Source organism: Emys orbicularis, chromosome 4, assembly GCF_028017835.1.
Source record: "Emys orbicularis isolate rEmyOrb1 chromosome 4, rEmyOrb1.hap1, whole genome shotgun sequence".
NCBI classification, from domain to species: Eukaryota; Metazoa; Chordata; order Testudines; family Emydidae; genus Emys; species Emys orbicularis.
The window spans coordinates 145,512,032-145,584,120 of record NC_088686.1 but is presented as its reverse complement, the minus strand read 5'-3'; the positions used below and the strand labels follow the sequence as shown (position 1 = coordinate 145,584,120).

General features: G+C 42.4%; 1 protein-coding gene across 3 annotated transcripts; it reads right to left on the bottom strand.

The window, feature by feature from the left end:
- Window positions 1-30,563: 30,563 nt before the first annotated feature.
- On the bottom strand, window positions 30,564-71,814 carry LOC135877068 (complement receptor type 1-like). 3 transcript variants are annotated; one of them, XM_065402420.1, is made up of 15 exons: window positions 71,703-71,814; window positions 54,383-54,574; window positions 53,395-53,491; window positions 52,427-52,512; window positions 50,684-50,890; window positions 48,427-48,609; window positions 47,529-47,708; window positions 44,193-44,375; window positions 43,286-43,477; window positions 40,949-41,140; window positions 39,566-39,745; window positions 39,110-39,136; window positions 38,231-38,297; window positions 35,851-35,956; window positions 30,564-33,034 (listed from the first exon to the last, which is right to left on the bottom strand). In XM_065402420.1, the coding sequence occupies exons 1-14, from the start codon at window positions 71,797-71,799 to the stop codon at window positions 35,866-35,868; spliced, it is 1,974 nt and encodes a 657-aa protein (XP_065258492.1). In that variant the 5' UTR covers window positions 71,800-71,814; the 3' UTR covers window positions 30,564-33,034; window positions 35,851-35,865. The 3 variants fall into 3 exon arrangements, with proteins under 3 accessions (XP_065258492.1, XP_065258493.1, XP_065258494.1); XM_065402421.1 differs by lacking the exon at window positions 35,851-35,956; XM_065402422.1 differs by lacking the exon at window positions 40,949-41,140.
- Window positions 71,815-72,089: the final 275 nt, after the last annotated feature.

The following is a 72,089-nucleotide window of genomic DNA, read 5'->3' as shown; positions in this document are numbered from 1 at the left end:
GTGAGTGTGCAGCTTCTGTGTTCTTAAAAAGCTTGAGCCCATATTTCATTCAACGTGGTTTCCCCTCTCAGATTTCAGATGCAAGATTTAATGAGGTAACAAAAGGGCTTCGACAATGCTCCAGCACTTAAGAATGTAAGAAGTAGTTCTTGACCTTAACACATTTTGTGGGAGAGAGATTTCTTTAGATGAAAGCCTTGGAGTGAAGGCAAAGATTTGCAGACATTGAATTACTTAGACATCTAAATTAGAACATGGTCTCAAGCCAACATGCAAATCTTACTTATAATTCCTCTTTTCATTTTCCTGTCCTCATCTGTTTGTTCACAAGGATTGTTCTGATATGATCTCTTCCTGCTGCTCCTCCTCCTCCTTTTTTGTCTTCTAATATTTCTGTTCCCCTCACACTTTTAGGTGCAGTTTGACAAAGGAACACAATATGTAAAACTAACAAGGATGCATAGAGTTAAGAAACACAAGAAAGGCTGAAGATAAGAAGGTTGCATTTTTGTCTGCTTTCTGAAAAGCCTTGAGATTGATTCTCCCCTGCCTTCCCCTTGTGTCATTATTATTTACTCCGGTGCATAGTGAGACACTATTATTCTGATTACATGCTCTTTGGACATACAAATGACTGCGTAAGGGTCATGGCAATAAGAATCAGTCGCCTTGGTTGTGATTGGTGAGAAAACACAACTAGTTAAGCATCAAGAACAGGAAGTTTGAGGGCAAAATAAATCGGATGGCATTTAGAAGGGGGTTAGAGGTCATTTTATTGCATGCTGTGGAAATCTGAAATTCCATGTGTCATGATGTTAATCTTCAGTAATTACGCTTTCCCATCATTAGTAGTTCACTAGATTAGTTCCCATTTTAACAACTAGAATGTACTACGTGGTTCCTGCTTTAGAAGACTGTCTTATGATGTACCACTTTGGTGTATCATATTTTATCAAGTAATTGTTTTCTGAAACGATGACTTGAAAATATCAGGGGGACATAGCTGTTACAAGAGGGGTCTTCTTTTTTGCTTAAATTAAGTGATGGGGAAAGCTTGCAGCAGCAACTGGCCATCTTGAAAGAGATGAACAATCTGAAACGAATACTAGTTCATGCTGAGGGAATGGTTGCTAGGTGTGACAGTTAGTAGCTATGAACTTAATGAGACATGAGTAGCGCTGTGGAGGAGGAGGAGGAGGAAGAGAAGGAGGGTTCTTTGGAATAAATGAGTAGGGAAAAAAAGAGTAATGCCAAGTTTCCAAAGTTTAATGTGACTGTTTCAATTAACTCTTTCTTACTCAGAAAATAGTCAGTGCTCTGCTACAGTACATCATAATTTCCCTTTCTTCAAGATGTTTTGCTTCTGGTAACAGTAGTTTTTGGGGTTTTTTTGTCCCCTGCATTTACATATAGAATATATAATTTAGTGTTAATGAAAAGTGCAGAACTGGCAGCCTATCGAAAAGGAGCAGATATAGGCACAAGTTGGATGGATGGCAGCTCCTTCCATCAGTCAGAGGGGAATTCAGTCTTCATGATCCATTCCTATGCTGGGCCTCTCTGCTGAGACTGGGTGTCAGTGAGAGCAGAGTGTAGGGTTGTTTTTGTGATTTTCAGATCAGAACTTGCAGAGACTATTGGCCTAACTTTTTTAAAGTGGCTAGTGATTTTGGGTGCTCCTGTTTTTTCGGTACCCAAACTGAGATGACTTGAAAGGGGCCTGAATTTCAGAAAGTGCTGAGCGCTTGCCCTGTGAAAACCAGGCCCCTTTAAGCTGTCTTAAGTTGGGCACCCAAAAATTCAAGTGACATTTGAAAATGCAGGCTTCTTGTCCTTATATCTTACTCTGCGGATCCCCATTGGTTTTGATGAGACTATTTGTAGTAGTAAACACTGCACGCAGTGGTTAGTAGAACAGTAAGATTGTAAGCTGGATTCTGGCTCTAGCTGTCCAGATGAGAATTCCTGTGGTGGTGAGGAAATATCCGCTTGCATAAAGCCAGCAGAACAGGCGCCTGGGCCAGCTGCCCATAGCTGCCGTGGCATAGGGGATGTGTCGGGCAAGATGGAGCTCTGCTAATTCTCCAGGGGCATAAATCTGTACCACACACTGGGGCTGGCACAGGTCAGCCCACAGAATCAGGGAACCATAACAGACTCTCCTAACCCCACCTGTACCAAGCAGAGATTATCAGCAGAAGAGAATCTGTCCCTTGTTCTCTGGGAAATGGACCTACGCTATTGAATTCATTTTGCATGGGTTCCTTCAGTTGGTAACTGCTCTCGGTCAAAGCCAGCTGGGCAGGTTCAAATATGCATTTTCCTCAGCATCTTCTGCTTATTTAGATGTTAACTTAAAACAATCAGTGGTGATCTGATGAGGGAGTCCTCGGAGCATCTGCCCTCACAATTCCTTTGTGGATGTGGAGAATTTGAGATTTGTTTGAAAAATTAATTTGTCTTTTTGGGCAAGTTATTGTGGGATTTTTTTAAAATAAATAGTGTGTGCCTGCCCTCTCTTCATTTGAACATAACTTGAGCAGCCTTTTGAATATCTTTTACAAAACCTGGCAGTAGAATCGGCGGCCTAGGCCAAGTATAACTGAGGCCCACAGTATGAAACCTCAGCTCACTTTAGAGCTGTAATGCTTGGACTCGTAGGCAGCGTTTGATATTGACCCAGCCTTTCCTCTGGCAGTTTTCTGGATTAGTGGGCAATAATTTTCTGTCGGGCGAGATGCAAATTATTCTTACTGTCTAAAGAACTGATGGCCATAAGTCATACAGCTAATCAACTCGTGTATGAATCATCAATGACGTTATTGATGCAAATTTTTCCCCGCTACTGTTGCCATATAAGAAGAAAAACGCTGTACATAGGTGAAAACTGGTGGGTTTTAAACTTTTAGCTATGTGACCATTTTTTGGCCAAATGCAGGCAAAGTCGCTGAGGATCTCAACCACAAAAAGTTTTTGCAGTGGACAAATGCACACCCTTGATGTTTATAGACACATAAGGGGGGGGGGGTAAAGTGTGAGATGTTTCTCCCGTAGCTGCATGAGCTCCTATGGAGTTAACAGGATTAAAGATCAGCAGATGTGACTCAGAGACACAGGGAGCAGCAGGAACCATTTGTACATGGTCGCTTTTTAATAATTTTAAAAAATGCTTTAACGTAACCGATACGAGGTATAAGGGGTTGAGGGAGAGAGGTTGGTTTCACTGTTGTTAGTGATCCTTCCCAACACAAGAAGCCTTTTTCTGAAAAAAGAGGATGTGTAGCTTTTAAAATTATGATGTTTCAAATGTCTCTTGTTCAGACCCACACCCATCACTTCCTCTTTTGTTCTGATGTTCAGTCCTCCTGAAAATTCCCTTCAGAGTTATTTTGTGTTGCCATTATTCTGCTTGTGCTCTGAGCTGTTCAGGCCACTGTGGCATGGGTGGCGGGTATCATAGGCTGGGGAAGGCTGCACCTTCCCAAACAGCCAGGCGTGGCCCTACCCACGCTCCGCTCCCAGGTCCCCCCTCCCCCCCCCCCCGCCACTTCCCGCTCTGGCTCCAGTTCCCCTGTGCCTGGCCCTGGCTCAGGCTGGGGCCGCCTGTGCCGCCCGCCCTCCCGGCACTGTGGGGTGGGGAGACTGGGGCTGGTGGCCATGGTGGGGGGCTCTGGAAGTGCTCGCCGTCGACGCCAGTACTCCTGCTCCGCGAGAGGAGTACGCGGAGTCGACGGGGGAGCCTGCCTGCCGCGTCTGGACCCGCGGTAAGTTCGAACTAAGGTACTTTGACTTCAGCTACGTTATTATCGTAGCTCAAGTTGCGTATCTTAGTTCAAAGTCGGGGGTTAGTGTGGACCAGGCCCAAGTTAACATGGAATCTGTGCACTGGTACAATAAGAGAAGGAAAGACTGAAACTGGAGGAGGAGCCTCACTCCCCTTAGCTGAAACTAGCTGCTGCCTATCCAGGGAAGCTGGTTTTTTGTTCCCTCTTTTGGTTGCAGCAGCTTTGAATAGCTGGCATAACATCAAATAGAAGTTGGCTGAACGGGTCAACAAATGAGGATGAAACCTTTAAAATGTAGAAGTTCTGCAAGCTACAGTGTGTGTGGAGATAAAATAGATAAGAATAGTTATAATAGAGATAAAAGTTACAAGAATTCAGGTTCAAGGATTGGTCAGTGAGGGTGATCAGAGAGATCTGAATAAATCACCACTGAACAATTTAATAAAGCAAATAATAATTGAGTCAGTGCCGTGGAAGCCACTTCTAGTGCTATTGTTTGTTTAATAAAATAACTTCCCTTTCAGCAGGGGGTTGGCTGGAACTAGGAATATGATTTGCATGTCATGACGCATTGCAACAGTTTGGGGCTTTCCATTTCTCTTCACAACATAGGTTCACTGGTTCAGCGTCAGATCCACTGTTTGTCTCCTTGCCCACTTCCTGTTTGTCTCTTGGGGCTGTAAGTGTTGAATATTGTAAGAACTCAAATATTTAATGCACAGTTCTTCTCTTTTATTGTTTTGAAGCTTGCTACTTTCCTTGGAAAATCAGGGTTTAAACATGATTTTCTGCTCTAGTGACTGTCGGTATGTGTTGGTGCTTTGCAAACATAGAACGTAGGAAAACGAAAACCTTGCTGCCAGGAGCTTTGCATTCAAAGACAAATCTTATCTCTACCCGTGTCTGCCTTGTGGAGTTCACAATACTGATTCCTCCATGCCTCTGCTGGCTGTTCCCCACCAGCCCAAGTGTCAGCCGAAAAGCTCCTGCAGACTGTCTAGTGCTGTCCCTTCCCCAGGGACAGTGTGAGCAACTAGGGAAGTAGCGTCTCTCTGATATATTACAGAGGCAAGAGGATGTTTTCCAGCAGGGTCATTTCAGGGTGTGTGGAGGTTTATGCTATAATTGCCTGATTTGTATTGGGATAGCTCTCACAGATGAGTTGTTCCACACTCCATCTTTCCCCTTTTCCATCCAGCGGAGGTGGTGGGAATTGGGAATTAAAGGTGAGCGATATCACCAGCAGTTCCACAGGAGAGTGCCAACTTGGATCTGTGCCTTAAACCACTCTCTAGCAAGTACTCTCAAATGCAAAGTCCCACAAAGTGTATTTCCTTCCTGCCATACAGACGGCTCTTTCAGGATAACAGGGAAAATCATTCATATGAACTATCCTTCTTTATCCAAGTGTCTTACTAACACCTGGAGGCCATGCTGCTGAACCGTGAAGTGTCTATTGGGCAGCCTACAAGAATACACAACCACTGAAAATTTCCAGGCAATTACTGCATTTCTCCACCATATTAAGATTACATGACATTTCTAACTACCGCCACTAGAAAACAATTCTGTAGTGTGGCAGGTGGTTTGTGATGTTAAAAATATAACTAACATTCTGGTCAAGTAGCCAAAGCCAGACAAGATACTTATGTATTCCAGATGTTGGGAAGTAATCCATTTTCGGAAGTTTGTTTACTGTGTGCCTGTGTGTATGCAGAGCCACGTTTTCAAACACTGTTGCCTAAGTTGCACCTTCAAAATATGTGCATTAGCTCTGTGAAAAGTGAATGAGTATAATGGGAAATATTTAAACAGTGTTTTAGGTAGCAGAATGTTTTGCAGTTTTGGGAAAAATGCCTGTGATATCGTATTGATATGATACAATTATTTCACCCACTAAAATTAGGATTCCAGAGACAGAAAGGGCACTCTCCAGTGTGCACTGCTGAAAGTGCACATCCTCACTGGTCCATCCAGTCAGCCTCTAGTCTAACCAGCAGACCCAGCGTCATCCCTGGAAGACGTCCAAGAGAAGACCATAGCTGTTGGGGATGAAGAGTGCCCACAAGGCGGAACAGAAGCCCTGGAGTCTATTTGCTCCAAGACACATTTTCTTAGGTAAGCAAACTACAGAAAGTCAAGTCGTCTCCCACACCCGTTTTTGTTTCTAAATCCAGTGTCTGAGTCAAAATAATTGCTGGAAAGCAAAATAAAAATTTGGCGGTGCTGACGTTTGCCTTAGGCTTTTCTTACTCCTTTACAGATCACCTTGAATACGGAATGTGGTTATTTCCTGACAGTTCTGGGGACTAGGCTGTGAGATGTATGGAATCCTGGGTGCTGTGCCTCGTTGTCTTTCTGAGTGCAGGTTAACCGAAAATGCTCCACGATAGCATTCTGCAAAAGGTCTGGCTAATTATGGCTGAGATTATTAAACCATAGCACATCCATGCGGTTCTATTACCTGAGCCTCTTATCAACGGAAAACATCAGTGAAGCTGTTGCCGAAGAGTGCTTCTTTGCTCCATAGAGATTATCAGTTTGCAGTGATTGATTTAGATTAGGAGTAATGGGAAGAATGTAAAAATTCCATTTCACCAGCAAGGGATCCCAAGGCATTTTGCAGTCACTTCTGGGATGGAAGGCAGCAGACAGAAGGCAGAGAGCTCTCCTGCTGACAAAATAAAACCACTCCCTAGCGAGGGGCAGTAGCTTTGTTGGCGGGAGAGCATCACCCATCAACAAAGCGCTGTCCACACTGGCACTTTTTTCGGTAAAACTTTTGTCAATCGGTCGGGGGAGGGGTGTGTGTTTTTCATACCTCTGACCGACAAAAGTTTTATTGATGTAAGCGGTAGTGTAGCCATAGCCAGATTCTCTGCTTTTTATGTCTGTGTTTAACTGAAACGGCTTTAACTGAAGTATGCTGATTTCTAGTTCATAGCGTCGACATCACTGACCCTTAGTACTGATGGCACAGAAGCTGTATTGGTTTACACCAGCTGAAGATTTGGCCCTGTATGTGTGTATGCATGTATCTCCCTATCTGCCTACTCTAGCAGGAGAGAGCCTCTATCTCCGAGCTGGGGGTGCTGTCACTGAAGCAATGGAATGATTCCCCCACACCACTGTCTGAATATGGCTCTCACCTTGCTCGAATTTCAGCTTGACAAAACAAAAAGGCTGCTAGTTCAGCTGAATGCTTTTTGAATAATACATCTTGTCATCTGTAGCGCTTGAATCACACTCGCTTCCTATTAACACAATCATTTTTCAGAGAATGAAACTGGAATTCCTTTTCTTTTCTGTTCCAAACCACTCTGAGCTGTTTTCTGTCCATGCTTGTCTTCAAATGGACTTTGGCCATTAATTCCTTTCAGCAGAACAAATTAAACGCAGTGCACGCTGAAACACTATGAAATAGCATTAGTCTTCACATATTCCTTGTTGCACTTATGTGCTGCTGTAAAACAAAACGAAAACCTCTACTTTAGCTGGCTGCATCTCGTAGAAGAATTCCAATGTGGTCCAATGGTTAGAGGAGGGCACGCAGAGTCAGGACTCTGCCATTTACTTACTGTGTGACCTTGAGAAAATCACTGTGCCTCAATTCATACCTCTATAAGATGAGTGATACATACCCACCTCCCAAAGGGGTCACTACATTTAATTAACATTTGTGAAGTGCTGTTATGTGTGAAAGGGGCTATAAAAACCCAACTTGATGGCACTTCTGTGCTTGGACGTTTGGATGTAATGTGATAACCGTGGAACGCCATGTCGGATCGATTGCAAAATTTCAGGGAATGTTCTAGACATCGATGGGCAGAACCGTATTGATTTTGGTTAAAGTCAGCAGAGGGAAATTGGAGATACATGGAACCCCTAACCTCTGGATGGCAGAGCTAGCAGCTTCAGCCACCTCTGTAATTGTCTACAGATCAGATAACTGGTAGATGGCAGCCATTAACACATTCAAGCATAACAATATCTACCCCTCATTTTAGCTCTGTCTGTCCTCCCAATTCACTTTAAAAATGTTGTCTGAGAAAGAAAAGAAGAATGGGTGGGGGAGGGCACACATAACCCCTGGCAGAGGGAGAATGTGGGACCCTGGTATGGGGAGAAGCGGGGTTCACACAGAGCATGGGGAGGACTGGGGGTGCACACAGTCCCTGGCATGGAGCAGAGAATAGGGGACACAGAGCCTGTAGCATGGGGTGGAGGGGTTGCAACAAGTCCCTGAAATAGAGGGGGACGGGAGGGCGGCGTGGGTCGGGGAGGATGAAGGGACGCAAGGACCCCCTGGTGTGTGCAGTGAGCTTCACTGACAGAAGCAAAAAAGTGTGTGGCCCCCTAGTTATTATGGCTTGCAGTATTTCTGCTGCATCCTTTGTCTGTTTTCTGACACTCTTCATTCCAGCTGAACCATTAACATTTTTGTTGCCTCTCGGATGGATATATTGTAGCAAGGATGGATTTGAAATGCATCAGGAAATTAGCTTATAATGATAGTACTTTGCACTTAACATCTTTCTTGTCCAAGAATCAAAAAGTGCTTTATTAAGGTAAGTAAGTATTATCCCTATTTAAAGATGGGGCAACTGAGGCACCAGGATGTCTTGTATGACCTTGGACAAGTCCGTTTCGAGTTAGTAACAGAACCCAGGTCTTCTGATACGCATTTACCTGATTTCATTACTAGATCCTGCCTCTTCCTATTATGTAGTTAATATTGTAGATCATTGGTGGCAGGTAGGCAAATTAGTTTGGCTAATCTTATTGTCTTACTCTGAGCAATGGATGGAGTCTGTTCAGTGCTGCCTGAGCAGTTTTTAACTGAAGCCCAGTTAATACAAGTGTGTGTGTGTGTGTGTGTGTGTGCTGGTGTTTGCGTTTATCCCTGTAGTTCCCTAGCTGAGAGGCACTCAGCAAAGTTTATTGTCAAGTCATTTGTAAAATATGTACTTGTTGCATTTGAAACTATTTGTTTAGCTGGAGGCCATGCTAAATGACTCTGTACTAATTAACCTGATGTGAAAGAGGAAGAATTACAGCTGATGAGCATGAAATAGCCTGTGCATTGCATACCTAGACATGTTTAGTACATGAAAACAAACACAAACCTGTTACCCTCCTTTTAGTATTAATCTAAAGCAGAGGTTCCCAAACTTTTCTTATTGCATACCCCCTTCCAGATCTACCAGCTGTCCACATACCCCCTTCCAGATCTACTAATTGCCTGCGTTCCCTTACCTGTCTGACTACTGATACTTTGTGTTCTTCGTAGCACTGCCTGTCTTGAGCCATTGGCCCATATTTCACTGTTATGTACGAATAGAGTTATAGTGCGATGTATACAATTGGAAAAAACCAACCCTGACTAAGTTCTGAGCTCAGTTAAACAGGACAGTTGCCGGGCAACTGAACCCGCGCTGTACGGTGATTGGAGGTGAGGGCTCTGTACGTCAGCGTCTCCGTGTATCGGTGTTCTCATTGACACATCATAAAGTCAATTAACTACCATATTTTATATAACAAATTCCCACCGAGTTTTAAAGCTTTGTCTGAGTAGTCTATTAGAAAAATGCAATAAATAAAATAATAAACCCACCATTACACAATTTCTCCTTTGTACCCCCCCCCCCCCCGGAGATGTCTTATGTACCCCCAGGAGTATATGTACCACAGTTTGGGAATCTAAAGCATTGGTTCCATGGAGGTAGAGAGCTGGCTGAAGTATTCAGCTGAGATGTCCAGTGTTTTTAAAGCTATAAAACTAATTAGGTCAACCTTAAGCCAATGGGACTGTTAGCCAAGCATCCACGAGACTATTCTATGTTGTTAGTCTTCTCTCTTAGCTAGGTGCCCCAAAAGCCTCCCTTTATTGGATATTTCACTTTCTCAGTGCAGTAATTCTTCAGAAGTCCGCGCAGTTTAGCACCAGGGGGATGGGTAACTCAGCCTGTTTCTATGCTACAAGTGCTACAGAAGTGCAACTGCAGCACAGCAGATACACTACCTACATTGACAGAAGGGTTTGTTGTTTTTTTTCGGTCCGTGTAGTTAATCCACCTCTCTGAGAAGGTATAGCTAAACGTAGCTGCATCTACGCTGGTGGTTAGAGTGCCCTAAGTACGGCATGTGGAGGCAAAATTTTTCACAGCCCTGAATGATGTAGCTTGGTCAATACAATATTTAAATATGGACCAGGCCTTAGAGTTTGTTATAGGGCTCCTAACCCATTGTCTTCCAGATGAACCTGTTTCAATCCATTTCAATTTGATGGTCATTGAAAGCTCTTTCCATTAGATGGATGCTTGCAGCCCATATTACATTATTTGGTGTCCTCCATCTGTCAGTACTCCTGTCACAAAAAACACCAACATAATGGGCAGTCTCAGCACAGGCCAAGGACTGAGTGGATTGTGGAGACTGAATTAGCCACTTGTTCCCAGGTTAAAGTGCAAGGTGGAGCAGGATGGAGGCTGCCCAGGCTGCACCTGGTTTGAGTAAAGTACTCAAGCTTAAGTAGTTCTCATCAGCATAAAATAACTTTAGGGGGTAAAAAAATAAATAGAATCACTCACAAGTGTTTTCCTAGTTTGGTGTTAAACTGAACAGCCAGGTAGCAAGGTTAAAAGTTATTTCTTTGCAGAGAAAGTGGCTGCAAGGTAAAAGTGTGAATTCCTAAACAAAGCAGTAGCTTTCACTTCCACTTTCTAGTGGTTTAATATGTTCCCATGACTTATGAACAGTGCGTATAATTGTTGTTTCATAACCTCTTCTGGGTCTGTCTCACCTGAAGTGAAAAATGATGTCGTACAGCTTAGTTGTTGCAAAACATTTTACATGGTAACATAATTTACATACATGATAAGAGTCCAGGAAGTCAGCATTGCCCAGTCTGTGTTGACACTTTTCATGACCTTCAAAGACCTTGAGTGGAGAGAGGGAAGAGGGAGTGGAGCTACAGAGAAGGTGAGGGATTGTTTTGTCTTTTAAAGTAAAAAGTGGAGCCCTTTACTAATAAACACAACTTACAAAATCAAATAGACCATTTTTAGAGTGTTTCTGTAAACACCATCTGTTTGAGAAACACTTATTTTAAATGTAGCCCACAAGCTTCTTTTTTAACATCATCAGTGCTGATAAAGAGCTTGATACAATATCTCTGTGACAATGGGGACATTTCTTTCTTTTCACACTTACATCTTTAAAGCCAGATAATGTAGCTTGCTGGATATATTGCAGGAAAGGTATTGCACTTGAGCTGCCTAAGAGATCCAAGAGCTAAGTACCTTTTACTTTCTTGCTCTCTCTCTCTCTCCCCACCCCTTCCTCCCCCCGGCCCCCCCGGGTTCACCAACTTCCTCCTCCAGGTATTGCCGTTAAGACCAGCTCATCAAGTATTCCCTCATCCCTAATAATTCCCAATGTCTTGTTTGCATGTGTTTGCCATGTCGTACTTGGACTGTAAATTAATCTGGGCAGTAAATATGTGGGCTTAATTCTGATAGTTAATGCCTTATATGGCAGCCTGGGGTTGAACTCACCCTGCTAATGTGAGTTAAAAGCTAAGATGCCATGTCTTCACAGCTGTTTTAACCTGAGGTAAGAACATACCATTTTTTGTACGTAGACACACTGTGTGTAGTACAGCACCACTGAACTGCCGCTACCTTAGAAAACTACCTTCAGAATGCTGCACAATATTGGTAGGATGACAAATTCTGGCCAGGGCATCAAGGCAAAATACCACTGTTCTGAAAATTGCCATGGCAGCTTCTAATGTCCATGAAGAACAGACAGCTTCTCTTCTTAAAGGGCTTGTCTACACTTAAAATGCTGCAGTGGTGCTGCTGTAGCACTTCAGTGAAGATGCTACCTATCCCGATGGGAGGGCTTCTCCCATTGGTGTAGATACTCCATCTCCCCAAGAGGCTGTGACTGTATCAGTGGAGGAAGCCCTCCCGCTATCTACACTGGGAGTAAGACGGCTATAATTGCGTTGCTCGGGGGTGTGGAAAATCCACACTCCGAAGCGATGTAGTTATACCAACATAAGTTGCGAGTCTAGACTGAGCCAAATTACATATGAAAGACAGCTAATTGCATGGATCTCAATTTATTTACCTAAGAAGGAACACGGACTAAGTTGACGTTGGTAGGATTTGAACCTGTGATTCCAAGGAAATGAGATGTTTAAACCTTAATGCTTGGCCTCCTACAGCATATCCTCCAATTTAGGAACCACTATCCATTAATGTAAATATATTCTGCACAATTCGATTTTTATTAATTTATTTTTTACACACAGGAAGATTATTTTTAATTTTTGTTTTATCTTCAGTTTGTAATTTTCATATGCAAATGTCTCTAGTTGGGTTAAGAATGACCTCAACAGTGCATGCTTAGCATTACCTTTGGCTCACTTGATGTGGTTTGGCTTGTGTTGAAGCTCAAGGCTGGAGAATTATAAGGAGGAAGAAGCCAAAACAAATATAAACACTTTTGAGGACTATTTTTCTGTCCCTGTGCAGGTTATAAAATTGCTGCGTGTCTGATGAGCTTGGTATTTCCCACTAGCATTAATCTCTGCAAGAGTGAACCAACAGTTTTTTTTGTTTTTTGTTTTAATTTTTTAGTGGAGGGAAGAGAGGCTGGTTGAACAAGCTTTTGGGGAATGTAAAAGCAGTGCTGCAGTATCTTCTTATTTTGGGTCAAACCTCTCTTCTGACCTGACAGACAGTCTGCAAAGAGGAGTTTATAGAAGTTGGAGGTAGTTAAATATGATTAGCTGTTAACATAAACTGTTTTTTTAATTTGGATCCTGCACTGGAAGAGTTGGCTGGGCATTCTGTTGCATGTGCTTAACTACAAACACAGGATTAGGCTTAAAGTTAAGCATGTTAATAAGTGTTCTGCTGGATTGAGACTTTAGTTTCTAATTCCTTCCCTTCATCATTTTTTCACCTGTAGGACTTAAACTTGATGGATCATCATTTTGTGCTGTAGAACAGAAGCATAAGCTACATATTTAAAAGCCAGAATATCGGAATTATTCTTTAATGTTGGAAAAAGGAGGAAAAATTATGAACTTTCAATAGTCTCACTATAGATACAGAGAAAAAACTTTCTTTTCAGAGTGTTCTTGCCTCATTATAAAATTTTAGACTGTGCCAACACTGACTCCAAAGTTGCCCAGCATCTGAAAATTCAGTTAACTATACACAGTATTGCCACATCACTATTACTCCACTGCTCTGGGTTCTGTGAGGTTTGAGTGCCTTCATTTTCCATTACATGACCATTGCTTTGTAAGATCACAACCATGGGAGGCAGAACCCATTTTTACAAAACTTGACCGACATCTCAAACTTTCCATCCTCAGTTTAAATGCCTGTAATTTTTTTCCGAGTATTTTTTTAAATGAACACTTCCCCTGACCCCCATACTCGATCTTCTCAACCTTTTTGGGGTCTTGTGATGAGGGTGACTTTTTAATATATTGTTCTTATAAATTTCTAATTATGATGAATTATAGAAGAGTAGAGTGTAATGGGATAAGAAGAACATAAGAACGGCCATACTGGGTCAGATCAATGGTTCATCTAGCCCAGTATCCTTTCTCTAACAATTGCCAGTGCCAGATAATTCATAGAGAATGAACAAAACTGGGCAGTTTTGTGTGATCCACCGTCTGTTGTCTAGTCCCAGCTTCTGGCAGTTGAAAGTTTAGGGACACCCAGAGCATGGGGTTGTGTCCTTGATGGCTAATAGCCATTGATGGACCTATCCTCCAGGAACTTACCTAATTCTTTTTTGAACCCGGTTATAGTTTTGGCCTTCACAACATCCGCGGGCAATGAGTTCCACAGGTTGACACTGTTTTGTGTGAAGAAATACTTCCTTATGTTAATTCTAAATCTGCTGCCTATTAATTTCATCAGGTGACTTCTAGTTCTTGTGCTGTGCAAAGGGGTAAATAACAACTCCTTATTCACTTGGTCCATGCCATTTCGCGGCTACCCTTGAAACCCAGCCATCAATACTGTCAGTCCCACCAGTAATCAGGGATCCGGCCTGTTCTTCTGATGAGTCAGATGCTCCACAGGAGTCTCTCTGGCGCTGAGGAGAGGTGGCCCCAGACAGAAGGCCTAGAAGGTCAGGGTTCTAACCTCCAACCAGACACAATTGGCCAAGGGCTTGGTGGTATCCTATGCCATGGGTTCCTCCCCACCAGCGGATCCATCTTGCTGGCAATACTAGGGACTGTGGGAGTCCTAATCCAGACAATCAGGATCAGTGCATGAGTCCTGCTTGCCATCACCCAGCCATACGCAACCAGCTCCATCAACATTTTCAGAGCAGGAAGGGGAGTCGGTTCCAGTGGTTCCGGGAACAATCTTGTTATCAGACGAGGCAGTCACTCCATCTCCTCTGCCAGAACAACACCAAGAATTCATGCACATGATAGTGGCAGAAATACAAATATAGCTGGAGGAAATTCAGGCTCCTCAGCACAGCTTACTAGACATTCTTCAGCCCTCTGAGCCCAGTCCAGTGGCGCTCCCTATCAACGAGGCCATCATAGACCCATTGTTTTTTTGAGGGACATACCCATTCTAGAGATACGTAGAGCAGCTACTTGGAGCTCTTTGCGTACTTTCACAAGCCATTATGCCCTGGTCATCAGCTGTGGCTACGGCTATGGGGACAGCAGTACTGCAGTCAGCTATCACTTCTGTGTCCCTGCACCCATCTCCTGTCTGACTATGGCTTGTTAATCTCCCACATGTGGAATTAACATAGGGACCGGGACCATCACTCAAAGAAGAAATGGAGGTTACTTACCTGTAACTGGAGGTTCTTCGAGATGCATGGTCTCTATCTGTATTCCGCTATCCGTCTTCCGTCTCCTCTGCTGCAGATGGGAATGGGACACTGGAGAGGCGTTGGCCCACACTGCCCTTAGTGCCCTTGGTGGGGAGCATGAGGAGAGCGAAGGCATTTGTCCCAGACAATGGACACTACTTGCAAGAAATTCCAGATGCAGGCACATGGTGCTCATGCGTATCTCACATGTGGAATACATACAGGGACAACACATCTTGAAGAACCTCAGGTTGCAGGTTTGTAACCTCCATATCTCTTTCTTGAGAGGTAGCAGCTAATTTAGACCCCATATTTTGTATGTAGAGTTGGGATTATTTTTCCCAATGTATATTACTTTTCACTTATCAACACTGAATTTCATCTGCCATTTTGTCATCCAGTCACCCGGTTTAGTGTTGTCCCTTTGTAACTCTTCACAGTCAGCTTTGGACTTAGCTATCTTGAGTAATTTAGTATTGTTAGCAGACTTTACCACTTCACTGTTTACCTCTTTTTCCAGATCATTTATGAATATGTTGAACAGCACTGGTCCCAGTAGAGATCCTTGGGGGACCCTGCTATTTTCCGCTCTCCATTGTGAAAACTGACCATTTATTCCTACCCTTCGTTTCCTATCTTTTAACTGGTTACTGATCCATGAAATGACCTTCCTTCATATCCCATGACTGCTTAGTTGGCTTAAGAACCTTTGATGAGGGAGCTTTCTGAAAGTCAGAGCTTGTCAGAGCTTTCTGAAAGTCCAAGTACACTATATCAAATGAATCACCCTTGTTCACATGCTTGTTGACTTCCTCAGAGAATTCTAATAGGTTGATGAGGCATGATTTCCCTTTACAAAAGCTGTATTGACTCTTTCCCACCATATCATGTATGTTTTGTGTCTGATAATTTTGGTTTTTTTACTATAGTTTCAATCAATTTGCTTGGTACTGAAGTTAGGCTTACTGGTCTGTAAGGATCACCTCTGGAGCCTGTATTTAAAACAGGTGTCACATTAGCTATCCTCCAGTCACCTGGTACAGAGGCTGATTTAAGAGAGAGGTAATATACCACAGTTAGTAGTTCTACAATTTCATATATGAGTTCTTTCAGAACTCTTAGGTGAATACCATCTGGTCCTGATGACTTATTAATGTTAAATTTATCAATGTGTTGCAAACCATTTCTATTGACACCTCAATCTGGGACACTTTCTCAGATTTGTAACCTAAAAAGAATGGTTTGGGTGTGGGGATCTCCCACACATCCTCTGCTATGAAGACCACTGCAAAGAACTCATTTAGCTTCTCCACAACTTCCTTGAGTGCTCCTTTAGTACATTGATCATCCAGTGGCCCCACTGACTGTTTGCCAGACTCCCTGCTTCTGATGTACTTAATTTGTTTTCTGTTAGTTTTTGTGTCCTTATCTAGTTTCTCTTCAAATTCTTTCTTGGCCTGCCTTATTGTACTTTTTACACTTGATTTGTCAGAGTTTTATGCTTCTTTCTGTTTTCCTCACTACGATTTGACATCCATTTTTTAAAAATGCCTTTTTGCTTCGACCTGCATCTTTTAGTGTGCTGATTAGCCCTGGTGGCATTTTTTGGTCTCTTACTGTTTTTATTTTTATTTTTTATTTGGGGTATACATTTAATTTGAGCCTCTATTGTGATGTTTTTAAATACTCTCCCTGCAGTTTGCAGGCATTTCACCTTGGTGACTGTTCCTTTTAATTTCCTTTTAACTGGCTTTCACATTTTTGTATAGTTCCCCTTTTTGAAGTTAAATGCTACTGTGATGGGGGTTGTTTTGGCATTTTTTCCCCATACAGGGATATTAAATTGATTTACATTATGGTTGCTATATTCACCTCTTGGGTCAGATCCTGCATTCCTGGTAGGACTAAATCAGGAATGGCCCCTCTCCTTCTGGGTTCCAGGACTAGCTGCTCTAAGAAACCATCATTTAATATGTCTAGAAATTTTATCTCCGCATCCCTTCCTGAGGTGATATGTACCTAGTCAATATGGGGATAGTTAAAATCCCCCATTTTTATTGCATTTTCTGCCTTTGTAGCCTCTTTGAGCTAGAAGTACACACCTGTGGGAAAACTGCCCTTAAGAGCTTTTGAAAATCCCATTCTGGGTGATTAACAGAAATAAAACTGAGACAAAAGAATCAAAGGCAATAAGGTCAGATAAAAATCAGTGCCAGAATTAAAATCTGTCTTTTTCAGATCTGTCTTTCAGCTTGCTATGAAAATTAGGTTAGGAATTTATTTTCTTTGCATGAAGGACCAGGCCTGCACACGTTATTACTGACTTCCATTGAAACAATACAGATAACTAGTTAGAAAAAGATTAAGTAAGAGTGAAAGCAGGTGCAGAAGGCAGGCATAGACATGGGGTAAATACCTGACAAGAGTGAGTGATCATTGTAGCTGTGGGACACCGTTTACCACAGGAAAGGAGATTATATATGCTTTTCTTTGTGGGTGACCCTGCCTGCCTCCTGACGCCTGACTCATGGTTTGCCCTCTGGGACCCAACTCGGCCTAACTCCTGCTCTGACCACTAGATTTGACCACCCATGACCTGGTTTGAACAGCTCACTCCTGCATCTACTCTGCATCAAATTACCACCAACTCTCCTAGAAACCAAGATTCGAGGGGGGGAGCATGTTTCCAGCCCCTTACAGAGTTGGACATGTTGTAACTGGCTGGGTTCTCGCAAATCCAAGAGCTCCAGCTGCCCAAAACATCAGCCTTTTTGTCTCTCTCTTAAATCAGCCTGCAGGTTTGCTTTCTCATTTGGGCAATCCAAATGGCTTGTTGTGACGCATCTGTATTCAAGTGCTTGCTGGACAGAACCGCCTTTTCAGGGCAGTTTTCCCACAAGTGCGTATTTCTATGTGGTTGGTGGCAGGTATACACAGGAACAAACAACTGCTTTGAGTCAACTTCCTTATCTGTTACTCAGTTTCCATTGAAGTCAGTGGGAGTTTTGGGTGTGTAAGGAGAGTCAATTTGAACCCATGATTAACTCTGTGACAGATCATTCTTCTTACAGTCTGTCTGATAGGTAATATATATGTATTGCTTTTTATTTTATCACAAAGCGTGCAGATGGATTTATGCACTTTTAAATAGCATAGTCTCTAATTTGAAGAAAATAAAAGGAAACCCCATCATCTTACATTTAAATCTGGGGCTAATCTATTGTTTTTGATCTGCAGCCAACTATCCTCGTACATACTGGGTAATATTCCCATCAACTGCATGCTAGCACCAACTACTAGCACCATCAACTAGCACCAACAATGTACAGTACACTTTTCAACTAAGCTTTAAAGTTCAAAAAATAAAATACAAATTACAAAGCAATGAATGTCTTGCCTACCACATTCTCTAACCTGATCAGACCTTTTAGAAAAGGTGAAAATAGTTAACATTTCTGCTACGTGTTTCTCTTCTTTTCAAAAAAGAAAGGTGAAGGTGTGTTTGCAAAGCAGTACATTGATTCTGACTTTTGTTTTGTTTAAGAATTTAATTAGTTCCACCACAAGCAATACTGTTGTAAAACCTTTGAAAGTGGGCGAGGGAGGGGGAATGCATATCTGCCAAATGGAGAGGAACTCTGGGTAAACTCTGCTGGTCTTTGCTTTACCTTAATAACTGAACCTTTGACTTGAAGAAAACATGGATTAAAAACCCCATTGGTCTCAGTATGTTACAAAAAAGGAGAGTGAGAAACATTAGTGTGTCCTACTATTCTGGAGTTTTTCACAGTTGTTAAACAGTAAAAAAAAAAAAAAAATTATTTTATGTTTGTTTGTTTAAGAATCAGCAGAAAGGTAATATTTTGTTTTCCGTTTTTAACACACAGTAAATGTCAGACTCAGCTTTTTAGGTAGTTTTCAATATAGCAGTAGGGAATACTGTAAAGAATACAGTTTTAGAAAACGTTTTGTTTGTCTATCAAACTTTGGCTTTTCATTTCACTAGCATTCAAGTCCTCTTGTCAAGAAACCTCTGCAAGAATTAAAGACTGTAATTAGATTAAATAGGAAGTTAATATACTGGTATTGTAACAAAATTTCTTTTGTTTTTCTTTTCAAAAATATCAGACGAATTTAAAGCAATACCTTGGTTTAATTGCTGAGGTTTTTTTTACATGTCAGAACCAAACTACTACTATTTTTGGAATAAGAAAAACAGTGAAAAGGTTTTTCAAGTCAAGCCTCTGGGGATGATTTAATAAACAGAAAGAGAAGTATTAATTGAAAGACGTGATAATTATCTGAAAGTAATGCAATTTGTGTGTAATGTACAGCAGAAACTCATTAATTGCGAGGCCCATTGTGGATTTTATATAAAAAGAAAATCAAACACACAATATCACAGTATTTATATTTTCCTTCATTTGTTTTGACAAAGATGGGTTTGAGGTTTTAAAAAAAAGTTGTCTGCATATCATGAATTTAGTTACAAATAAATTGTAGTACCTCATGACCTGTTATATTATTTATTTTGTTGGGTCTTGAAGAAATATAGTACTTGTAGCCATTTATCTTCAGAGGTGCTGTTCCTTGCAATATAAAGTAGTCAATCAATTCTAAAGGTAGATGTTCTTAAAGGCAGTCTATGTCCCTTCTGTAGAGGTAGTGATTGAGTGTTTTGATTTTAATTATTAATAAGAATCTTTAGCACAAATGTATATGTACTTTACTGTAATTTGTAAAAGTAGCAGTGTTATTAAGATGAGCCGTTATTAAAGATCTGCTCTAACTCCCTACGGAAGGCCATGTGACTCTTCCCTTTGATTTCAGTGGGTGTGTGACTGAGCCTGTGAAGTGCTATCTTTACTTCTCAGTAAGTGTTCAATAGCAGAGTGAGACTTTTGGACAAAATTTTCAAATGTGTTTAAAAGTTTGGTTTAGTTAGGTTCCTCGGTGGCTTAGAAGCCCAAGTCCTGTTTTGAGTAAGGCCTAAGTCACTTATGCATAAGGCTGCGATTTAGTCCGGGAATCCAGCGCCTGCTGGGAGCTGCAGGGTCTCCTGCCGCCTGTGGAGGCAGGGAGCTGCGGGCAGCGGGTGGACCCCGACAGCTCCCAAGCAGTAGCGGGGACCCCCAAAGCTGGTGGCCACTGCGGGCAGCAGAGGGGACCCCCGCTGCTCAGAGCCGCCAGCAAAGGGGGACCCTGGAGCTCCGAGCCCCCATGGATATTTTTAGTAAAAGTCAGGGACAAGTCATGGGCTTCTGTGAATTTTTCATTATTGCCCGTGACCTGCCCATGTCTTTTACTAAAAATATCCATGACAAAATCTTAGCCTTACTTATGCACTTTGAAAATTAAACACACAAATTAGTGGCCTGATTTTCAGAGGCACTAATGTAGTCAAATTGAAGTCAATGGGCTCTGTGGGTGTTCAGTACCTCTGAAAATCTGGCAGTTAATGTTGGTGCTTAAATATGGAGTCATAAGGTCTGGATTTTCACAAGTATCTCGTGATTCTGGGTGCCTAAATTTTGGTGCCCAAGTGAGAAGCTGTACATTCCGTTCCAAATGTTACAATTACTGGTTTTAATGGCACTTCCTGCAGTGATCATTGTGCTTTTTATTTATCCACAGATGATGATTACTATACTGCATGGTGCTAGCCAGAACTATGAATTCTGGAAGAGGAAGGTGACGAGCAGAGGTAATTTCCAGGGAAGGAAAGGAAGAAAAATGATCTGCAGAGAAAGATATGGGACAATCCAATGGCTGGAGGTTGAAGCTAGACTGAAAATTCAGAATGGAAATAAGATGTACATTTTTAACAGAGAATAGTTAACCATTGGAATCACTTACTAAGGGTTGTGGTGGATTCTTCATTTTAAAATCAAGATGGGATGTTTTTCTAAAATATGCTCTAGGAATTATTTTGAGGAAGTTCTATGGTCAGTGTTATACAGGAGGGCAAAATAGATGATCACACTGATCCCATCTGGTCTTGGAATCTATGAATTATCTGTGACCAGAAAAAGTTTCAACTCCACCTAATAATTTTGTTGATTGGGGGGAAACAAAAAAGTGCATTACTAAACCTGTTTGTATTCAGGGAATTGTGTCAAACTGACCCTGATGAGCCAAGGTAGAGCCAAGCTCAGGGATAATAGTCCTAAATTATTTATATTATCTTGCCTGGTACTGATTTTGGAGTGACAGGCCTATAATGACCCAGATTCCTCCTGTTAACCCTTTTTAAATAATGGCACGGTATTCGCTTACTTCCAGTCTTCTAAAACTTCTCCGGTGTTCCAAAACTTATTGAAAATCAATATTAATGGTGCAGTGAGCCTCTCAGCCAGCTCTTTAAAAACTCTTGGATGCAAGTTATCTGGACCTGCTGATTCAAAAATGTCTAATTTTAGTAGCTGCTACTTAACATCCTCCTATGAAACTAGTGAAATGGAAAGAGTGTTGTCATATGGTGAGATTGTTATGGGTCCCCCCCCCCCCAATACAGAACAGAAATATTTATTGAACACTTATGCTTTTTTTGCCTTATATTGACCAATTCTACCATTTCCATCTAGTAATGGACCAGTACCTTTGTTAGGATTCTTTTTTGTTCCTAATATACTTTTAAATTCTTTCTTATTGTCCTCATATCTGCTGGTCATAGACTACTCCTGGGGGAATTCGATGCCTAAAAATTGTGCGCACAATATTTTAAAATGCTGCAAATTTTATTTGTCAAAATAACACCACATAATCACGCCAGTTTCAATTATTTTGGTAATTTATTTCAAAATACCTGTCAGCAAGTATGTCTGTAACAAAAATTTCCCCAGGAGTAGAGAGTTAAAGAAACCCTTATGACAACCCAGTTCCTGTTTCTCTGCCCCCCTCCCCCACAGAACCCAGCTAGGGGGCCAGACATCCACAACCCCTCCTGCCAGAGCCCAGCTGTGCTCCCCTCCCCAGCCAATACATCCAAACTCCCACCCCCCAGAGGTCAGATGCGGGGCACCCCATGTCCAGGTACCCGCACCCCCTCCCTGCAGAGCCCAGCCACAGGGCCACCCCTAGCCCAGACACCTGCCCTCAGAGCCCAGGGATCCAGAGGGAGAAACAGCCTGATGCTTGGTCCCAGGCTTGTGTAGCGCTGCCGTCTCCTTCTCTCAGAGCATGCGGGGAACTGTGGCTGCCGGGTACCCTCCAGCTCCTCCTCCCCTTCCTCCTGGCAGTGGCTTCTATGTGTGAGCTGGACTCTGCCAGGTCCAGTGGCCCCTAGTGGTGGCTTGCAGCACTGCAGCCCATTTCGGGGGGGGGGGGGGGAAGTAAATTCTGCATGCACAACATTAATTTCTGCAAAATTCTGCATTGCGCAGTGGCGCAGAATTCCCTCAGGCGTAATACTTCTCCTTATGACCCTTTGCTTCCATTATCAATTTTCTACAATTTGTAGCTTCTGATTTATATTCATTACTATCAACTTCCCCTTTTTTCCATTTGTTATAACTTTTTGTATTTTTTATAGCTGCTGTCACTTCCTTTCTAAACCAGGCATTTTTTAAATCAATACGGCCTTCTTCCTCAATTGTGGGATTGTGGCTTTTTGGGAATCTAGTAAAGTGTTTTTGAACAATTCGCAATATCATTCACTTTTTTCTGATTAAATTCCTACGCCTAGCTGATTGAAGTTCTCTGTTGTCTCCTGGCTGTTGCCGGCTGTTTTCTTTAGTGGAGATCTTCATGAAAAACAGAAGGCACTGAAGGAAGCGATGGTGGGGGTTGTTTTAAATAGCCTCCTTGTCAATCTTGGTCCTGTAACATCAATGGAATGTATCAGGAATTTTCATGATCTGTTACATAAATTACTCTACACTTAGAACACTTTTCTGCAGAGCAGAATGAGATATCTATTGTTAACCTGCTGACTGATTACTGACATAGTTGGTGTATTCTCTCCTAGTTGTACCTGATACCAGCAGTCTCCCTGGCCTATCAGAAGTACATTGTTTAACTCTGTTTGATTCATCTTTTCTTAAAATTATATTTTTCATTTAATAACCCCTAGATTTTTAGTTTTCATGGGTAATATCTGTTCAAACTTTTCAAATTGTATCTGCAGCGTAAACAATCTCATCTATCAGGATTTCTAAATCACATGTTATAAACCTTCCTGTAGCAACTAAATAATACTGCAACAAGTCTAGCATGAACTACATCGGCAGACCACTTTCTTGATCCTGCTCCTGTTTTATGTTTTAACCCTCATCTATTCCTCCCCTGTTTCTCAGGTTCTTTAGGGAATGCTTTGGCAAAGAGGAGTGAAGATGTACAGAAGGATCTATAGAGGACAAGCATGAAATTCTTATTTCTTTCAGGAGTGTGCTTCACAGCCTAGGACAGCTGTAAAGAAGGCTCTATCTCCCACTCCCTCAGGTTTATTTCTGGGCTTTTTTTGTGTGTTAAATGGGCACAGGTGTGTCTTTAACAGAGGCAGGCATTTAGGCTAGTTTGGGCTTGTCCCACTCAGCAACGAAAGGGTTCATCTTTTCTCTCCCAAGCCCAAGTGAATGGTTTGTGTTTAAAAGTGATCTGCTGAAACTTGAGGGGGTGCTATTTTTTATTGCAACGTAGATGAAATGAACTGACAAATCTTAGTTTCAGGATTTTGCATTTCAGTGGTCTAACCCTCAACTAAGGAGATGTTTTTAATGGCTGAAAAGGGGCTGGTGGAGTTCCAGCTGGAAAATCACTGGGAGAAGAATGGAATTATACAAAATAATTTTAGTAATCAGGCCCAGTTATGTATGGCTCTTCATTACTTCAGCTTTTAGCAAATGAAACGGAGTGATTCACCCATATTGGCAGATTAGGTAGGATAATGGCAACTATTTTAAAATATAAATTTATAGGAAGTAACTGAATAGGGAGACTTTTGGAACTCTGGGAAATGTTATTTTGGGATGGGCCCTAGGAGGAGTACCCAAGCTGAAAAGCTAAGTGTTATTTTGAACATTATTCAAAGCCAGTTTAAAAAACTTGAACCTTGCTTGGTTAGCCAGCGTGGAAGTAGTCACACCATGTTGGAAATGTGTTTTGTAATGGTTTTTATTGTTCTGAAGAAACTGGGTTGTCCTCCCCAAATTATAGAATATCATTCATTCCATCAAGGTATGAGAGCAACTGTAGTGTATGAAAACATAGACTCAAATGCCTTTAACATTAACAACGGGGTGAAATGGATGCGTCTTACTTAGCCCCTGGGCTCTTTAACATCTACTACATCATTCCTTCTTCTTCATGCATTTAAGGACAGCAATGATGGCATTTATTTGCGAACTAGACTAGAGGGAGGCTTGTTCAATATCACTCGGTTTAGAGGGAAAGCCAAGGAGAGAAAGCTGGTTCTGAGAGATTTCCCGTTTGCAGGTGACGCAGCCTTGGTTGCCCACAGTCAATCTTCCCTGAAAAATCTCTTCGGTAGATTTTCTGTGTTATGCAAGAGCTTCGGCTCTTCGGCTTAACAATTAGTTTCAAGAAGACTGATCGTATACTGAAGGGTGGAAGAACCAATGCCTGACATCACTCTGGAGGGTAAATCTCTTGGCATCGTCAACCGCTTTTGCTATGATTGGCAGGAATCTTGACCCTCAGACTGAGCTAACAGGATTGGAAAAACAGTTAAGAATTTTGGGCTGTTAGTCAACAGTTTTCTGTTATTCCATGCACATTTCTCTGAGGTGAAGATGCAAATCTACGAGAGCACTTGTGTGCTGTCAGAAATGTGGGCTACATGTGGTAGGCACAGCAGGAGACTGAATAGCTTCCACATGAGATGCCTACACAAGATCCTGGAAATTAAGTGGGAAGACAAAATACCAAACACAGAAGTACTGGAGTGTGCAGGACTGACACACAGAAACCACTATCAAGAAGAGGAGGTTGCGATGGCTCGGTCATGTCGCAAGAATGGGAGGAGACCGTATCCCCAAGAATATTTTGTAAAGCGAGTTTTGAGATGGCTCTAAATAGTGGTCGCCTTTTATGGTGGTACCACAATGTGTGCAAAAATTATGTGAAGTCGTTCAACATCAACGTAGAAAGCTGGGAGGAGTGAGCAGAACCCTGTCCAATCTGGAGGGACTATCTGGCAATGGGTGCAGCTCCTCATGAAGCAGCTTTGACCCAGAGGATGAAAGCAAAGTGAGAAAGAAGGAAGTGTGCTGTAATCTTGGACTCCAACTCAGACAACGCATGGATCTGAAATTTGTAACAAGCTGTGTCACTCTCGCATTGGACTTGTCAGCCGTAAGTTGATTCATCAAGGCACATGACTGGATCAACGGTTGCCTATGGTAGAACATTGTTCAGATCCATCCACACTGACCTATCAAACGCTATAATAAATCCTTTTAGTTGGAAGTGTCTTCAGTTTAAACAGCTACAAACGTGGTTTAAAGATAGGAGCCTACCCACATTGGGCTAATGATCCTTACATGCTGTTTTGCTCTTTTCAGTTTCCAGGACAAGCAGCGGCTCAGTAATAGAAGAGTATTTAATGCTGTCCTATTCACGAACCTACATTTTGAGACCGTGACCATTTTAGCAAAAAAAAAAAAAAAAAAAAATTGACTTAACGTTCTGTAGTTAAGATGGTGTCTTCCATTAAGGACAAAGAGTGATTAGTAATAGGCTATTTTGGGAGACGGGAGAGATTCCAGAAGCCTGGAAAAGGGCAAATATAGTGCCCATCTATAACTGGTCTGTAGTTTCCTGGGTCGTTTTTAACTTCTGTGCCAGGGAAGATAATGGAGCAAGTAATTAAGGAAATCATCTGCAAACACTTGGAAGGTGGTAAGGTGATAGGGAATAGCCAGCATGGATTTGCAAAGAACAAATCATGTCAAACCAATCTGATAGCTTTCTTTGATAGGATAACGAGTCTTGTGGATAAGGGAGAAGCGGTGGATGTGGTACACCTAGACTTTAGTAAGGCATTTGATACGGTCTCGCATGATATTCTTATCGATATACTAGGCAAATACAATTTAGATGGGGCTACTATAAGGTGGGTGCATAACTGGCTGGATAACCGTACTCAGAGAGTTGTTGTTAATGGTTCCCAATCCTGCTGGAAAGGCATAACAAGTGGGGTTCCGCAGGGGTCTGTTTTGGGACCGGCTCTGTTCAATATCTTCATCAACGACTTAGCTATTGGCATAGAAAGATACCAAACTGGGAGGGATTGCAACTGCTTTGGAGGACAGGGTCATAATTCAAAATGATCTGGACAAATTGGAGAAATGGTCTGAGGTAAACAGGATGAAGTTTAACAAAGACAAATGCAAAGTGCTCCACTTAGGAAGGAACAATCAATTTCACACATACAGAATGGGAAGAGACTGTCTAGGAAGGAGTACAGCAGAAAGGGATCAAGGGGTTATAGTGGACCACAAGCTAAATATGAGTCAACAGTGTGATGCTGTTGCAAAAAAAGCAAACATGATTCTGGGATGCATTAACAGGCGTGTTGTGAGCAAGACACGAGAAGTCATTCTTCCGCTCTACTCTGCGCTGGTTAGGCCTCAACTGGAGTATTGTGTCCAGTTCTGGGCACCGCATTTCAAGAAAGATGTGGAGAGGGTCCAGAGAAGAGCAACAAGAATGATTAAAGGTCTTGAGAACATGACCTATGAAGGAAGGCTGAAAGAATTGGGTTTGTTTAGTTTGGAAAAGAGAAGACTGAGAGGGGACATGATAGCAGTTTTCAGGTATTGAGGAGGGAGAAAACTTGTTCACCTTCGCCTCTAAGGATGGAACAAGAAGCAATGGGCTTAAACTGCAGCAAGGGAGGTTTAGGTTGGACATTAGGAAAACGTTCCTAATTGTCAGGGTAGTTAAACACTGGAATAAATTGCCTAAGGAGGTTTAAATATCTCCAGAGACAGACATTTATCTAACCTACTCTGTGGAATCTCCATCAGGGATGGTCTAGACAGTATTTGGTCCTGCCATGAGGACAGGGGACTGGACTCGATGACCTCTCGAGGTCCCTTCCAGTCCTAGACTCTATGAACTTTCAGTACTCTTCTCATAGCCCTTAATTATTTTTCTGGTATGGAGCATTGTTCCCATGAAATCCTGTTCATCTTTTTTGAAGACTGCAAAGCTGTTTTCCGCCCCCAGAAGGTCAGTCCTTGGAACTGCAGACCTCTAGCCAGCAAGATCAGATGGACAGATGTACTTCCTGTACCTATGCTTTCTTCTTTAAAAACAGATTTGCATTCATGGCAAATCTCACATGCAGAACTGGTAAAAACCTACGGCTCTGTCTTTACAAAAGCTACATATAAATACAGACATGCTTGATGCATAAGTACGTTGGTTTAAAAAAAAAAATCCTGTGACAGGTGTAATCACAAGTAAAAAAATATAGGCCTATTTTCACTATTATTGAAAGGAAGATGGTGTGGCTGTACACACATCTGGATACGTGAATGAGACTGAGTCTGTTTACACTTCAGAAGGCTAGCTGCCACGTGCTGGGTAAACACTTACTAGAGGATGAAATCCTTCAGTCTCTGTAGCATATCCACCCCCTTTGTTGTCCATAGTGAGTCTTTGGTTGGCTTAACTGTCTCTCTCAGGGGTGTGGATTTTTCACACCCTTGAGTGATGTACCTAGGTTGGCCTAAGCATTAGGTGTAGACCAAGCCTCAGCCTGAAATAAGGGACAAAGGCAATGGAGGGGTTTGAATGCCTCAGCTCAATATGGAACAAGAATCCTGTATCAACATTTAGACTAAAAGAAGTGTGGATATTTACATTGCATGACTGTGATATTAGCTTGCCATGCTATTCATTTTCTTTAACTACTTACTGTACTTACTATATATGTTAACTCCGCACTTAAATGGATAACTACAGCATTATGTTCCTGAAAAATGCAACTTTAAGCGAAACAACGTTAAGTGAATACAATTTCCCCATAAGAATTAATGCAAATAGGGGGGTTAGCTTCCAGGGAAATTTTTTTTTTTTTGCCAGACAAAAGGCATTATATAAATTTAAAACTTATACCTGTATTAAATTGCTTGTTTAAAACAATTCAATACTACAATCATCATTGCGAGTATGAAGCTTGGTTGAAGTGGTGGAGTCAGAGTGGATTGTCCGGCTGCTCCTCTTGCTGAACTTTCTGAACTCGAAAAAAACACATCTAGAGATTGTTGTTTTGCTTTCCTTTTTTTATTCTTGGTAAATTTCTTTATAGCAAGACATTACATGACCAACTCCCCCAAGCACTTGGGAGCTGCGTTCCGTCAGGATTTGCAAGTCAACCTTAACCCGCCTCGTCTCTCTCCCACCCCCTTTACTCTGCACACCGCATTCTTGGTCCTCTCTCCTGCCAGCGGCAAACCAGCTGATTGCCCCGGGCAGGAGGCAGGTGCGTAGGAGGGCTGCCAGCTGTGGACAAAGCAGGCAGCTAACCGATGTTATAGCGAAGCATTGCACAACTTTAAATGGAGCATGTTCTGTAATGGAGCAGGGACGCAAGATTGAAACAATGTTAAGCGAGGAGTTACTGTATTTGCTATAATTCCACTTTGATTTTCTTAAACCAGGTATCTTACCATTTTGATAATACACCTCTACCCCGATATAACGCTGTCTTTGGGAGCCAAAAAATCTTACTGCATTATAGGTGAAACTGAGTTATATCAAACTTGCTTTGATCTGCCGGAGTGCGCAGCCCCGCTTTACCGTGTTATATCCGAATTCGTGTTTATATATCTATATATGACTAATGCTAAGTACACCTCTACCCCCGATAAAGTCTGACATTCTATATGATATTATCTAAAGACTAAAGTTTGTCAGCACTTGCCGTAGTTTGCTCCCACAGCTGTGGCGTATCGACTGCTGTAATTTTAAAAAAAACAGCTTTTTTTTTTTTGTAGACTTTGAAGGCTGTTTTTCTGTCTTAGATGGTGGCCATGCAGAGAGGTCTTCTTCTGGAAGCTGGTTTCACATGGTGGCTTAGATTTTCCCATCTTTGTATCTAGCACCATTTGAAATCAGTGTTCTAGGAGCAAGAATTGCAGCATGGGAAAAGAAGATCCAAGAAGCAGCTTGCTAACTTCATCAAATGGGTCAACTGTTCAGGTTAGTTTTAGCCTGGTAAATAGCCTGAGTGGCAAGTTTTGAAGCATCCTTTGTGTGTGTCAGTTTGGTTATCTGTTGGATTTGTAAAACAGTCACATTTAGGGTAGTTGCAAGGAAGAACTTCTTTAGAATGTATTTTTACCCAATTAAGTACCTGTGTGGATCCAACCCATTATGCTCATCCTTAAGCACTTACTGATTTCAATAGGAGTTAAGTTACCTTTGTGGATCCTCATCCTTCAAAAATGTCCATAGTGAAAACACTTATTTAGCAGGTTGTGAATACTGAAGAGCGATTAGTACTGTATCTAGATTATGGGAAGTTTAAGTGACTGATATGATGGGTAACTTCATATATCCATTAGTGCCATAATAAATCATGGCATTCATTTTAGGGCCTGTTTTTCAAAGTCAGTAGGAGCTGCAGGTACTCAGCACCTCTGAAATTCTAACCCCTTCTCTTACCAGTAGGTGGTGGAAGCTCATGTACTGAATATCAAGCTGTTTTCTTGAGAAAAGATGTTACTGTTTAAAAAACAAAAATTCAAGGATTACTTATTTCCAATAGCTCCTGTGACAAGTAAAGCCATAACCCTCCAGTATTTAATGCAGACCACTGAAGATACTGAGTTCTAAGGGAGTCCGGCTAGTTTCTTCAAACTATTTTTCAGAGGCTTTTGTGGCATGTCCAGAAGCATCCAGTCAAACCATTGGTACAGCAGTTTTTTCTCAAACGGACCTGTGGCTGTGACCTAGACGACCCCCCTTCTTTGAGCTGGAAAAATGTCTCTTACACAGGCTGACCGATCTCTCTTGGTGTTCAGAGTTTCAGTTTTTGTCTAGCACCATTTGAAATCGGTTATGATGTAGGGGGAAAAGCAACACTAATGGAAACTCAGTTTTTCCCCTCTCCACAACCACCTATATTCACATCATGGGGATCCCAAAATGCTGTCAGCAAAAGTATCATCTTGCTCTGTAAGTATGTGTATTAATGTAATAGTTGTGCTTGTATTCTGTTAAACTGGTAGGAATAGTTTCAGTGAAGGGTCCTGTGTTTGGTTCACACACACAGTAGTGCAGATTCTTCCTGTTCAGTGGACAAGGAGGTGCAGCTGTGTATATTATAAAATAAAAAAAAATACCTACCTTCTTGTTAGCTGTTTTATTGGTCTGCAGAATGTAAGTCATTTGTCTTTCAAAGCTGGGTGACCTACTTTGATTTAGTTTTTCTTTAAATCAAGATGGTATTGGCCTCTGGCTCAGGTAAAGACTGACAGGTGCAAGCATGGTTTCTTTTCACTGCCCCCATCCAGTTTCCAGCATCTTTAATAATGGACAGTTACATTTATATCTGAATATAGTTCTACAGCTGTTCATGCAGTTTTAAACACAAGTTATTGCAAGTATTAAGTAATAGTCAATCTAATCTACCTGTTGGATGGTGATACTTTGCAACCCAGTAAGAGCATAGTATAAAATATGTATGGAGTAGAGCTGTGCAAGTAACTCATTTTGATTCAGGACAACCCAAAACAGTATTTTTTCTCCAGCAAAATGACTGATGAAAAACTAGATCACATACCTTTTTTCATTTTAAAAAAAATAAAATTGAGTGAAATTGCAAAATCTGACATCTTTCTGAAATAAGTCAGACTAGTTGTCACATGGCATACTGCTTATTCAAAATCAAAGGAGAATTTGAGTGACAGTCACACTTCACTTAAAAAAATCACTTTTCTTTATTAGTAATAATACAAGTGGATACTAGACTTTACATTAAGACAAATCCTTGTGTTCATAAACTGAATAGTACTAAATAAGGAAGATGGTTAAAATCACACTAGCATTTTAAATAGCTCTCCCCTGCCCCCTTAACAGTGAAAGGCACTATAAAACAATCCAATGATTGATATAGGCATTTCTAATATACCCTGTACTTAGAAAGCAATTCCACCCCACTAGACCCCCAGTCTATAACAATGTTTTCTTGTACATATATAGTGGGACTATTCACAGTAAGTCTTTGCAGGAGCAGGGTCCTAGCTGTTAAAGCTATTTTGATAAGCAAAAAGACTAGTAGTTGACATTTTGGGTTAGATTCACAAAAGGATGTAGGGCAACTAAAGCTGAAGCCCCAGAACAGTGCATCAACCAGGAAAAGGTAGATGGTCCTCTCACTCATCTGTGGGGTCCTATCTGGTAAGCATGCTCAAACCTTGCCTGCTGGATCAGGCCCCTAGAGATGAGCTTACACAAAATGACCAGAGGGCACAGATTACCCTATTCACTGGGCTAAAAGTTAGAAGGAGACCCATGGTTCAAGTCCCCTCTCCACCTGAAGGGGAGAAGGGATTTGAACAGGGATCTGCCATTGCTCAGTGAGTGCCCTAGGCTGATGTAGGATTCTCTCAGTATATCCAGTTGAAACTGTTCCACTGCGAATAATTTTTAAAAAAGTCACTGGAGCAGATGTCCAGCTCCTAGGTGCATGCGCTAATCATTAGGTTACTGAGTCACTCATACTTGCTTGCTCCTTCTTGCTGGATCAACATAGAAGCTGTTGCATGATGGATAAATGCTGAGTGAGTGCATGCAAGCTTGAGCAACCCTGCCCCCACCCCCGCTTCCTGCAAAAACAGTGTAGGTACTTCACCCCACAAGATTCGCAGCACGGAGGTGCCACTCTCAGAGAGGGGTAGAGCTTAGCACCTACCTCTTGGCTTATACAAGGAGCATCTTAAACATACTGGTTTCTGAATCTTCCCATTCATTGCACAGCCTGCCTAGACTTTGTGAATTCCAGTGATTTTCTTAGCCCCAAAAAGTTTGTGAATCTAGCCCTCCCACAGTCTAGCTAACATTTTTTATCAGAAATGTTAGATAGTGCGATGAGATCTTATTTATTCAAACACAGTAATAAAGTACTAATACAAATATATACATCCATATCACACAGAGCAATGAACATCTGAAATAAAAAAATTAAATCGCACCCACTTCCTTCTGTGGGAAAGTGAACCTATAACAGAACTGCCTACATGGTCTGTGGTAAGAGAAAAGGTTTATTAGCTTAGGCACACGTTGCTATGAGATCGATCATGACAATTTTCATAATATTATACATTTCAAGTCATAAAGCTTGGATTGAACTCAGCAGCCAATTCTCTGGGAAGAAAAACAGATTTAAGTATATGATTTCAGAGATGCCCCAAGAACTCAATTCCAGTCGGAAACCTCCCATCCAAGATCCCTAATGTAATTTTTTTGGGGGCTGTTTCAGCTGACAAGTGTTGGCTGGTCCTTCAGCAAAAGTGTTTCCTCATTCAACTTACACTCTTTTTAATTGCAATATAAATACAATCTTGAGGTGGATTTGCCAGCACTTTGTTCAATCAAGTATCTTCCATCACTTCCAGTGGGAAACCTTCATTATCTAGCAAATCTGAGTGGCAACAGGATGTTTCTGATGTGGTCATGCTTTTGATTCCCCATTCAAGGAGGTCCTTTGCAGTCTTAACTGGGACTGAATTACTACCCAGGCTCCCCCGTGTTGCACACCAAGACCAAGTAATTGCCTTAACAGGAAGGTTACACAAAAACCTGATTTAGACGCACAGTATATCCAAAAGCAGTGGACAGCAAGAGAAGTTTATTCCCGTTATTTGCAAGTACGAAATATGAAAACTAATGTGCAAAACTTAAGTTAATTTTCATAACTTAAGCACCATCTCTCTCAATAGGCACAGTCACCTTCCTAAAATAGAGGTACTTAGATAATTTAAACAATATGGCCACTCATGCGATATGAATCGTATGAAGAACCTACCAAGCACACTCTCAGTGCATAGTCTCTTCTGGACGCAGGAGGATGCTGCAAGGCTGCTGTGAGACACAGGAAGCTTTTTATAAGTTAATTTCGCACACAGACAAGTGAGCTAAAAGGGATGGCATTGGTATATGTTCTGGCTTTCTGCCTTGGTAAAGATGCAGTAGATGCCAATAGCAGTCAATCACAAAAGGAGAAGAAAATCTAGATGAAAGCATCTTCAATTCCGGTGAAAGTAGGGGCTAAATATTCCACTACAGAAATATAGTGCAAATGCAGTCCTTTCGCTTCATTCTTTCACCACTGCCCCTTCCCCACCAATCAGGTTTTACATGAGGTGTATTGAGCAGTAGGTGAAGTGGAGACATCTTTCCTGCAAAAACAACAATTAGAATTTAGATTGTATGACAAATCTTATGCTAAATTACCAATTAAAACGAATATTTCTTCCTTTGTAACGACAAAACTGGTGATATTGTTCAACTCAGCTTTTCTATTACTTCAGAGACATACGGGCTGCTGGTACACTTATAAAAAGTTAAAATGTAAATAGGCTCTTATGACTTTGGGTGTTTTCTTTATTTTTTTTAAACTTGAGCAGCTTGATAACTGCTAATGACAACATCCTGCATTTCTGCTCTCCTGAAATGCATTTGTTATATGGATTATTTTGGTTGCTGAAGAGATTGTCACAATGTTGGTAACTGCAAAAACACTAAGAATTTAACGCTGTTTATTTTACAATTAGCTAGGAATCCCATGCTCCTGAGAAGTCACTTCCTTAAGCATATTTAAGACTGTTGGAGGCATGTGAACCAGTGGCAAAAATTAAGAACCAAAAGCTGCCCTAAAAAACACAGTTTTGAGCAAAATTCTCTTTTTTGTGGTCCAATGACATTATGGTTAGCATCCCAACACGTGAGGATTTAAACCCCAGTGTGTACCTACAATGGATTGTGTCAGTATTTAGAATATATCTAAAAATTAAAGGATTATTAAACGAAGCTGAGACTTTCAGACCAAACGTTAATGATCCTTTCCATCTACTTTTTTGTGGGGGGAGAAGGTTAGAATAACTGCCAAGAAGTGTTATTGCTCTAGGTTCCCAACTCCCATGGGGAGTTCCTGGCAACTGCAAACTGGAATTCGTAAGTTACCACTGTAAACACCTCTTATTGCTGTTACTTCAGATCACCGTGTCCTGCCCAGGAGATACAGAAAGGACGACTACCTATTTCTAGATTTGTCACAACAAACGATGACCAGAGCACCTTCCTTCCCACAAGAGGAGAGGCACAAGCTAATCTACAGTCTTAATGAGAAACACCATTCTAAAGTAGTCAAAGACTGTCCTACAATGGTACATAGGGATGTAATGTGTAGCCCAGACTGTCCAACTGAAACTAACCTTAATTTTTTTAACTGAAACTCTTTAGATACCTAAAATTTAGCAAAGTTACAATACAGAAATGTCCTTCCAATAAACCTTTTAGAAGCAGCCAGGATTGAGATGTTAGATCTCCAATCCATTATCCCAGTCTCAAATCCTACAGTATGGCTTCCAAGAAGAAGGTGGTAAAGGGAAACCGTGGTTTCAAAGGACTGTTTTGTTATCTCTGCATGTAAAATGTAGAGTGTTAAAAACACTGCCAGAACTGTGTCATCACTGAGCACAGTGAAAAGCGGCAGCTTGGTCCCTTGTTCTGATACGATGTTTGAAATATAACTGACGATTTTGAAATAAACATTTTGACTCAACTGAGGTGTAATAACCACCACAATTGTTGCTAATTAATTGATACAAAACCTCGTGGTCCTGTATAAAGTACAGTAGAACCTCAGTTATGAGCAACTTGGGAATGGAGGTTGTTCATAACTGAAATGTTTAACTCTGTAAACTTTAGAAAGAACCATAATGTTTTCAACTGAACATTAGTACTTGTGGCACCTTAGAGACTAACAAATTTATTTGAGCATAAGCTTTCGTGGGCTACAGCCCACTTCTTCGGATGCATAGAATGGAACACACAGAAAGAGGTCATGTTCTCTGTATGTATAAATATCAAGGTGGAAGTAGCCATACCAACTGTAAGAGGCCAATCAATTGAGATGAGCTATCAGCAGCAGGAGAAAAAAAGCTTTTGAAGGGATAATCGAGATGACTCAAATAAACTGAACATTTGCATAGTAAAGTTTCAAAGCTGTATTAAGCCAAAGGAAAAATGCTGCTCTTAGCCATCTTAATTTAAATGCAACAAGCATAGAAACAGTTTCCTTACCAAGCCAAAACTTTTTTAAAAAAACTTTCTATTTTTAGTAGTTTACCGTCCTCTTTGAAACAAAAAAACCCAAATAGTATTAAACGTAATCACTTTACTACTTGTCCACCTTCAGTGGACATGGAGAACATGGGTTTAATTTGTACCAAGAAAGATTTAGATTGGCTATTAAGAAAACTTTCTAACTATAAGGATAGTTAAGCACTAGAATAGGCTTCCAAGGGAAGTTGTGGAACCCCCATCATTAGAGGCTTTTAAGAACAGATAGGACAAAAACTGTCAAGGATGGTCTAGGTGTACTTGGTCCTGCCTCGGTGAGGGGGCTGGACTAGATGACCTCTTGCAGTCTCATCCAGCCCTACATTGCTATGATTACTTCCTCCGCCTTCCTCCGCAGCATAGGGCAGGGGTCGCAGGCTGGAAGATTCTGTTGTGGGTGAGTCAGCTTTTGTGGCCTGCATCATGCGGGAGGTCAGACTAGATGACCATATTGGTCCCTTCTGACCTTAAAGTCTATGAGTCTATGAGTCTATGAGTATTTTATGAAAATAAAATTACTGAAAAACTTAAGCCACTAATACTTTCATTTTAAAGTCTGAAATATTTCATGCATGCCTTTAAAAAACACTTCAAACCTGGTGATGTACAGTGGTCCTTATCAGATGCAATTTGGTTTTAAGTGACAATATTTCTCCTTTATCAAAGGAGATAACACATGAGAATGAATTAGTCCACCAAAAAAAAAAAAAAAAAAACCACCACAACACATACCATACAGAAAGACCTATGAAAATAACTTGTGGTATGTAACTGCTATGTATTAGGTGAAGACCACATTTCCCTTGGAAATATGAATAAGCCATCTAATTTGGACATTTTCAAGTGGAAAGGAAATTTAAACAAAATATACCTTTTAATGTTTCAATTAATTCTTTACTGCAGATGCTTCACTTTCATCTGGTACTTTAGTATTTAAAATGCATGCTTCTTTGCAGTTTTCATCGGTTTGGTATGAGCTGAACAGCAGAGGAGGGGGGGAAAGTCTAATTGATTAATATTCTCTATGCATGGTGAGTTAAGCCCAAGGGAGTGGAGGAAAGAGGGAAATAGGTGGTGAGATTATTTATTTTTATGGGAGCCTTAAGAAGTTTAGAAACTGAATACAGAGTTTGGTGCCTGCTGTGATTTCCAAAATAAGCTCGTCTATATCAAATATTGGAGCCAAAACAGTCTGTTGAATGGTCTGTTTTAAAATCCCCCCCCTCACCCCCCCCAAAACACACACACACACACACACACACACACACAAAAGACAAGTGGGGGCATAAACTCATTTTGATTTGTTAAATATTAACCTGGATCTTGCATTAAAAAAGTGTCAGAAGTTCATGGAGCATATTTAATGAAAAAAACCACATGGTGCGCTAATGCCCTGGATCCAGCAAAGCACTTAAGTGCTTTGCTGAATAGTATGGTTGACTTCAGAATTTACCTTTAACACATGCCCAACTTTAAGCAGGTGAAATGAGCCCTATATTTTGTTCTTTACATACCTCTGAATTTCTCTACACTAAATATTTTTGAAAGTATGTTCTGTGTCCCCAACCCCCTCCCCCCCCACAAGATTCTAACAAATGCTTATTACCATAGTAAACAAAACAAACAAACAAACAAAAAAACGACAACTTGTCCTAGAAAGTGGACCTCATGAAAAATGTATGCAAGGTATTACAAAGAGGAAACAACTTATGAATTAAGAAGTTAGGCTCCAGTCCTCGCCTGAGAACTACATGGATGCAGGGTCCACTGTTCTCAGAACAAGGTCAGGTTCTAATGTTCACTATTTTCTTTTTTTAAATTTAAAAAATTACTTCTGTCACTATACAGGTTTGCTAGAAATCTGACATTTCATTTGTATAAACACTTGTGTAGTATTTAAATTTTTAAACTACCCAATAAATACATCTTGTTTTTCTATACTACCTACTATTTTGTATTATATGAAAGTATTGTATGTAATGTTCTATTTTTATTTTATACAATTCATAAGTGCATGCTCTTTCCCTTGTGCTGTGGGTGTGTAGGGGGATTTAATTTACCTGTTAAACATTTATTCAAAAGGCTTCTTGATGAGATGAAAGATACTTTTGAGGAATAGACAAACATGAAAAATAAAATATTTTGAAAAGACAAGCAGTGTCCTACAGATTCTTCCCTACTGATGTCAGCTGCCCTGGAGGCAGCAAAGTAACAAAAACTAATGAGGATGGCACAAGGGTGTTCTACCATCTAAATCACTGGGGGAAAAAACAGGTGTGCTTCTGAGCAGGGCATAGGCATATTCCTTCCACAAGAAAGTCCTGTGTCAGAACTAAGCCTACCTTGGAATGGCCATATTTAGTCGGACCAATGGTCCATCTAGTGCAGTATCCTGTCTGACAGTGGCCAGTACCAAATGCTTCAGGGGGAATGAACAGACCAGGGCAATTTAATAGAGTGATCCACCCCCTGTTGTTCAGTCCCAGCCTCTGGCAGTTGAAAGTTTAGGGACACCCAGAGCATGGAATTGTGTCCCTGACCATTGTGGCTAATAGCCATTGATGGACATCTCCATGAACTTATTTAATTCTTTCTTGAACCCAGTTATACTTTTGGCCTTCATGACATCCCCTGGCAACAAGTTCCATAGATTGTGTGCTGTATTCCCTTACTAGTTTTCAACCTGCTGCCTATTAATTTCATCAGGTGACTCCTAGTACTTGTGTTAGGAGAAAGTGTTTACCCCTTCACATAAGTAGTCATGATTTTGTACATCATATTCCCCCACCCCCAGTTGGGTCCTTTCCAAGCTGAACAGTCCCTGTCTTTTTAATCTCTCCTCATACAGAAGCTGTCACATGCCCCTCATCATCCTTTGTTGCCCTTCTCTATAGTTATTTAAAATGGTAAATCTTTTTTGAGATGGGTGACCAGAATTGCATACACCCACACCTTGAAGGATGCACCATGGATTTATGTAGTGGCATTATGAACTTAAATGCACATATTTTCCCATATAGTAAGGCAGTCTTTAACCTATTCTCAATTGGCTCTGATCCTTAAGGTTAATTCACAGCTTTTTATGTGGGTAAACACTGACCATTTATAACAGTAGATGAAAAGCTAGAATCTTTCATGTTAGTGAATACAAAGGCTAACGAAAGCTCAAGAAGCTACAGTACTTGCTCATGCAAAAAAGAAAAGGTATTAGGAAGCTGACAAACAAATACAAGGAACAGGTGTAGACTTACCCTTTTTGTGAAAAATATCTCTTATAGATGCAAGTAGCCATCAGTATCACTACAGCGATTACAATTACTTGAAAGGAAAAAAAAATTAATTGAGTGACAAGTCACTGTTAGCCCAAGAACACCCCCACAATTAACAAGTTTCACAGGTTTAGAAATGAAGTTCATGATGCTTTTTTAGCAACATACGGTGTTCAACCACAATACAATCTCCCCCACCTCTGAATCTTTAATCAAAAGTATTAAATACTCACTTAGTGCACAAAAGCACACTAGGCTACTGAATGGATCATCTCAGGAGAAGAAAAAGCAGAGACCCAAACTGGTAAAGCAGCTGCACCCATTGCATTACAGGAAGTTCACTGGCATTCTCTCTTTTTAAGAAGTGCTGTGAACACCTTATCAAAGATAACCACCCATGAAGGGGTTAAGGTAGCTCAGAAGGGACTAATTAACCTGATAGGCTGCATGGGACTTGATTGACAAGCACTAGTTGAAGATAGTGCCCATCTGGGCAGGAGTAGGTGGGGCTTGTATAAAACCCGGAAGGGTGAGCAAAGGGCTGTAATGTGGAAGTTTGCAGTCATTGTCTGAGTTTAGTGATGACAGAAGGTGGAAACTCAGGGAAGTAGAAGCCCAAGACCTAGGCCCTGACCCTGAGGGAGGGATTTACCCAGAAGGGTGGGGAGAAGAAAGCCAGCAGAGGGCAGTGTAGGAAGCAGCCGATGGAAATGGCAGCAAGAGTTGAGATGGTGCAGACCTTGGCTCCTGTTTGTAGGGTCCCTGAGCTAGAAGCTGTAGTAGTGGGAGGGCCTGATTTGGGAGTTACATGAAATAAAACAAGCGTCACTGCATCTCGGTTGGTGTTAATAAGGTACTTACCTCCAATAATAATTTTGATGTACAAACCTAGAAAAAACAAAAGGTGAATTCAATTTAACAGCATGGATGGTAATTATACAAGCCTACAAGCAGGTGTATATGTATTAATCTCTACTGGATTATCTCCAAGAAAATCCAGCAAGAGTGTTAAATTAGGACAAGAAGGAATTAAAAAGATAAGACATACTGAATAGTCTTCAGGTACTGTGTCTAGATAAAAATAAAATCTAATACAAGGCTAATTTATATAATAAAATCTCTCAAATAGAAAGGGATTAGCCAGGTCTCACCCCAAAACTCTTTAAACAATGTGCATTCACAACTCCCCTTAAATGGGAAAATGTGTCCCCAAGTGACAACTTCCTGAATCCCAGATAGCATTCGGGTGTCACAATATGGAATATAATTTTTTTTTCTTTTTTACAATGTTTTTTAGAATTTCACATTTATACTTACTTAGTCTACATTCTGGAATTGCAGGCTTCCACTGAAATTCATCAGTGCACCGAATATTCGGTTCACCATGCACAGTGTATAATGTAGAACATTCAATTGTAACATTATCGCCAACAACATAGTGATGTTTCGCTCCAGACTTTACATTTCTATGAGGGATGACCAGGTCTGGACAAACATCTGAAGATAAAAATGTGAAAAAACACTTGTTAAAACAAAGTAATACAAAACCCAAGTGCAAATGAGATTAGGCATCCCATTTTAAAAATATTTCCATTCACATGCATTTTAAAATACATACCAAACACGTCTTAAAAGTAGCAGAAAGCTCCAATATGGTGTAAGAACTAAACACATTTCAGAGTACCTGTTCCATAACTTACTCAACATTGTTCATGTTTGTCTACTTTGCATTGGTTTACTAAAGGAGTGGAAAACAGCCACATTATGTAGACAGGAATCTTACAGTCTCATGACCTGTTTATTTCCAGTGATTTACTATTGTTTATTTATAGGCATTTATACAATGCTTATCCTAACAGATGAGCTAATGAGCAGCACTGGAAGAGTTAAAATAGCCATCCAACCAACAGTCTGCAAGCCCCTCATACAGTGTGGAGCTAATCTCCATCAATAGAGAAAGTATTAGGACAGAAAAAGGCTCAAAAAGCATTAAAGCTGTTTGTCATGTCACTTAAGGAGCTTTATTAAAAGTTTATTCCCCTCCAATATGAAGACTGCAGCACTCCCTTCTGGGGAGTGCATTCTTTGGTGCTCTTGGCATCAGGGCTTTCTGAAAAATCAAAGGGAGCAGAGAGCCAGAGCTCCTGTGAAAGTTCCACTTAAATGAAAATTAAACCCCACATACTAAATATTCCATTTTACTTACTTTGAGGGCATCTATTAATTGTTGGTACATGAATGTGGTTTTATGCAAGATGACTAAATAGTTACCAACAAAGCCAAACAAAAAAACCTTTAGTTATGACTGTACTATGCCCCACCCTTTAAAATAGTTTTCATCTTTTAAATACACAGTTTAAAAAAAAATCTGTAACCCCCCCCTTTATTCCACACCTGTCTACATCAAGGTGCTTCACAGATGATGAAACAGACATTATCTATCTGCAGTGCTCCTGTGAACAAAAGCCCTTTGCCTCAGATCTAAGAGGACACGAAAGCACATGGTTTTAGAACCTCTAAGATACTTGTCACTCAGCCTATTTAAAAGGTAAAACAAATGTTAACTCCACCCTCAGTACAGAAACTGTATTTACCTTGTAAGAGGTAAAAGTTTCCTCATGCCTAGACTCTGCAAAAGCAACATCTGTGTTAACGCATGTGCCTCTGAAGCAGGAGCATGACAGTCTTATCTCAACTTACATAGGCAAGTTTGTACAGGAGGATCCCACACATAGTTTCCTTTGCAGTGAACAGTCATCGATTTTTCACCATCGAGCAAGACATAATTTGTCTCGCAGGTCAAGGTAATACCATCTCCAGTGACATATTGAGGTTTTGATGGAAGTATTTTTCCATTTGGGAATGCTGGGGCGCTGCATACACTTGGAGTTACTGTAGTAAAAATAAAGGGATGACATGCCCTGGACTCTTGTTAAGAGATTTATTTTAAGTAATTTAATGAGTCAATACTACAACATTTATCTTGTCCGGCCAAGGACATGCATCCCAGAAGCTGGGCAACTATCTTTCACAGGACAGCTCGATGTACTGTCCTTTGACAAGGGCAGTGCAGGGAATAACTACTAATCTCTCCCCTTCTGCTGTAAAGACAAAGACAGTGGTCCACAGAGCTAATGTTCTGAAAGACATAAGCAAGCAGATTACTTGCCTGATTTTCTGGTAAGCATATTAGAAGGAAGGAGGTCTATAGGTAGGATATACAGATAGTTGCTAGAAAGGCAGTCACACAGGGCATCAAGGCTAACATCACTGATGAAAGCAACAGAGGGTCCTGTGGCACCTTTAAGACTAACAGAAGTATTGGGAGCATAAGCTTTCGTGGGTAAGAACCTCACTTCTTCAGATGCAAGTGAGGTTCTTACCTACGAAAGCTTATGCTCCCAATACTTCTGTTAGTCTGAATCTGTAAAAAGCAACAGAGGGTCCTGTGGCACCTTTAAGACTAACACGGCTACCCCTCTGATCATTGATGAAGTGCATGGAGTGAGGAAATGAGAGGAGGACAGATAAACAAGGGACAACTCTACAGCCTTGAAAGCTAACCTTGAACTCGATGTGGTTACATATATGATCAGCCAAGCTTAACTGGGAAAGACATCTCATCTGACCAATCATATTATCCACTCCACAACCCAACAGCAAGAATCATAGAATATCAGGGTTGGAAGGGAACTCAGGAGGTCATCTAGTGCAACCCCCAGCTCAAAGCAGGGCCAATCCCCAAATAAGTCATCCCAGCCAGGACTTTGTCAAGCTTGACCTGAACCTCTAAAGAAGGAGATTCCACCCCTTCCCGAGGCAACCCATTCCAGTGTTTCACCACCCTCCTAGGGAAAAACTTTTTCCCTAATATCCAACCTAAACCTCCCCCACTGCAACTTGAGACCATTACTTCTTGTTCTGTCATCAGCTACCACTGAGAACAGTCTAGATCCATCCTCTTTGGAACCCCCTTTATGGTAGTTGAAAGCAGCTATCAAATCCCTCCTCATTCTTCTCTTCCGCAGACTAAATAATCCCAGTTCCCTCAGCCTCTCCTCATAAGACATGTGCTCTAGCCCCCTAATCATTTTTGTTGCCCTCTGCTGGACTCTTTCCAATTTTTCCACATCCTTCTTGTAGTGTGGGGCCCAAAACTGGACACAGTACTCCAGATGAGGCCTCACCAATGCCGAATAGAGCCATGATCATGTCCCTTGATCTGCTGGCAGTGCTCCTACTTGTACAGCCCAAAACGCAGTCAGCCTGCTTGGCAACAAGGGCGCACTGTTGACTCATATCCAGCTTCTCATTCACTGTAACCCCTAGGTCCTTTTCTGTAGAACTGCTGCCTAGCCACTCGGTCCTAGTCTGTGACACTGCATGGGATTCTTCCGTCCTAAGTGCAGGACTCTGCACTTGTCCTTGTTGAACCTCATCAGATTTCTTTTGGCCCAATCCTCTAATCTGTATCCTATCCCTACCCTCCAGCATATCTACCACTCCTCCCAGTTTAGTGTATTCTGCAAACTTGCTGAGGGTGCAGTCCACGTCAACAGACTCCATCACATATGCCATAGCTCAAGAAACCCTAAAAAATATTTAAGACAAGCTGTGAAATGGGTCCATGGCCTTCCTGGCTAGTAAAGGCCAATAGGGAACTATGGCCACTACTTATGCTTCTCTCCGAGAAGTACTATTTCCATAACTACCAAGCCCCTTGCAAGAAATAGTAGCTTCCCAATCCTCAAGAAGCCATAACTGGACCCTGAAAACCTCTTCAACATCCCATTCCTGGGCAAAATAACTTAAATAATACAGTAATCACTGCGTACATAGAAGGATAAAATCAAAACCTTAAACTCCCCCCTCAATGCAGAAACCCTAACGGCTGACAATTAAAAGCTATTTATCTTAAACTTGAGTTTAATGGTAATGTTTCCTAGGGCCTAGAATCTGCAGAAGCAACATCTGTGTTAATGCACATGCTTGTGAAGCAACGGTGGAAAGGACCATGACAGTCTTATCTAGACTTACTTTGACAAGTTTGTACAGGAGGATCCCACACATTGTTTCCTTTGCAGCGAACAGTCATTGATTTTGCACCATCGAACAAGACATAATTCGCCTCACAGGTCAAGGTAACATCATCTCCAGTGACATATCGAGGTTTTGATGGAAGTATTTGTCCATTTGAGAACTGTGGGGTGCCGCATACACTTGGAGTTACTGTAGTAAAAATAAATACATTTTCACAAATCAAATTAGAAGAAATGTGTTTTGGAAGTTCCAACGGCATGTGACCGGGATGCCTCCTAAATAGGGCTTGGACCAGGACATAGCACAGAGACTGTTCTAAGGGCACGAGATGACAAACTTCTTGTGATCACGGACATAGACAAGATTTGCTCATATTACTTGACCTCTGTGCTGCCTCTGACACAGTGGACCATAAGCAAACTGCTAATCCATCTACAGGACATAGCAGGAGCAGATCACTCAGTCAAGTGGTTGAAACTCAATTGCGGATGGCTAATTGCTCCTCCTAATGGATGGCCCTCAACTGTGAGATTCTACAGGGATCCATGCTATCCCCTTTCCTCTTCAATATCTACAGGAAACCACTCCAGAGAATTAAACACCATGTGCTCAGCTGCCAACAGTACACCAATACTCAATTGTATTTGTCATTCTCAATAGATGCAACCATTGCTACTACTGAAGTGTCAGAATGCCTACAAAAAACCCAAACCAGCTTGTAGAGGTGAACTCCCATAGGAGCTTTGGAGAAATCCCGTTAGGTTTAAAATTTGCACTTCCTTTCTTCACTCTAAACAACCTTATAGTCCAACCAAGTCTTGGAAGAACAAGTGTGATTTTTATAATGTTGTGCGCGCAATGTGTAAGGGAAGTTGACCTCTCATCAAATCCCATTTGCACTTACTTTGTTCACAAGTTGGTATTGCAGGAGACCATGAATTATTCGCTTGGCATTTAATCTCATTCCTGCCAACCAAGAAGTAGCCAGCATTACATCCAAATGTAATGGCGTCTTGATATGTATAGGAAGGACCAAATCCACTTAGTTTTCTCCCATTTTCAACTTCTACATTACTGCACTTGACCACTGAAAATGGATAAGAAAAAATTAAGCCCTGAAACATGTGAATAGCATCTCTTTACATTTTCTAAATAAATGGTGGCTGCAATTCTGCATCCCTTCTCCTCCCCCGACCTAATTTTAACATTTATTTCTACAACGGCTGCCTAGGAGCTAGACAAGGAAAAAATCATGTTTTACACATATATCAAATGAGCCTTCAACTAAGTAACTAAACAGATAACACTATACTTAATTGCACTCATATTTCACGAGTCCAAGAAATAGCAAGGTTAAAGAAGAAATTCCTGTAGGTTTACCGCAACCATGCTATTTGTGACACTCTAAGTAGACCAATGACAATTTCACTTCAGACAAAAAACCCTAAATTTTACTGAGGGTGTCCATATGTCCAAGTGATAAAATGTTAACATTGCTACTCATACTTAGTGGGTTTATGTCTTATGACCCTTTTCTTTGGTCAAGGGCAACAGATCCACTAAATGAAGAGTGCAGACACAATCAACACTACTCTCCCTCTCGTTCCTCAGCTCTCAATTCCCAAGATCCAACTCTACTGTATTCTTGCTTTTTGTTGTCCTGCTAGTATTGAAATTTATATTCTCTCATTTCCCCTCGCCCATCCTATGATTACACTTTCCATCAAGTGTCTCAATCTGCTTTACAAACACTGATCCCTGGTCCTGGTCCAAATTCTCAGCTGGGGTAATTATGCAGAATCATTGATTTCAGGGGAGCTACATGAGTTTATACCAACTGAGGAGCTGGTCCCTTCTGTCTTTACTACTAGTTCATTATCCCTTGCAGAGGATGAGATTCTCTCAATTTGACAGCAACACAAAGCTACCTCATCCAACGCTACTACGAAGAGAAGGGAGAATTCCAAGCTTTGTCACTAAGGCTAGGTCTACACTACCCGCCTGAATCGGTGGGAAGAAATCGACCTCTCGGGGATCGAATTATCGCTTCTCGTCGGGACGCGACAATCGATCCCCGAATCAACGCTCTTACTCCACCAGCGGAGGTGGGAGTAAGCGCCGTCAACGGGAAGCCGCGGAGGTCGATTTTGCCGCCGTCCTTACAGCGGGGTAAGTCGGCTGCGATACGTCGAATTCAGCTACGCTATTCGCGTAGCTGAATTTGCGTATCTTAAATCGACCCCCCCCTGTAGTGAAGACCTGCCCTAATACAAACATGGTCCAAATCAGTTTGGGATTGGCTGGTTGGGCTCATTAGGATTCTATTCTATATAGGTTAGAATACCATGCTCATCATAATAACAGACTGCCTTCCATTAGTGCATTAAGTAACCTGCCTATATGTGTCAAGTGTTGATGTCATACCATTGTTTAAACTCAAGTGAAATACAAAGATAACATCTGTGTGAGAATGGGAGTAGCCTAAAGCTGACTCACCAGTCTGGGGCCTTGGAAAATGCCCCCACATGGGGCAAACTGGGGAGATAATTGGTTAAGGACTGGGTGATTAACCAGTTAATAGGGTGGCTCAGCTCATACATCCCAGAAGCTGGGGAACTATTATTGACACAGTTCGATGTACTGTCCTGTGACAATGGTAGTTATTCCCTACACTGCCCATCTCTCCCCTCCTGCTGTAAAGACAGACAGTGGTGCAAAGAGCTAATGTTCTAAAAGATAAACAGAATATGAAAAATAGAACATGCAAGCAGATTTGCCTGATTTTCTGGTAAGCATATTAGAAGGGCCCCCTAAGGAGGTCTTGCCAGAACAGCTCAAGAAGGGTGGTCCATAGGTAAGATACACAGATGCTAGAGAGGAAATCCGACAAAGCATCAAGGCTAACATCACTGATGAAGTGCATGGAGTGAGGAAATGAGAGAAGGACAGATAAGCAAGGGACAACTCTGTACAGCCTTGAAAGCGAAGATGAACTTCAAGTCCATGTGGTGGACAAGGGGTGAAGATTTCTTGTCCTAATGATCTCATCCTCCACATTGTCTATGTGGATGCTACACAAATATCTGTTCTTGCCCTATGTGGGATTCTCCAAGGCAGTCTCTGGGCCCACACATGCAGCCAGACATACGTTAGATCCTACCTTGAGCCTAACAGTGGCTATTGGAGACACCACCAACATACTACTCTTCTGGTCTGACCACCACCTCCTCCTCATCCAGGCAAAGATCAGAGCCTTCCTGCTTCCCACCAGGGTAGTGAACAACCACAGCTAGTATGCTCCTAAAGACTCCTGAACTCTCTAGGTTTTAAACTTGCACAAGTCACACATGTGCAAGGCCAAACTGCCCATGAGTTAGCACATCTAACGTCCACTGTCACGGATGCCTTGGCCCCAAGCTGCTCAATTCCTCCGCCACTCTAAGAAGATCACCATGGTTCACAGATGAACTATGGCAAATAAAGCACACAAATGAATAAAATTTTGAACCCACCTGCCAGCAGCATTGGCTCTTCCATGACTGCCACTGCAGTGAAGGCAGCAAAGAGAGCATTCTACTCTGCCATCAGCGAGTCTCAATCACAGCAGAGCTAATCAGCCCAGACATCAGACCCAAGAATTGACCATTACCAAGAGCACTCAGCTTACTTCATTGATAGTTACATATATGATCAGTCAAACTTAACTGGGAAAGAAATCCACCCCTGACCAGATCATATTATCTGCTCCACAACCCAACAGCAAGACTCCATCACGTATGCCATAGCTCAAGAAACCCTGGAAAATATTTAAACCACAAGCTGTGAAATGGGTCCATGGCCTTCCTGGCTAGTAAAGGCCAGTAGGGAACTATGGCCACTACTTATGCTTCTCTCCGAGAAGTACTATTTCCATAACTACCAAGCCCCTTGCAAGAAACAGTAGCTTCCCAATCCTCAAGGAGCCATAACTGGACCCTGAAAACCTCTTCAACATCCCATTCCTGGGCAAAATAACTTAAATAGTAACCACAGCATACATTGACGGATAAAATCAAAACCTTAAACTCCCCCCTCAATGCAGAAACCCTAACGGCTGACAATTAAAAGCTATTTATCTTAAACTGGAGTTTAATGGTAATGTTTCCTAGGGCCTAGAATCTGCAGAAGCAACATCTGTGTTAATGCACATGCCTGTGAAGCAACGGTGGAAAGGACCATGACAACTTTGACCATTACTTACTTTGACAAGTTTGTATAGGAAGATCCCATGTATTCTTTTCGCAGCGAAGAGTCATCGATTTTGCACCATTCAGCAAGAAATAATTTGCATCGCAGGTCAAGGTAACAGATTCTCCATTGAGATATTGAGATTTTGATGGAAGCACTGTTCCATGTGGGAACTCTAGGGCACTGCAAATTCCTGTAGTAAAAATACATACATTTTCACAAATCAAAGCAGAAGCAATGTGTTCTGGAAGTTCCAACAGCATGTGACCAGGATGCCTCACAATTAGGGCTTGGACCACGACATAGCACACAGACTGTTCTAAGGGCACAAGATGACAAACGTCTTGTGATCATGGACACAGGCAAGATTTGCTCATATTACGTGACCTCTATGCTGCCTCTGACACAGTGGACCATAAGCAAACTGCTAATCCATCTACAGGACATAGCAGGAGCAGATGACTCCATCGTCAAGTGATTGAAACTCAATTGCTGATGGCTAAGTGCTCCTCCTAATGGATGGCCCTCACCTGTGAGATTCTACAGGGATCCATGCTATCCCCTTTCCTCTTCAATATCTACAGGAAACCACTCCAGAGAATTAAACACCATGTGCTCAGCTGCCAACAGAACACCAATATTCAATTGTATTTGTCATTCTCAATAGATGCAACCATTGCTACTACTGAAATGTCTGAATGCCTACAAAAAACCCAAACCCGCTTGTAGAGCGGAACTCCCTTAGGAGCTTTGGAGAAATCCCGTTAGGTCTAAAATTTGCACTTTCTTTCTTCACTCTAAACAACCTTATAGTCCAACCAAGTCTTGGAAGAACAAGTGTGATTTTTATAATGCTGCGTGCGCAATGTGTAAGGGACGCTGACCTCTCATCAAATCCCATTTGCACTTACCTCTTTCACACCGTGGTTTTGCAGGAGACCATGAATTATTCGCTTGGCATATAATCACTTTACTGCCAACCAAGAAGTAGCCAGCTTCACATCCAAATGTAATGGCGTCTTGATATGTATAGGAAGGACCAAATCCACTTTGTTTTCTCCCATTTTCAACTTCTACATTACTGCACTTGACCACTGAAAATGGATAAGAATGTGAAAAACTCATCTTCTAAAGATGAAATTAAGCCCTGAAACATATGAATAGCATCTCTTTACATTTTTTTAAATAAATGGTGGCTATAATTCTGCATCCCCTTCTCCCCCTGACCTAATTTTAACGTTTATTTCTACAATGGCTGCCTAGGAGCTAGACAAGGAAAAAAAATCATGTTTTTACATATATCAAAAATGAGCTTTCAACTAAGTAACCAAACAGATGCATACAGATATTAAATCACAACCCTATACTTAATTGCACTCATATTTCACAAGTCCAAGAAATAGCATGGTTGCGGTAAACCTACAGGAATTTCTTCCTTAACCTTGCTATTTGTGACACTAAGTAGACCAATGACAATTTCACTTCAGACAAAAAACCCTAAATTTTACTGAGGGTGTCCATATGCCCAAGTGACAAAATGTTAACATTGCTACTCATACTTAGTGGGTTTATGTCTTATGACCCTTTTCTTTGTGTCTGCACTCTTCATTTAGTAAAAATAACAGGAGTACTTGTGGCACCTTAGAGACTAACAAGATGCATCCGAAGAAGTGGGTTGTAGCCCACGAAAGCTTATGCTCTAATAAATTTGTTAGTCTCTAAGGTGCCACAAGTACTCCTGTTATTTTTGCGGATACAGACTAACACGGCTGCTACTCTGAAACTCTTCATTTAGTGGATCTGTTGCCCTTGACCAATCAACATTACTCTCCTTCTCATTCCTCAGCTCCAATTACCAGATCCAACTCTACTGTATTTTTGCTTTTTGTTGTCCTGCTAGTATTGAAATTTATATTCTTTCATTTCCTCTCGCCCATCCTATGATTACACTTTCCATCAACTGATCCCTGGTCCTGGTCCAAATTCTCAGCTGGGGTAATTATGCAGAATCATTGATTTCAAGGGAGCTACATGAGTTTATACCATCTGAGGATCTGGTCCCTTCTGTCTTTACTACTAGTTCATTATCCCTTGCAGAGGATGAGATTTGCTCAATTTGACAGCAACACAAAGCTAACTTATCCAGCGCTACTACAAAGAGAAGGGAGAATTCCAAGCTTTGTCACTAATACAAACAGTGTCCAAATCAGTTTGGGATTGACTGGCTGGGCTCATTAGGATTCTATTCTACATAGTTTAGAATACCATGCTAATCTTAATAGCAATGCGCCTACATATCTGTCAAGTGTTGATGTCATACCATTGTTTAAAGTCAAGTGAAATACAAAGATAACATCTGTGTTAGAATGGGAGTAGCCTAAAGCTGACTCACCAGTTTGGGGACTTGGAAAGTGCCCCCACATGGGGCAAACTGGGGAGATAACTGGTTAAGGACTGGGTGATTAATCAGTTAACAGGGTGGTTCAGCTCACCAGCTGAGGATAGGAAGAGAGGTAGTCTAGAAGGAAGGGATAGAGAAGCCCAGGATCACAGGAAGATAACATCCCTCAGCCTGTCCCTAGTGAGAAGGTAAGAGCCTTGTGCTTTGGGGAGCTTGTAATGTTATTGCACAGTATAAATACAAGCACATGATGTTGAGCTTGCCAAAGGAGTGCTTGAGGACTGTTAGCAGCGAGGAATCCAGGGCGAGATGAAAACTGAGCTGAGAAAGAGCTTTACCACTCCTTTTAAAGTTCTGAAAGGATGCACTACAAGTTTTTAGCAGCAAAAACTATTTGTCCTCCTATCCCACGCAGTTCAGCATTGTTGATTTTTTTCCCCCCCTCAGATTAAAAACTCAGTGGAAGAGACAGGATTATCTAGCATTGGGGATTTTTAAAGAAAACTACATATCTACTGGTGCCACATATCTGAAAACATTACTAAACAGCAGGAAACTAGGGAGGGATACCCCTCTGAACAACTAAGAAACGTGATAGGTGAAGTTTTGGGATTTGAACCAATACCACAGAAGCAAAGGAATTCAAAGTTAAGGACAAAACACAAACAAGACATCTGGGGGGCCCTATTTAATCCAGATGAGATCTTTAATCTTAAATCTGAGTATCCTTTTGGTATGATTTTACAGAAGCTACAAAAAATAGTGACCTTTACACTCAGGGGGCTGTCCACTCCAAATTCCATTTTGGTCTTCGTCAGCTGTACAATGAATAGATGCCGCTCCAATAAGTGAGAGTCTCTCTGTGCCTCCTGTATTACAGCTGTAAGTTACTGTTGATCCATAGGTGTAGTGATTATTAGGGTCACCGGTGTACCTCCCATTCTCGATTTCTAGAGGTGGACGACATGGAATTTCTAGAAAATATTAAAAGTAAAGAAAGAAGCATTTAACGGAAGGGAGAAAAACTGACATCGCAACAAGCAGCACAACTACAACAAGGCACAATGTCTACAGGCAATAGGACAACAGTCATTCAGGCTAGTGCAAGGAATTACAGAAGCCTACTAATTTTTACAGCAATATTATTCAAGGCAAAGGGAATTCCAAAAGATCTGATGCATGTAAGCTTGCAATCTGACCCATTTTATGGGTCTAATACACTTTTTAAAGTGATTTCACTCAATCAGCTAAACTATTTGATAATGGGGGTTTGTGGTATAATAAGTGCAAAACTACCACCAAAAAGGTCAGAAAATGGAGATGTAAATATGTACAATTTTATGTTAGCAGAATAATGGGGAAAGGAGATGCTAAAGTGGTAGATGAACAGAAAACAGGGGGGGAAAAAGAGCTCTCTGAAAACCTGAATAAAGTAGATGCATTTGCACTGGAAATCACTGACTTGTTTTCCTCAGTGCCTTCTGAAGGAAAGTTATTAATATTATGTTAACATCTTCCTGATATTTAATTGGAAAACCTGAGTGTATTTTGATAACAAGCTTTTCTATTACACAGGAAACTAGAGGTCCGAAGTAAAAATGTAAATGTTATGGACATTAAAAGGAAACGTTAGTGTAATACAACTTTTGCTAGAAATGCAGTTAGACTCTATGCTTGATTAACCTCTGTATATAGTGAAGTTATATTGGAATCCTTTTCCTTATAAGGATTCAAAAATAACTATTAAAAGAACAAGCCCCTAATGTATGCAAAAATCTAGAACTTAGTCTAGAATGAAATAATCTGACTAGCTTTCCATTAAAATGTATCCGAAAAGAATTTCCATAATAGCAACAAATAGATATTTTCCATTAAATGCCATATACGCTTATGGCACTGGATGAATAAAATGTCGTAAGAGTCTGAAAAAAGCAAGCATGGCTTTAGCTCCCACATACAATAAATCTGAACAAGAACACAGCAAAACAAAAGTTTAATTCATCACATTTTCTACAAATAAGTCATGGGGGGAAAAAGCCTACTGTGATACCCAATAATCCTGTGTTACTTCCTTTGTATCAGGATTATACATGAAAACATATCCTGTTCACCTAAAATCAGTCAGAAACAAATCAGTTTTAAAACCATTTTCTTCAATGTAATTTAGACAAAATGAATTTGACACGTGGCCATAAATTCCATGTAGACTATTAATCACAAGTTGACAGTTGTGTTACCAGTTATTCAACAGGTAAAGTTTACTCCTGATTTTCAATAAGTGAGTGAACTCGACCCATCTGAGCTAGCTATCCGTAATCTTTGGGCATTTTCAACATAGTATTCCTCAGACTGGTACCTCCATTAGCTTTTAAAATGGTGAAATAAACACAAGACTGAACATTTTAACAATACTTATTTTCTTTACTGGTGAATTCATCTTAAAGCACAATTTACCAAAACTAGTTGCATGAACTGGCATAACCAGAACAGAAAGTATAAAATCCACTTACCTTCACAAAATGGAATTTCATGATTCCATGTAACCCTTGTTCCATCAATCACACACTGACTAGTCTTCGATCCAATTAATCTGAACCTAAACAAGAACATTTTTTTTTAAAGGCAAAATTTCTTAAATTACTGAACTTCTAAACCACCAGCTCAGATATTTGGAGTATACTTCTGTTCTACCAGCAGATGGCAATGACACACTGAATTTCAGGTGATGCCATTCTCATTATAAGACAAGAGTTACTTATTTTGCTAAGTATTCTGATCAAAGCCAAAAAATAGCAAGTGAGAAAAGTGACGCCAGCTAACAGAAGGATCAACATCTGAGATTTACATATTATAGATACCCCAATCACCACTGCTGATTCTTTGAAAATTACCAAAGCAATGCCAAAGATACTGTAGGGGGAGGAAAATAATGGCTACCAAATGCAGAACAAACACTCAGTTTACGAGCGCAGTGCATTCTGTTTGTATTTGTTTGATGCATGACCCTATATCCCAAACATCTAGAAAGAGACAGATAAAGTTAATACAAGTTACAAAATTCTGACCTATGCACATAATTATACAATTATAGATGTTTAACAAAATATAAACACCAAAAATAATCTTTGAGAAATGTTTATAAAGGGGAGGCCTATTTAAAAAAGCTTTTGGGGGCCCTATTTAAAAAAAGTCATTCCAAGATTTGAAAGCAAATCTTTTCAAATTTGAATAAAAGATACTAAAAAAAAAAAAAAGTAGGTTCACACAATGGAAACACTAACCCAACCTTCTTTACATTGAAAATGCAGAACAGCTAAAAAGTTTCAGCTATTTATTTCAGAAACTTCTTACTCCAGAATATCCTGCTGAAGGTTTGTCATAATTTGACATCTAGTCAGTACAAATGTCTACAGAGGAAGGAGAAAAGTACTGGGAAAAAAAAAAAAAAAAAAAAAATATCTCACTTTGACATCCTTACCCTTCGTCACAAGAAAATGTGATGCTCGAACCAAAGAGGAGATCTGTGATCTGAACCTTGCCATTAACTAGGTCTCCTGGATGTCCACATGATTTCCCTAAAAAGAGAATAAAATGGGAATTAGATCTTTCTTTCTATGTTCTGTTAGAAAAGATAACTAAAGGCAAACAATAAGCGACCCATTTTCCTATGTGACTAATGTAAAGCTAAGTGTTACATTAATTTAAAAAGCCTATGAAGACAAGAAAAAGGCCATCAAATATGATGAATTTACATATTGTGGAGTTTGAGTGGAATGGAGAAGACCAGTGCCCTTTTAGTGAAATAATATCCCTATTGGTTATAAGCTATCACATTGCCAAGCTACAGATTGGGTCCTGCTAATACACCAGATGACTTTCAAATTACTAGGAACCCAAATCAAGTTAATTACACAGAAGATAATACAACCAGATGCCAAAAATTGTGGCTGACTTAAAGAGCTCTATCCTGCAAGATGCACTCATACTTTCCAGAAGGATGTGAGAGCTAAAGAATTATACCCAATATTTCCTTTCTCAAGGAAAGCACAGCCCCCCATACAGCACTCCCAGCCCACAGAGAAAGAAAAACAATTTAACTGATATCACCATCACAGCAATGCCAACAAGGATCACTAAGTTATAGGCTTGGCACGCTTTTATCAATAACTACATGCAATGTCTGCGTTAATCACCATGTGCAATCCTGGCCCTATGGAATGGAAGTGTTGCCACTGACTTCAAGTAAACCAGAATTTCATCTTCTGTGTAGTTTTACATTTGAGTCTTTAGGGAAACTTTATGCTCCTCCTAAAAACAAACAATTCTGTTTGAAAAACCTTGTCCCTTTCAAGCTCCAAATCATCAAACGTTACAAAATCTTCATTCCAGTCCAGAAGAGCCTTTAACCTGTTAGTGTTTTCTGACCCCCGAGTGTGGAGGGGTGGCAGAGAGGAGAAAAACCTTACTTTGACAAAACTCTTTGGGTTCTGACCACACAGAGTCTCTTTCACAAGTAAGAGTGGGCGGCACTCCAGGGACTCTTTGGTATCCTGAGCGGCAGCTGTATCTCACTGTGGTCCCAACTGCAAAGTCTGTCTGGGTCTTAAACTCATCCTGCAGCTCAGCAGAGGTTAGCCTTGGTGGGGCACCACAATTACCTATATAAAAAAAAAAAGAACATTGTAACTTTGGAAAAAACTCAAACTCTTAGTTTATATTTATGTTTTAACTAAGCCTTAATTGACAGAGGCTGGGATTTTCAAAAGAGCCTAGGAAAGTTTCAATGGGTTCTGGTCATAGAACTTCCTTAGGCCCTTTTGAAATCCCAGCTTGAAATCTTAAAACAAGGAGTACAACGAGTAGCTCGAACTACCAAGCTGTGAGGCACAAGGTAAGAAAAACGAACATACAATACTGTGTTTAGATACTTACTTAAAAAGAAAATCTTTAAATCCACAGAACAAGCGTGACTAGTTAAGCAGTGGCAAGATCAAAATTTGAAAGCAAGTGTTATCTGCCACCGTGGCATGCAATTTTCAGAGATACTGGCCCCTTAACTTAATTGCATGTCCAACCGCAAGAAGCAATTTGATTCAAGTCCAATCAACAAGGATCTTTGTCGAAAAAAAAATTATGCTCTGGCAGTCATCCCATTACTTGTTTTATTCTCTCCCCTTCTTCACATTATGACAGTGAGACAACTCCACTTTCGACGACGTTTCTCTAAATCTGTAGCATGTTCACCAGTTTACTTATGCAAACAAGAAATCTGCAGAAACATAAGGCTGCACATCAGACTGCAACTTTCCACTAAATGGTGCTTAATGATGATGCTTACTCTGCAGTAAAGGAATAGCTACTTAATCTACAGTATTTATGGTTCAAGATGTGTTGGACACAGAGATTCCACTCTTGGTGCACAAGAACACCATGCACTAGAGAGACTGGAATCTTTTTGGCTAGCAGTATCTGTTGGGGCCATACCTGGATCCTTGATCAATCACTGACCACGCCCAGGGCATAAAGATGGTGCAGACCCAACCATCTCTCAGTTTGACAATCTAGAATCCCAGAGGATTAGGTCTCCACATTAGTGGGGAGAGGGGGCTGTCTGTTCAAAGCCCCAGACTGTGGAGCAGCTGAGGAAGTTGCAGAGGTTGCCTCTGGTGAAATCTCCGCTTTTTCTTCAGAGGTTCAGACAATCAGGGAGCACTGCCTGAACTATTGGCTGTTTTTGTTGTTCTCTTTTATGGGTTGGGACATTGCACTCCTTAGGGCTCAGAGCAGCCCTGCAATCAATCCTTCAGAGTATGGAGTGCCTCAGTGTTGCCCTCAGTTGGAAGGTCTTCAATTTTTGCCTCTTGGAATCCCTGAGGGTTGCAATCATGGCAATTTCTATTGGGAGAACTGCCACGATTGCAACCCTCAGGGATTCCAATGGCCACTGTTCACACTGCAGTGTCAGACACATCCAGTCTGCAGAGAAGTTCTGGCAGTTTTAGACCTCTGCCATAAGTGTTTTCAGTTCTTCCTAGTGTTCCTTGGATAGCTTATCCACAAAATTGGGCAGTCCATCCCAGTTTAACCTCCCCCCTCCCCCCCCCCCCCAAGTAATGCTTAGTAACTTGCTACCCTCATTTGTAGGCTTGTGGAAAACAGACCTTTCAGCCAAACAAGTCAAGCTTTTCAGAGGAGGAGGCAAGGAGTCTCTCTTGAGGGGTGGACTTCAGAGGACCATACTGTTTTGTCCTGTACTGTACAGCTTGTACAACCAGAGCCAGGTGTAGGTAGCTCAAAAATATTTAAGCCTCTTTGAGGGGACCTGATTGACAGTCTGCACACCATGTTCATTCTTTTTAAGAAATGATGATGAATTTTGTACAAAGGATGCCTTTTGAGGCATATCCTAGGTAGATAAATCCCATCAAGGGGTGTCTGGTCACATACAGTCAGCAGGGACCTTACGCCTCAACTGCTAGTGTCTCTGATAGCTTCACACACAAAACAGGAGTGCGTGACCTAGCAGTCAGAGTCCCCTAGGGCCTGTTACCAAGGCAGCATGACCTAGCAGTCAGGGTAGATTGCGCCACCACCCAGGATCTCAGGCCCTCAGTCAGGGCAGAGCAAACAACACATACACAGTCTCAGTAGTCTAGTGTTCTGACTCTGGTGAATGGTAGACAACAGCAACGCTCTAGGTCTAAGGTGGGGGCGTTGTCACCCCACTGGGGGCTAGCAGCAGGGGGACCCAGGCCCACCCTACTCCACTGGGACCCAGGGATCTGCCCAAAACAGTGAGATTTTTCAGTCTCATGACCAGACTAGTGTCTATTTCCCCTGGGCCACTTCCTACCTGGTCTCCTAGTACAGCAGTCCATGGGTGCTCAGGGGTCATCTGTTGGGAAGGTCTGCAGCAACTCAGTCCCCTCCCAGATAACCACTGGCTGTCCAGCATCCACCTGGGGTTCAGCATGCCTAGCCTCTGTGACCTGGGGCTCCCACAGGTCCATGGAGGGAGCTCACAATACACATCTTTTCTCCTCGGCAGTCCAGCCCAAGTGAGCTGGGCTGCTTCCCTTTATACCTGGTCTCCAGGCTGAGCATGCTCAGCAGGGATGGAGGGATGTGGCTTCCTCAGCCTGCAATGCACAGTTAACCCCTGGGGGCCCAGTGCAGAGTAGACAGACCCCATCACAAGGCATCATGTGAAAACTCAATCTGCTGGACCTTACTGCCCTGGTAAAATGTGTGGCAACATTGTATGTAAAGTTAGAACATTCTACTGTATAATGTTGCTGTGACATGTTCCAAAGTTAGAAAAACAGGCCCAAACCTAATCAAATGGACTACCATGTGGCCATTCTCTGGCAGGAAGAAGGGCATGAGCTAGAACAGGGGTCGGCAACCTACGGCATGCGTGCCAAACAGGGCACGCAAGCCAATTTTGAGTGGCACACTGCTGCCTGCCGGGGTCCCAGCCCCCAGCCCCCCCACCCACCGCTCTCCCCTCCGCAGGCAGGAGGCAGAAGCTTGGTCCTGCGGCAGCCAAGCTTCCCTCCTCCCCCGCTTCTTCCCCCAGTGTGGTGCTTTCCTGCCCCTTCTCCTCCCTCTACCTGCCGCCGATCAGCTGATGGCCCTTGCAAGGGGGAGGGGGAGGAGTGGCAGCTTCTCCCTGCTCCGTAGAGGAAGCAGAGAAGAGGTAGGGTCGGGGCTTTGGGGAAGGGGGTGGAACAGGATATGCCTATCCCTTCCAGCCCCCTGCCATGAGCCGCTCAGGGCAGGGGACTGGGAGCACCCCAGCCCTCTGCCCTGACCCCTGAACCCCCCCCCAGCCTTCTGCCCTGCACCTCCACACTCCCCCAGCCCTCTGCCCTGACCCCTGAACTCCCCCCACACCCAGCCTTCTGCCCTGCACCCCCCCCCACACCCAGCTCTCTGCCCTGACCCCTGAACCCCCCCCCCCAGGTCTGGGGTCCCGACTGCTGGCCCCTTGCCAGTTGGCGTCCCGACCGCGGGCCCCGCTCAGCCCGCTGCCGGCCTAGGTGAACAGAACCCCAGGCTGGCAGCGAGCTGAGCAGGCTGGCGGTGTAAGATCAGCATTTTAATTGAAGCTTGTTTAAACATTGTTTAAATGAAGCTTCTTAAACATTTTGAAAACCTTGTTTATATTATATAACTAAACTATTGTTGTATGTAAAGTAGACTTATAGAAAGAGACCTTCTAAAAAACATTAAAATGTATTACCGGCACACGAAACCTTAAATTAAAGTGAATAAATGAAGACTCGGCACACCACTTCTGAAAGGTTGCCTACCCCTGAGCTAGAACTTTACATAATGGCAATGGAACAACTGGGGGTTTTCCATGTAAACAGACTGTTGCCTGAACCCCAGCTGTAGGTAGGCCTCAAAGAGGGGAGAAGGGTATAAGACTGAAAAACAGAAGCTCCCAAATCACCTCTCTCCATTCATGACATCAATAATGTTTGAAACATAAAGGAAGCATCACTGAACTGGGGGGAGGTCCTAGCTGAAGCAATCCAGCCAGACGGCTATAAGCTGGCAGGGAGGCAAACCTTTTTGCTTTTAAGCATGCTTAGTTTGTGAAATTAGGTATTAGTTTGCATTTTGCTGTTTGTTTCTTTTTTTTTTTTAACCAATTCTGATTTTTATGCCTCATTACTTGCAATCACTTAAAATCTATCTGTAGGTAATAAACTTGTTTTATTGTTTTATCTAAACCAGTGTGTTTGGATTGAAGTATTTGGGAATCTCCACTTGAGAGAACAAGATTTGTGCACATCATTTTCCACTGATGAAATGATGGACTTTATGTGAGCTTGCATTGTTCAGTAGAGAGGTTGGCAGTACAAGAAAAACATTTTAGGGGCAGGATCTGGGACTGGGAAGTTGCTGGTGGTGCCCTGTATGTAATTCATGAATGGCTGGCCAGAGCATTCATGTAATTCAGCTGGGTGTGATTTTGCATGCTTAAGGCTATGTGTGATCTGGCCACAAGTGGTTGTTCTCACAGCAAAACAGTGTACAAGGCATCCCAGACTGGAGAATTGAGGGGACACAGTTGACCATCTGTCCAGATTGTATCCTCGGGAATATCACACTGATCTCTTCTGTCCACTTTCTTGGAGGTAGCAGAGAGAAAAGCCAGTGTGTGGGGTTCTGTCTTGCGGCCATGGGAAGTAAGAAGAAAGTGAGAGGTGGCTGGGCCCACTCCACACTTTGTACCCTCTGGGGGAGGGAAGCAATGGAAAAGGGCACAGGTGCAGCTAAATGGACACTTCTGGCCAAAAAGAACTGGATTTTCAACCCACGGGGTGCATGTGTACCAATTGTGGAATCTGTGTGAACAGTCACTCAAAGAACAATCTGTTTTTGCACAAGAAAAATATTGGCAGCTGATTAAAAAGGCTCTGCTGGGCAGGAATAGGCGGGCCCTATAAAACCCACAACGGAAAGGGAGGAGTGGGTGGAGATTGCAGTCACTTCCTGGGAACAGACTTTTGGGAACTGATAGGCCTAGGAAGGAAAGGGGAACTAAAAATAGGAAGTAGCCCAGGGATTGAGCAGTGAGACCAGAGAGAGAAGGCCCAGACTGCTGAGCTGAGGGCTAGAACCCAGAATAGAGGGCAAGCCCAGGTTCCCCTACTAGCCACTGGGTGAACAGTACTGAGGCAGTGAGCGAGAGGACTACCTAGGATTATTGATGGCTAAACCACCCCTGGAAGTGGGGCGCACAGTCAGTGACACGGCCAGAGGGTTGAGCCATGAAGAGAACACTATGGTTCCTGAAGCTGCGGGAGGAGCTACAGGCAGATGGAGTGACAATGTGTGAACTGTGGGGGAGGGGTTGTCCTTGAGCTAATCCCCAGAGTATCAGGAGGAGGCACCAGTCCAGAGGTGAGTGGTATACCCTGTAACAGGCAGGCTTCCTTTCAACACCTCCCCAGGGGGCCGCCCCTCCTGAGGGTTAGCAACCCACCCACCTAGAGCCTTCCTGCAGGAAGTCAAATACAGAGAAGTCACAGACAAATCAAGGAATCACAGCATCCATAACGGTCTCTGTACTGTGATGCACTTGCAGTATGATAGATAGTGGGAGATGTAGGCTACAGCTACGCTAGAGAGCTTACAATGGCCCAGCTGCACCAATGCAGCTGTGCTGCTAGTGTCGCCGCTCTAAGGCAATCGGAGAGACCTCTCCCATCGATTGAGCTACTGCTGAGAGAGTCAGTTAAGATGACCTAACCTATGATGTAGACCAGGGGTGGGCAAACTACAGCCTAGGGGCTGCCTCCAGCCCTTCAGATGTTTTAATCCAGCCCTCAAGATCCTGCCAGGGAGCGGGTTCTGGGGCTTGCCCCACTCAGTGTGTGCTGTGGCTCTGCGCGACTCCCGGAAGCAGTGGCATGTCCCCCTTCTGGCTCCTAAGCGTAGGGGCAGCCAGGGGGCTCTGTATGCTGCCCCTGCCCCCAGCGCCGCCCCCACAGCTCCCATTGGCAGGGAACCATAGCCAATGGAAGCTGTAGGGGCGGTGCCTGCGGACGTGGCAGCGCACAGAGCCACCTGGCCACACCTCTGTGTAGCAGCCGGAGGGGGGACATGCCGCTGCTTCTGGGAGCTGCTTGAGGTAAGCGCTGCCCGGAGCCTGCACCCCTGATCCCCTCCTGTGCCCCAACCTCCTGCCCCAGCCTGATCTCCCTCCCACCCTCTGAACCTCTCGGTCCCAGCCTGGAGCACCCTCCTGCACTCCCACCCCCTCATACCCAGCCCCACCCCAGAGCCCACACCCCCAGACAGAATCCACACCCCCACCCCCAATTTAGTGAGCATTCATGGCCTGCCATAAATTTCCATACTCAGATGTGGCCCTTGGGCCAAAAAGTTTGCCCACCCCTGATGTAGATACTACTAGACATCTTCCGTTGATCTAGCTACTGCCTCTTGAGGGGGTGGATTTACTACAGCGATGAAAAATCCCCTTGGGTCACTTTAGCAAGTGTCTACAATACAGCAGCACAGCTGCAGCTGTGTCACTGTAGAGCTTATAGTATAGATGTACCCTGAGACTCTTACGTTTTTTAAGTAAGGAGTAAGAAAGTTAAGTTACCCAAAAAGACAGATGAACTTATCACTAAATATCACAATTAAAACGGAAAAGAAATATGGAATAAAAAGAGAAAATTGGCTCTTAATTTTTCTTAAGATAAGAGAGTCTTAGGAAGAAGAACTTCCAAAAACAATGGTGTGTTTGTTTGTTTGTTTGTTAAAAGTTCGAAACAGCTTACCATTGCAAAACTCTGATATCTGCCCACCCAGTTTCAAGAAAGATAAGTGTCTTCACTTCCAGGTATTTTAACATTAATTTTTATTGCGCCTGTATTTTAAGATGGTATTAACAGGAAGGAAATCTGGAAGACTATCATTTGGTGGTTTGGCATTGGTAAAAAATGGCAAGGTACTGGTATCACAACTGCCTAATGATTCAAGATTAATGCTCTTATGTTCCTAATTATATGAACTCCAACTGGAAAAAGTCATTTCTTGGTTACTAGTATCTAGTGGGTTACATTTGTCATTAGGTTTCACCATTATTATGCTGAAAGTCCAGATTCCAAATAAACATCCGCTACCAGCGTAAACAGTAAAGGGTAAACCATTAATGATGTAGTGTAATACTTTTTTCAGTTTTAATAATAGAAAAGCTTTTTAAAAAAAAGCTTATCCTAATATTGCATTAACATAGAGATGAATTCAAGTGATTTTCAGTGAGTCAGATTTAAAGAACTAAAAACATTCAAAGGAGAACGTGGAGAGAGGTCTAAGTCTTCACATCCAGGATATGTCTAAGGCTATGTCTACACTATGGACCTTACAGCGGTACAACTGTAAGGTCTCCTGTGTAGCTGCTCTTTAAATTAAACAAACTACCCCCAATAGCGTTACCTATGTCAGCAGCAGAGCTTCTCCTGCTGACACCAGCACTTTTGCCGGTGAAACTTATATCGGTCGGGGGAGGGTTGTTTTTTTCCCCCCCACACCCCTGATGGACAAAAAGTTTCACCGATAAAAGTGGTAGTGTAGACAAAGCCTTAGTCTTGCAGATTCTTTCTGCACAACATCTTTAAGATAGACTTTCCATCCATCCATCCACACACACAGCTAAAACTCTTGTCTAAGCTCTCATCACCTCATGTCATGATTACTGTAACATCCTTTTCCGGCCTTGACAAATGCTATCTTGCCCCACTCATAACCATTCAGAAGGCTATTGCAAAGATCATTTCTTTAGCTCATGCTTTGATCATTACATTCTTTCACTGGCTCAGTCTTCTCTGTTGTCATGAACATAAGCTACTTGTCTTCACTTTCAAGGGCCCTTCATGACCTATCCCAACCCTATCATCTCTCATTCAGTCTCAAAAGTCAACTCTCACCTCCAATTAGACTATGATGCCAGCCTCTAAGCCCACTTGTTAAATTTTCAAATAAGCCCGTTCTTCGTGCCTTTTGCCATGCTGCTCTTCATAGTTGGGAGGAGCTCCCAGGTAACATGTGCACATATCTCCCTTCAAATGTCTCCTGCGCCATGCTGCCTACCAAAAAATTTGGTAATAATTAGGCTGCTGGTGTGCTGAGACCACAGCCCACCACCATGTTGACCAATATCATCTATTCTCCTGTACTCCTCCACTGGTCTGTCTTTGTCCATCTGTTAACTCTTGTCTTAAGACTGTAATATCCTTGGGGCAGGGACCATATTTTTGTTGTGTGTTTGCACGGCGCCTAGCACAATGGGGGCCATAGAGTACCACCGGAGCTCCTAGGCACTACAACATTACCATCTCATGGAAAAGTTTGTGTGTGAAATTGGAGCTGGCTAATAGAAGTGTCAGGTGCTGCTTTCATTGGGCGGAAGGATAATACTGCTACCCCACACTTACATTTTGAAAAAGGATGGAGTCTGGGGTCAGGAAGCAATCTAGTTATAGTAACAAGCCATACTAGGTCAGACCAAATTGTCTACCTAGCCCAGTATCCTGTGTCTGACAGTGGTCAGTGACAGATGCTTCAGAGGAAATGAACAGAACAGGGCAATTACCAAATAATCCATCCTGCCATCCAGTCCCAGCTTCTGGCAGTTGGGGGTTTAGGGGGAATACAGTGTATGGGGTTGTATCACTGACCATCTTGGCTAATAGCCATTGATAGACCTATCCTCCATGAACTTATCTAATTCGTTTTTTAGCCCAGTTATGCTTTTGGCCTTCACCACATCCCATGGCAACAAGTTCCGCAGGTGGACTGTGCCTTGTGTGAAGTACTTGGTTTTTCTTTGTTCTAACGCTGCTGCCTATTACTAAATCTGCTGACTATTAATCTTGTTTTCTGTATTTTACAGACTCCTGCGTACAAAAGGAGATCTGTCATGGTCACTCATACATCCATTCTCCCTGCAGATCTCGTCAAAGGAAACTCAGCCTGCCCACTGCAGACCTCAACCGTCTCCAGTTCCTTTTCTCCTATTTTTTGCCAAAGAGCTGCTGACACCCTGCTGGAAGAATAACCTAGTTATTCTCCATAGTGGGATCTGGAATGTACCAAAGTCTTATGAAAAACCATAAGTAAGCTCATGCAGTAGCGTTCACCAATGGTGTTTCTTCTGTGAAGCTAACAATAGATTCAATCCCCTTATGTGCCCTCTCTTTTTAAGATGGAAGACCTGTAAGGAAGAGACCAAAAAGAATGTTTGTGAAGGGCCTCTATGCCGGTAGCGTTTGGCCTGCCAGTTAATCATGGTAGTAATCCTGCATTTCTATTATACTTTTCAACCTGTTAGGAATATTTAATCTGCCAGAGAAATGCAGCTATTTCACCAAGGCCCCAGTTCAGCAAAGCACTTAAGCATGTGCTTAACTTTAAGCATGGGAGTGGCCCCACTGAAGTCAATTTGGCACTCATGTACTTAAATTTGAGCAGAAAGCCAGGATTAATGCTTTAAGAATGATGTAGGATCTTCAGTGATTACATGGGTGCAGGACTTTGCAATCTCCACCCAATGCTAAAATTGGAACAGTCTTAGAAAGATTGTGAAGTGAATAGGGTGGAGGAGATATGAGTTCATATCCTGCTGCTATAATTGTTTAATTAGAGACAGTTTCCTTTGAGTTGATTTACGTATTGAAGAGTCTTCACCACATAAGAAGGTAATTTTACATTACACATTTTAAAACAAATTATTCTATAAAATCAACCTCCAAAAAATAATAGTTGCCCTTCATTTATCAGTGTGATGTCACTAGTTAAGTATAGTCTGCCTACTTTTGTATACGACTAATGTCAGCTGAAGGGCTGTTTCACTTTTTGTCAGTTTAAATATCTAGATTCCATTTAAAAATAAACCATAGAAGTCTTTTGAAATCTTAAAGGTGTTTTCTCACTGATTGAAAAGGTTCTTTTGTTTTCCTTTCCCACACAGTGGAACCTAGCAACAGTTGTCCAGAATGCTCGAGCTTGGGCCTGACTGAAGGACAACACGGATACGCAGATAGAAAAAACAGACTACAGTGGAAAAAACATCTGATTCTTTTACAGAGAAGCCACTAATCACCAACAGATGTGACGCACTTTTTTAAAGGAGAGAAGAAATGAATCTGAAAATTACATTAAGCATGTGATGTTTTACAAAAACACTTAAAACTAATCAGATGCATTCAATTGAAATGTCAAAAACAGAACTTCCCAGACTGTTCCTGCAGCTTTCTAATGCCTTAGATGTAAGGACAAATGACCCATTAGCTTAAAAATAAAAAAATTAAAAAAAAAAGAAAGTCAGTGCTATCACATCTACCTGTATCGGGTGGTCATCACCACCATGGCTGCAGAGACTGGAAGTGGTGCAGTTTTTCTATACCATGTAATGTTTAAATGTTATCGGGCATCCAATCAGCAAAAATCATAAAATCCCAGAAAGGCTGTAACTTATAGAAACATCGTTTAATTTTGACCAAAATGGGCAGATAGTTTCTAAATACAATTGACAGTACTATTTTGACTACATAGTGCATTGTTTTGGAATGTTTGAGTTTTATTTAGCCCCACGTGGTATATTTTATGCATTTTCCTGTACTACTTTGCCTTTTCTTAAAACCAAAGTCTACATTCACATGACAGTATGAGCTTCTTTGTACCATACCATACATCAAAATATTTATCATTTGCAGAATGGACTCATTTCAGAAAAGTTTTGTCTATTTTATGAAGTTATGCAGATAAGATCCCTACCCCTTAATTATACAACCTCAGAAATATATGTTATCTGCTCAGATGGAGCCATAAGTCTAAAGCACACATGGTACCCCTGTAACTTCACAGGGCAATACATGTACATTACTAATGTAAAAGTGATGATTCTAAGTAGCACGGCTGTACAATGTCTTGTATGAATATGTTGTGTGAATAACTAAGTATAGCCCTGTATTCTTAATTAACCCCTACCTGTAACTCTGAGCTACTAAATGGCTATCATATAACTACTTTGAGCTATATTTACTCAGAAAAATGCTCACAATAAGTTGCAGATAGTTGAAACATTTTTACTCTGCCTCAGAATCTGTGTCCAATGTGTTCACTACTCCATTGCTACACTTGTCACTATCACAGTGGCATGCATCAGATCACACCTGCGGCATTCACAGCTCCTTCCTGCACACATACTCTCACAAGACAAGGGTGAGGGTGGCTTTTGGAGCAGTTGACAGCACCCTCGCTTTAGCAACAAGGTGTCCTGTGCCATCTACTACCCGCCCATTGCTGACAGGGGCCACTGGAAGATACTGAACTGTTGTATGATTCCATATATGTGACTGATAAAACACACTTTTTAGGTGCTGCCTGAAGGAGGCCATTGAAGGTGGCATTTCCTCATTTGTTTTGTTTTTAGCAAACAATTTGCAGTGCACATTATCCAGAGATACTTGGTTCTTACCACTGTACAATAAAGATGCCACATTACCTACATTTAACTCTTGCTAGTGTTACTGAGCACACTCTACTTAGGTCAGGCCATCGATTCAAAGTAATGCCTGTAATTTATAAAGCCCTCAACCAGCAGAGATGTAGTTGCCTACTAGATGGTTGGATCATCTTTGATGTGAGACCATGCCTGAATGTTTCTGCTCTTTGCCCTCAAAAGTGCTCATGCTGAAGGTAATGGAAGCAGGCATATCAATGACAGCAGGCAGTTAGAGAGACAAGGTGGGTGAGGTAATATCTTGTAGTGGACCGACTTCTGTTGGTGAGAGAGCACTACAGCGCCGCAGCTCAGCCACTGTAGCGCTGTAAGTGGAGACAAGTCTTAAGTGAGGACGCTACCTATGCTGATGGGAGAGCTGCTCTCGTAGCTATAAGTGCTCCGCCTCCCCAAGAGGTGGTAGCTATGTCAACAGGAGAAGTCCTCCCATTGACACAGCGCTGTCTACACTGGGAGTTCTGTTGGTATAATTGGGTCACTCAGGGTGTGTGTTTCCTATGTCCCCAGTGATGTAGTTACATTGACGTAAGTTTGTACTGTAGACCAGGGCAGAGACAAGCTTCCCAGCCACGTAGAGCTCTTCTTCAGCTCTGGGAAAGGTAGGCCAAGCATCACAGCTAAATCCAAGATGAAACAGACTGTTTCGCATAAGGAGTTAGTGCCTACTCTAAGGGGCCACGGAATACAGAGTGGCCCTTCAACACGGGACAAAAAGAGGGAGTCAGTGTGTTACAGCTTGTTGTAATAAGCCAACGGTTCTCAAACTTTTGTACTGGTGACCCCTTTCACATAGAAAGCCTCTGCGTGCGACCCCCCTAATAAATTAAAAACACTTTTTTATATATTTAACATCATTATAAATTCTGGAGGCAAAGCAGGGTTTAGGGTGGAAGCTGGCAGCTCGTGACCCCCTCAGGTAATAACCTCGTGACCCACTCAGGGGCCCTGACCCCCCGTTTGAGAACCCCTGTAATAAGCCATAAATCCAGTCTCTCTGTTCAGGCTATGATTTTTTACTATCTAGCAGAGCTATGAACTAAGCTCCGAGGCACGTCTGTTCAACGTGTTGTGCAGGTTACCTTTGAGGATGAGGACTGATAGGTCAGACATACAATGATCACGTTGTGAAAAGCGTTCACCTATAAGGGTTTTATCTTTTCTTTTATCATTTTTTAATGGACTCACACAGGAAAATCTCCAATATCCCTAGTGTGGAGCTTAACTACAAACTATAAGGGGCCCCCTACTTCTTGTTTTGGCCCAATTAACATTTAAAATTAAAGTGCAACAACTTCAAAGCAGGAAGACTGAGAAATCTCATTGGTCAAACCCCTTCACCTTACTAGGTAGAGGAAGGAATTGAAGAGGGTCTCTAACAGCATTGGCGAGTAGCCTACCCATCATACTACAGAGGACTTCTCGTAGTGGTATTGGCCCAATGAATAGTTAATTAAAAGAAACCAGCTTCACTAAACAATGAAGAGTACCCCACACCAGCATACCGCATAGTCCACCACTTAGGACATTTGCTTTAGTAGCAGGAGAGTGGTGTTCAAATTCTTTCTAATCAAGAAGAAGAGGGATTGACCCACAATTATCCACATCCCGTGTGAGCACCCAAAACAAAAGACTATAGACTGTATCAGGGTCCTCATCAGGCAGCAAGAGGAAAGGGAGGCTGTGTCCTCCATAACTGCCGTGTGTGGTGGCCTCTGAGTAGGCATATCTCCCTCTGCCAAATCTACAAAGGGCCTTAGCTATGGCAATAATCAATGTTGCCATCCCTAATTTTTAGATGCCTAGAAAAAAATCACTGGAATGACAATGGGCGCCCTGAAGCTTAACTTAGGCACTTAGGCTCCCCCTTCAATGAATGGGGCGGGATAGGCACCTAAGCAGGGAATGCACAAAAGCCAGCACACTAGGCTAGGAGCCGCCTAAGCTAGTCAATGGGAAATGATGACATGAGGGGAATGATCAGGGCAATGTTAAGTGCTGCCTTTCATGGAGTGAGGTGCGTCTCTCTCTGCTTGAAAGCCACAGCCAGGAAATCCTTGCCTGAAGGCAGCTAACTTAGGTGCCTAAACCATGTCTTGTGAAATTGCTAGGTACCTGCCCAGCACCACACAAAACAGCCGAGGGGAGATGACAGCAATCTTCCATTTTGCTGTTAGCTTAGTGGTTAGGGTCGTGGCCTGTACCATGACAGATGGTTTAATTCCCTGCCTATCTTAAAAGAAAGGAGATGAATATGGATCTGTCAGCACTTAATGCATATGGCCTAATAACTGAATTAAGGGCTATTCCACTGGGGGGTGTTCTTTTCTAGTTGAAGCTGGGCTACGTTAATTAAGCTCTCTACAGTGAGGGAGTTAGGGGACTCACTTGGTGTGTTGGAGACACAGCTTCAATTTCTCCCTCTAGCTGCCAGGACATGAACTGGAAGCTCCCTCAGGCTTTCCCCTTGAAGCTGTTCCACTTTAATTCAATATTAATTGGGCCAAAATAAGCCCAAGAAGCACTCAATAGTAGAGTGGTTACGAGACTCTCGTAGGCTCTTGGAGAGGCTTCTCCCTCTACCAGCTGAGAAGGAATTTGAACTGGGAGCTCCTGTTAGCTTGTCTTTTCAAGCGGTTCCACTTGAAGAAAATATTAATTGGGCCAAAGTACGTGAGAAGCCCCCTGTAATATAGTGGTTACACTATTCATGTGGAATGTTGAAGATGTGGCTTCGTCAGTCTTTCCTCTTGAAGCTGTTCCACGTGAATTAAATATTAAGGGGGCCAAAGTCCAAGTGAGAAGCGCTCTATGGTACAGTGGTGAGGCTAAACACGTGGTGCATTAAAGACCCTGCTTCAATTCTTCCCTTTACTTGATGAGGAGAAGGGATTTGAAGTGGGCGCTCCCTCAGTTTTTACTTTTGAAGCTGTTCTACTTTAATTAACTATAAATTGGACTGATGCCTAACCACTGTACTATAGAGGCTCCTTGGGAAGTTTTCTCCCCCTGAAGTCTCTTAGTTAATGCTGGTTCCATTTCCCCATGTAGCAGATAAACTAGCAACTCCTCCTCTCTTGAAGCTGTTCAACTTTAATTAAATAATAACTGGGCCAAAGCAAAACAGACAAGTCCTCTACAACAGAGTAGGTAGGCTACTCCCCTGGACTGCTGGAGCTGTGGATTCAAATTCTTCCCTCTATCTGATGAGATGCCGGCTCTTGCCTTGGGAAGCTGTTCCACTTTAACTCAATATTAATTGGGTCAAGCGAAGAACTAAGAGTCCTCTGTAATAGAAGGGTTCAGTGTCTCGCTTGTGAGATGTGGATTTGCTGATTCAATTCCTCCCTCTATGAAATGAGGTGTTTGAATAGGAGCGCCCTCAGTCTTGCCTCTTGAACCTATACCAGTTTAATTGAGCCAAAAAACCAAGAACCCTCTATAGCACAGTGGCTGAGATGATGCCCTGAGAGCCTTAGTAATACAGGTTCAGATCTCCCCTTGAGGTGACAAGATTTGACTCAAAAACTCCCTGAATCTTTCCTCTTAAAGCTATTCCACTTTAATTAAATAGTAATTGGGCCAAAACAAAAACAAGCAGCCATTTATGTTACACTTGTTAAGCTACCCCAGTGGGGAAACTTGGAGTTCCTAGTTCAATTTCTCCCTGTACTAGATGATGATAAGATGTGGTTTGAACTGGGAGCTCCTGAGGTCTTGCCTCTGGGAAGCTGTTCCACTTTAATTAAATATTAATTGGGCCAAAACAAAGTCAAGAAGCCCTCTACGCTACAGTGGTTAGGTTACTCCCCTGGGATCCTTAGCATCATGGGTTCAACGCCTTTCACTGCTGAGTAAGGAGAAGGGGTTTGAATGGGGAACTCTTTCAGTCTTGCCTTTTGAAGCAGTTCCCCGTAAATTAAATAGTATTTGGGCCAAAGCAAAAGTGAGAAGCCATCTACCCTACAGTGGTTAGGCTACTTCCCTGGGAAACTTGGTGTGGTTGGTTCAATACCACTGTCTCCCTGATGAGGAGATGGGGATTGAACCACAAGCTTCTTAGGGCTTTCCTCTTGCAGTTGTTCCACGTAAATTAAATAGTGTTTGGGGCAAAGACAAGAAGCCTTTTATGCTACAGCAGTTAGGCTACTCCCCTGGGAAACTCAGAATTGCTAGTTCAAGTCTGCCCTCTACCAGATGAGGACAAGGGGTTTAAGTGGGAGCTTTGCCTCTTGAAGCTGTTCAACTCTAATTAAATAGTAATTGGACAAAAGCAAAAGCAAGAAGCCATCTACGCTACAGTGGTTAGGCTACTCCCCTGGGAAACTTGGTGTGGCTGGTTCAATACAACTGCCTCCCGGAGAAGGGGACGGAACTGAGAGCTTCTTAGGTCTTTCCTCTTGCAGCTGTTCCACGTAAATTAAATAGTGTTTGGGCCAAAGCAAAGACAAAAAGCCCTCTACGCTACAGCAGTTAGGCTACTCCCCTAGGAAACTCAGAGTTGCTAGTTCAAGTCTGTCCTCTACCAGATAAGGACAAGGGGTTTAAGTGGGAGCTTCCCTCACTCTTGCCTCTTGAAGCTGTTCCACTTTAATTAAATAGTAATTGGACCAGCAAGAAAATTAGGCTCACTCTGTAGCCCAGTAGGTAGGCTACTTACATAGAATGAGGGAGACCCAAGTTCAAATCCTCCCTCAGCCTGTTAAGAGGAGGCTTGGACAAGACTGAATCACCTCCCAGCTGAGAGGCCCCTGTTTAAATCCCTCCTTTCTCAGGAGGCCCTTGTCTTTCTGGAAACAGAGGAGGTCAAAACAATGATTCCCCCACCTCTCAGGTTCCCTTAGGTGTAGGGGCTGGGACACCCCTGGTCAAATCCCTTCACGGAGAAGGGATTTGAACAGGGGTCTCCCACAGCCTGACCCATGGGGGGCAAAACAGTGATCTGCATTTTTGTACCCTCAAGTCATAGCTAATTAAAAGAGGAGCCTACACTGGGAGATGCCAAGCTAAACCCCTTCTTCTCCTCAGCAGGCAGGAGAAATTGAACCCCCATGTCACATGAATAGTCTACCCACTAGACTAGAGAGCTTCTCCTTCTTGCCTGGGCCCAATTAATATTTCCTTTAAGCTCATACTGTCCTGTGACTACAGACTTTTGCTTTAACCAAAGTCAAAACAGTACAGAAAAATGCAGAACATGTATATGGCCTGCAAATTTGGTCAAAATTAAACCATGTTTCTATGCATTACGGCCCTTTGGGTGATTTTGTTCAGATGGGATGCCCAATACCGTTTAAACAGGAGGCGATGCAGAAGAACTGCACCACTTCCAGCATCTCCAGCCACGCTGGGGACGACCGCCAGACGCATGCCCACTGCGACAGCAATGAATGGTGTCTAGCCGCTGGGTGACCCTAACTCATTACGAAGCCCCCACGTGAGCTTGGCCGGCAGACTCGGGGAGAACCAAGTGATCTGTCAATGGCAGCCAGGGCAACGGATCCCAATCCACCAGGCACAGACCCCCGTCTCCCCCGGCTGCCCCCGCCGGATTCACTCCCCTCCTGCCCCTGGGAGCAGAGCCGGAGCCTCAGTCCCTGCTCTCCCCGCTGCCCCCCACTCCTCTCCCGGGCCAGCCCGGCGCACGGAAAGGGGAGCACGGGGGGCGGGGTCAGGGAGGGGGATGGGGGGCCGGAAAGCGGGGGGGAGGGGAAGCTCCCTTCGCCCCCGACACTCACCCAGCGCTCCCCGGGGAAGCAGCGCGAGCACCAGCAGCGCTGAGACACGCGGAGCCCAGCTCGGCCGAAGCAGCTCCATGGCGCTGAGCTGCTGCATCCAAGGATCACGCCCCGCCTCACACTGCGCATGTGCGGAACCCAGCCACCGCCTACTGGATGACGTATTGTCGGGCGCTGGGCGCGCGTGCCAAGGGTGGGGGCGCGCTCGCGCGCTGCTGCCGCAGTTAAAGGGCTGGATGCGCGCGCTGCATAGGAGCGCGAGGCAGGCTGCGGCCACCCCCCCCCGGGGAGCGCTAGGGCGCAGCCGGGCTGCTTCCCCCGGGTGAGCCTGCGGCGAAGCTCGCACAGCCGGCGCTGCCCGTCCGGTCTCCGCCCCCCGAGGGAGGC

Bases quoted from the DNA above. Each gene is read 5' to 3' on its own strand.
- LOC135877068 (XM_065402420.1), bottom strand. From the start codon at position 71,799: ATGCAGCAGCTCAGCGCCATGGAGCTGCTTCGGCCGAGCTGGGCTCCG. The intron at 48,610-50,683 runs GTCACTATTTTT...ATCCATTTTCAG, and splicing joins ACAGCCCCCTGAGTGTAAAG to TGGTCAAGTGCAGTAATGTA. The intron at 35,957-38,230 runs GTAAGTCTACAC...TCTGCTGTTCAG, and splicing joins AGATATTTTTCACAAAAAGG to CTCATACCAAACCGATGAAA.